Below are 72089 nucleotides of genomic sequence, written 5' to 3'. Positions count from 1 at the left end.
ACTTGACATGTCTTTGGTTGATTTGGGTCACCGAGATGTTGTAACATTTATTTTCATTAAACATTAAAATCCGCAATATTGACAAAGAGATGCTAGCAAAAACTCATTAGCCATTTTCCATCTACCTTCGTGGATAGGAGGCTGGGATGGCACAATTCCGATGGCATCCTTTCACACTTTTAGGGTCCCAGGTCCCCTTGTTTCCCCCGTCGTTCTTTGCTTATAGACTTGATTAAATAAGTGCAACATAGAAACGAGTGAGCAGGACACTTCTCCAAGAAATGGAAGAATCCAGAAAATGACCTCCTTTGGATAAAGTTCCTTTTAAACTTGCCTTTGAGGGGCGCCTGGGTGGCTCAGTCGGTTAGCTGACCTCAGCTTAGGGTTATGATCTTGGAGTCCTGGGGCCGAGCCCCAGGTCAGGCCTCCCCTGCTCAGTGGGGATCTGCTCTCCTTCTCCCTCTACCCCTCCTCCAGCTCATTACTCTCTCTCTCTCTCTCTCATAAATAAATAAAACCTTTTAAAAATAAAAAATAAATAAGCTTGCCTTTGAATAAAAGTGTTTGGATCAAAGATGAGGACTACCTGATTATTATTGTGAAGATTTATTATCATCTGTCTTATTATTTCACACAGGATGAACCGAGATGAACAGCACCTCCTGGGAACTTGGGAGAAATTCATATTCTCTGGCTCCGTCCCAGATCAACTGAGTAAGAAACTCTAAGAACAAGACCCAGCAGTCCAGCGCTCTCATAAATCCGTCCGTGCCCACATGACTCTGATAAATGCAAAGGTTTGCTACGGTATGACCACCAAGCATTTTATTTAGTTTTTTTGTTTCCTTACACCTATAGCCAACATATAGGTTATTGTGAGATGATCCCCAGATGTTAAGCCTAATCTTTGAGGACAAAATTAGCAGCAATGATTACTCACTGGAGCAGTTTTGTCATGCTCAGAAATCACGCATTCTAAGAAAAGTTATGTGTACGTATCAGAGAGAAAGACTGAGAAACCTGCTCAATCAAGTCACAGTACTGGGATGTTATTAAGAAAAATAAATATCTGATTGAATTAAAACTTATGGCAGAAGAAGGAGTTTCAAAACAGGGAAATTGTGTAGGGAGAGAGGGAAGGGGGCATGCGAAATAATAGAAAATACATATGTTGGTCCTCTGTCCCTGGTTCCTGACAGTTTCCTTGGCATTTCCTGGGTGATAGGAGCATCTTTTATTCTAATGGGGCAACTACTGGTGGGCTCCTGAGTAGTTTCAGCATGGGGGCTGGTCACCAGAAAGACCCAACCATGACTAAGAGCTTTCAGCCCTACCTCCTGTTCTCTGGGAAAGGAAGAGGGACTGGATACTAAGTTAACAGTGAATCATGCTACATAATGAAGCCTCCATAAAATCCCCAAAGTACAAGGTTCTGAGAACCTCCAGGCTGCTGAACACGTGGAGGTAATGGGAGGGAGGCACGCCTGGAAGGGGCACATGTATCCTTAGCTCTTCCCCCATACCTTGCCCTCTACCTGTCCTCCGTCTGGGTGTTCATCTATATCCTTCATCATATCTTCTTACAATGAGCCAGTAAACATAAGTGTCTCCTCAAGTTCTGTGAGCTGCTCAGGCCAATTATCGAACCCAATGCGAAGGGGCTGTGGCAATCCCAGTTTATAAGCAGTTGGTCCGAAGTACATGGGACTTGGGGTTGACACCTGAAGTGCGGGGTGTGGGTGTAGTTCTGTGGGACGGAAGCCCTTAACCACTTGCGAGATGCGATGCTAACTGGAGGTAGATGGTGTCAGAACTGAATTGTGAGACACCCCGCTAGTGTCAGGAGCTGCATGATGGCCACACATTTGGCGTCAGAGGTAGAGTGTGGAAGTAGTGCAATATTGTGAGAGCAGAGGAGAAACACACAAGTGTTTTCCTTATAGGAGGAGAAAGAGATTCTATGCAAGACTGAGGATTCTGGACCCTAGAAAGGCTTCGTCTGTTCTGCACACTTGTGCCCTTCCTGCCCTGCATCCAAGCTGCTCATGCTGTTGGGAGGACATCAGGTCATGGCACAGACGAGTTCCACCATAAATTCGTGATTTTAGCTTTTGTTGGGCTGAGTGGCTTCTACCGTCCTACTTGCCCTTTCTCACATTTGCCTAAAACTCATCTCCCTGTTGCCTGGGCCTTCCTTCACTCTCAAAAAGCATCCCTGCCCCCACTTCAGAGGGAAAAGAAGTAATCAAATTAGAAATCCCTCAAATTTCTGCCATGGAACATACAGACAACTTACAAGCATATTCATGCCTCCTCTTCCTTCCTTTTAAAATTAGAAGACGAACCGTCTTCTTCGTCAAAGGTTAGTACCTTTACCTGTGCTCAGGATCCCATCTCTGTCCCTCACAATCCTCCCCTTTCCTTTCAACACCTCCTTTCATATTGGCTCAGTCCCAACAACGTATGTGTGCATTCACACCCCTCTTACTGAAACAACACCACCTTGACCCCATTTTCCTTCCAACTACTTGGTATTCTTAGTATGAATTGTAGGTAGTTTCAATGTTAAAAGAGCAGACTCACCAGGTTCTGCCAGAAAAATATCTTTATTCTCCAACCCCTTCATTCCATCCAGTTCTGCGGAGTTTTTTCTTGTCCTTGCCTGGGTGGAATATCGGCCAAAAACCATGGTGTATCTGCTCACATTAAACAGTAAAAAAAAATAAACAACAGTTTATCTGTTGAACAGCTTTATCTGTTCCTATAATCATCATGGGTTTCATTTAAGCTGCTCCCCTCTCCAGCTATATCCCGAGGCCTTGGGGCAAGGGGTCTCTTTTCTCTATTTCTAACCGTAATGCTTCCACTTCTGCTCCCCCATCAATAAAGCATAAGGGAAAGAGGAAAGCCAGAGCCAGGGAAGCTCTTATTTGACAGATAGTACCTTCATCTTCACATACTACCACTGGTCTTTGGGTACATTTAAAACTATGTTTCTCAGAAGCCATTTGGATTCTTCGGAGACATTCTTCATAGCTGTGGATCTCTCACAAATAACCTCCTACTTTCTCTGTTTAGTCACTTACAACTTCCCTTTGTTTCTGATGATCCAGTCAATGCTAACTCTCTCTGTTGGGACCCTATTAACCCTACTGACTGCCCTCTTGTGTAAGGTCCTTTTAAACATGACTCCAGCCATTTATTTCCATCAATATGGTGGACTAGAAACCCTAAATGACTCAGCCTCCCTGTTCAGAAAAGGAAATAAGTAAAAGTCTGGATAAATATGAAACAAAAGAAAATAACAATTTAATGAATCAGCATCCTGGCAGTAAAGTGAGGAGTCTATCTTACTTTGAAACTTGGAAAAAAAAAAAAAGAAAAAGAAACTTGGAACCACGAGTTTCCAGTTCCAAAGTGAAACATTGAGCCTGGAACCATGGAAGTAAGCAAGATCCAAACCAGCTTTCACCCTGAAACTATGTACTGAACTCTGATGACCTTTCATTTCCACTGGAGAACTACACAGTGGCATGAGAAACAGGAAATTAAGACTTTAGCCCACCCAAGCTGGAGAAACACTACATAAGGTGGAGCCTATAATGTCTACTTAGTATAAGAGTGAATGGGAAACACACCCAGCACAGAAAGGGAAAGTGAGAAACATGCTTATTTTGAACATGCCTATTATTTGATTCTTTACTGTCATTTCCACTCACATGAGTTAGCAAACAATACAAACTGCATTTGTGGTTTGAAAAAAAACACAGACAGATAATTTAACTTAAACTGGTCCCAAGTTGGTCATGCCCTCCGGCAACAGATAGAAGAAATCTCATATATTCGCAAAGGGAACTTAACCCCAAAACAAATCTCAAAGAATTCCAACAGATAAAGTTTCAAGAAACGTAAACACAGAAGGAGACAAGGTACCATGAGTAAGAAGTAGCAGAACACCCACACACATTGTAGTTTGGGTTTTTGTGAAAACAGCTGCCAGGTCAGGACTTCAGATACAAAATGTTTATAAAGAAGAGAGAGAGAGAAACCAAGATTAAGCAGAAGGAGAAAGTTGAAGTGCTGGCAAAACCTGGTCCAACCCCAGCACTGGTCCCGTCAGAGTTCATCCTGCACTAGGCCAACATGGCCAGACCTTGATATCCTCACTCTGTCTCCAGATACAGGCTACTTTGGGGAGGGGATGGCCTCAGTGAGACAGCGCTTTGCAAACCGGAGGCTACCTACTGATTTCATTTCTTCTCAACAGCTGAGCATCAGCTCTCTCCTTGAATAGGAATGTAGGATGGCACATCTCTGTGTCAGATAGATATGGTATCAGAGTAGATCAGGTAAAGATTTGTAAATATGGAGATTATCAAAACAGAATTTAAAACAGGTATCTTAATGTTTTTTAAAATTTATATATATAGTATTTAAATTTATGTATTTTTTATTGGAATTCGATTTGCCAACATATAGTATAACACCCAGTGCTCATCCCATCAGGTGCCCCCCCCAGTGCCTGTTACCCAGTCACCCCCACCCCCCGCCCACCTCCCCTTCCACTACCCCTGTTCGTTTCCCAGACTTAGGAGTCTCTCATGGTCTGTCACCCTCTCTGATTTTTCCCACTCATTTTCCCTCCTTTCCCTTATAATCCCTTTCACTATTTCTTATATTCCCTTATATTCACTATTCACTATTTCTTATATTCCCTTAAGTCTTATATTGACTTACTTCACTCAGCATAATCCCCTCCAGTTCCATCCACGTTGAAGCAAATGGTGGGTATCCGTCGTTTCTGATGGCTGAGGAATATTCCATTGTATACATAGACCACATCTTCTTTATCCATCATCTGTCCATGGACACCGAGGCTCCTTCCACAGTTTGGCTGTTGTGGACATTGCTGCTTAATGTTTTGATAAGAGTTTTATTCTTTTATGATCACGTACATGCTTATTTTGTAAAGAGAATCAAATTTGTAAAGTAGAACTTCCAGAAATGAAAATTATAACTCACACACTCCATAAACCCATAAATGAAAATTATAAACTCATTTATAACTTATAAAATTCAGTTAGCATGTTAAACAGCACATTAAGCAGAATCAAACAAAAAATTACTAAACTGAGAGAAAGATATGAAGAAATTATTCAAAATGGAACTCAGAGAAACAAAGAGATGGAAGAGAATGAAGAGCTGTCACTTCCAATTCATTGGAGATCTGTAGGAGACAAGAGAAGGAAGAAGAGACAATATCCAAAAGATGATAAATGAGAAATTTCCAGACTTGTCAAAAGACCAAACCCTCAGATTAAGGGAGCCCAATCAATTGTGGGATAAACAGAAATCCAAAGATAGACATATTTTTTTTTTTTTTTTTTTTTTTTTTTTTTTTTTTATTTTTTTTTTTTTTTTTTTTTTTTTTTTTTATTGGTGTTCAATTTACTAACATACAGAATAACGCCCAGTGCCCGTCACCCATTCACTCCCACCCCCCGCCCTCCTCCCCTTCTACCACCCCTAGTTCGTTTCCCAGAGTTAGCAGTCTTTACGTTCTGTCTCCCTTTCTGATATTTCCCACACATTTCTTCTCCCTTCCCTTGTTTTCCCTTTCACTATTATTTATATTCCCCAAATGAATGAGAACATATAATGTTTGTCCTTCTCCGACTGACTTACTTCACTCAGCATAATACCCTCCAGTTCCATCCACGTTGAAGCAAATGGTGGGTATTTGTCATTTCTAATAGTTGAGTAATATTCCATTGTATACATAAACCACATCTTCTTTATCCATTCATCTTTCGTTGGACACCGAGGCTCCTTCCATAGTTTGGCTATCGTGGCCATTGCTGCTAGAAACATCGGGGTGCAGGTGTCCCGGCGTTTCATTGCATTTGTATCTTTGGGGTAAATCCCCAACAGTGCAATTGCTGGGTCGTAGGGCAGGTATATTTTTAACTGTTTGAGGAACCTCCACACAGTTTTCCAGAGTGGCTGCACCAGTTCACATTCCCACCAACAGTGTAGGAGGGTTCCCTTTTCTCCGCATCCTCTCCAACATTTGTTGTTTCCTGCCTTGTTAATTTTCCCCATTCTCACTGGTGTGAGGTGGTATCTCATTGTAGTTTTGATTTGTATTTCCCTGATGGCAAGTGATGCAGAGCATTTTCTCATATGCATGTTGGCCATGTCTATGTCTTCCTCTGTGAGATTTCTGTTCATGTCTTTTGCCCATTTCATGATTGGATTGTTTGTTTCTTTGGTGTTGAGTTTAATAAGTTCTTTATAGATCTTGGAAACTAGCCCTTTATCTGATATGTCATTTGCAAATATCTTCTCCCATTCTGTAGGTTGTCTTTGAGTTTTGTTGACTGTATCCTTTGCTGTGCAAAAGCTTCTTATCTTGATGAAGTCCCAATAGTTCATTTTTGCTTTTGTTTCTTTTGCCTTTGTGGATGTATCTTGCAAGAAGTTACTGTGGCCGAGTTCAAAAAGGGTGTTGCCTGTGTTCTTCTCTAGGATTTTGATGGAATCTTGTCTCACATTTAGATCTTTCATCCATTTTGAGTTTATCTTTGTGTATGGTGAAAGGGAGTGGTCTAGTTTCATTCTTCTGCATGTGGATGTCCAATTTTCCCAGCACCATTTATTGAAGAGACTGTCTTTCTTCCAATGGATAGTCTTTCCTCCTTTATCGAATATTAGTTGCCCATAAAGTTCAGGGTCCACTTCTGGATTCTCTATTCTGTTCCACTGATCTATGTGTCTGTTTTTGTGCCAGTACCACACTGTCTTGATGACCACAGCTTTGTAGTACAACCTGAAATCTGGCATTGTGATGCCCCCAGATATGGTTTTCTTTTTTAAAATTCCCCTGGCTATTCGGGGTCTTTTCTGATTCCACACAAATCTTAAAATAATTTGTTCTAACTCTCTGAAGAAAGTCCATGGTATTTTGATAGGGATTGCATTAAACGTGTATATTGCCCTGGGTAACATTGACATTTTCACAATATTAATTCTGCCAATCCATGAGCATGGAATATTTTTCCATCTCTTTGTGTCTTCCTCAATTTCTTTCAGAAGTGTTCTATAGTTTTGAGGGTATAGATCCTTTACATCTTTGGTGAGGTTTATTCCTAGGTATCTTATGCTTTTGGGTGCAATTGTAAATGGGATTGACTCCTTAATTTCTCTTTCTTCTGTCTCATTGTTAGTGTATAGAAATGCCACTGACTTCTGGGCATTGATTTTGTATCCTGCCACGCTACCGAATTGCTGTATGAGTTCTAGCAATCTTGGGGTGGAGACTTTTGGGTTTTCTATGTAGAGTATCATGTCATCGGCGAAGAGAGAGAGTTTGACTTCTTCTTTGCCAATTTGAATGCCTTTAATGTCTTTTTGTTGTCTGATTGCTGAGGCTAGGACTTCCAGTACTATGTTGAATAGCAGTGGTGAGAGTGGACATCCCTGTCTTGTTCCTGATCTTAGGGGAAAGGCTCCCAGTGCTTCCCCATTGAGAATGATATTTGCTGTGGGCTTTTCATAGATGGCTTTTAAGATGTCGAGGAATGTTCCCTCTATCCCTACACTTTGAAGAGTTTTGATCAGGAATGGATGCTGTATTTTGTCAAATGCTTTCTCTGCATCCAATGAGAGGATCATATGGTTCTTGGTTTTTCTCTTGCTGATATGATGAATCACATTGATTGTTTTACGGGTGTTGAACCAGCCTTGTGTCCCAGGGATAAATCCTACTTGGTCATGGTGAATAATTTTCTTAATGTACTGTTGGATCCTATTGGCCAGTATCTTGTTGAGAATTTTTGCATCCATGTTCATCAGGGATATTGGTCTGTAATTCTCCTTTTTGGTGGGGTCTTTGTCTGGTTTTGGAATTAAGGTGATGCTGGCCTCATAGAACGAATTTGGAAGTACTCCATCTCTTTCTATCTTTCCAAACAGCTTTAGGAGAATAGGTATGATTTCTTCTTTAAACGTTTGATAAAATTCTCCTGGGAAGCCATCTGGCCCTGGACTCTTGTGTCTTGGGAGGTTTTTGATGACTGCTTCAATTTCCTCCCTGGTTATTGGCCTGTTCAGGTTTTCTATTTCTTCCTGTTCCAGTTTTGGTAGTTTGTGGCTTTCCAGGAATGCGTCCATTTCTTCTAGATTGCCTAATTTATTGGCGTAGAGCTGTTCATAATATGTTTTTAAAATCGTTTGTATTTCCTTGGTGTTGGTAGTGATCTCTCCTTTCTCATTCATGATTTTATTAATTTGAGTCTTCTCTCTCTTCTTTTTAATAAGGCTGGCTAATGGTTTATCTATCTTATTAATTCTTTCAAAGAACCAACTCCTGGTTCTGTTGATCTGTTCCACAGTTCTTCTGGTCTCGATTTCGTTGAGTTCTGCTCGAATCTTTATTATCTCCCTTCTTCTCTTGGGTGTAGGATCTATTTGCTGTTTTTTCTCTAGCTCCTTTATGTGTAAGGTTAGCTTTTGTATTTGAGTTCTTTCCAGTTTTTGAATGGATGCTTGTATTGCGATGTATTTCCCCCTTAGGACTGCTTTTGCTGCATCCCAAAGATTTTGAACGGTTGTATCTTCATTCTCATTAGTTTCCATGAATCTTTTTAATTCTTCCTTAATTTCCTGGTTGACCCTTTTATCTTTTAGCAGGATGGTCCTTAACCTCCATGTGTTTGAGGTCCTTCCAAACTTCTTGTTGTGATTTAGTTCTAATTTCAAGGCATTATGGTCCGAGAATATGCAGGGGACAATCCCAATCTTTTGGTATCGGTTCAGACCCGATTTGTGACCCAATATGTGGTCTATTCTGGAGAAAGTTCCATGTGCGCTTGAGAAGAATGTGTATTCAGTTGAGTTTGGATGTAAAGTTCTGTAGATATCTGTGAAATCCATCTGGTCTAGTGTATCATTTAAAGCTCTCGTTTCTTTGGAGATGTTTTGCTTAGAAGACCTATCAAGTATAGAAAGAGCTAGATTGAAGTCACCAAGTATAAGTGTATTATTATCTAAGTATTTCTTCACTTTGGTTAATAATTGATTTATATATTTGCCAGCTCCCACATTCGGAGCATATATATTGAGGATTGTTAAGTCCTCTTGTTGAATAGATCCTTTAAGTATGATATAGTGTCCCTCTTCATCTCTCACTACAGTCTTTGGGGTAAATTTTAGTTTATCTGATATAAGGATGGCTACCCCTGCTTTCTTTTGAGGACCATTCGAATGGTAAATGGTTCTCCAACCTTTTATTTTCAGGCTGTAGGTGTCCTTCTGTCTAAAATGAGTCTCTTGTAGACAGCAAATAGATGGGTCCTGCTTTTTTATCCAGTCTGAAACCCTGCGCCTTTTGATGGGGTCATTAAGCCCGTTCACATTCAGAGTTACTATTGAGAGATATGAGTTTAGTGTCATCATGATATCTATTCAGTCTTTGTTTTTGTGGACTGTTCCACTGAACTTCTTCTTAAAGGGGAATTTTAAGAGGCCCCCTTAAAATTTCTTGCAGAGCTGGTTTGGAGGTCACATATTCTTTTAGTTGCTGCCTGTCTTGGAAGCTCTTTATCTCTCCTTCCATTTTGAATGAGAGCCTTGCTGGATAAAGTATTCTTGGTTGCATGTTCTTCTCCTTTAGGACCCTGAATATATCCTGCCAGCCCTTTCTGGCCTGCCAGGTCTCTGTGGAGAGGTCTGCTGTTACCCTAATACTCCTCCCCATAAAAGTCAGGGATTTCTTGTCTCTTGCTGCTTTAAGGATCTTCTCCTTATCTTTGGAATTTGCAAGCTTCACAATTAAATGTCGAGGTGTTGAACGGTTTTTATTGATTTTAGGGGGGGATCTCTCTATTTCCTGGATCTGAATGCCTGTTTCCCTTCCCAGATTAGGAAAGTTTTCAGCTAGAATTTGTTCAAATACATATTCTGGCCCTCTGTCCCTTTCGGCGCCCTCGGGAACCCCAATTAAACGTAGGTTTTTCTTCCTCAGGCTATCGTTTATTTCCCTTAATCTATCTTCATGGTCTTTTAATTGTTTGTCTCTTTTTTCCTCAGTTTCCCTCTTTGCTATCAACTTGTCTTCTAGGTCACTCACTCGTTCTTCCACCTCGTTAACCCTCGTCGTTAGGACTTCTAGTTTGGATTGCATCTCATTCAATTGATTTTTAATTTCTGCCTGATTAGCTCTAAATTCTGCAGTCATGAAGTCTCTTGAGTCCTTTATACTTTTTTCTAGAGCCACCAGTAGCTGTATAATAGTGCTTCTGAATTGGCTTTCTGACATTGAATTGTAATCCAGATTTTGTAACTCTGTGGGAGAGAGGACTGTTTCTGATTCTTTCTTTTGAGGTGAGGTTTTCCTTCTAGTCATTTTGCTCAGTGCAGAGTGGCCAAAAGCAAGTTGTATTGGGAAAAAGAGAAAAAGAGAGGAGAGAAAGAAGGAAAGAAAAGAGAAAGAGAAAAAAAAAAGAAAAAAAAAAAGGGAAGAAAAAGAAAAAAAAAAACGAAAAAAGAAAAAAAAAAAAAAAGAAGAAAAAGAGAAAGAAAAAGAAAGGAGAAAAAAAAGGGGGGTGGGGGAAGGAAACAAATCAAAAAGCAAAACAAAACAAAAACAAACAAACAAAAAAAGAACCACCGGGGAGTATCTTCTGATTCTGTGTTCTTTAAGTCCCTTGGCTTCTCCTGGAAGTTGTCCGTCTAGCTGGTGTTCTGGGGGAGGGGCCTGTTGTGCTGATTTTCAGGTGTTAGCAGTTGGGGGAGCTGCTGTGCCCCTGCCTGGTGCAGGGCTCGGTGGGGGTTGTTTACCCCGTGAGGCCGCAGGAGGAACAGCCCCAGTGGCGGGGCAGCTCTGGAAACCTGGATTCAGCTCCGGCAGGAACTCCGTCTGCAGGGCCTGGAGGCTCCGGGGCGGGGCCGCTGATGTGCTCAGCTGGGGCAGGAGCGTCCTCGCTGTCCTGGGCCCTCCCGGCCTCTGCCTGTCCCGGGGGAGGCGGGATCCTGGGCTGTGTCCCGGCGCCCTGTGCTCCGGAGCCTGCGCTGGTGGATTCGCGCTCCCGCCCCGCAGCCCCCTCCGCGGAGCCGCCGCCGGAGCCCCTCCGAGCTGTGCCTGGAACCGCGCAGCCCCCCCCGCACGGAGCCTCTTCCTCTGCCCGAGCCCCTCCGAGCTGCTCCCGGGGCCGCGCAGCCCCCTCCGCGGAGCCGCCGCCCGAGCCCCTTCAGCTGCTCCGGGTCCCGCCGGGTCCCGCCGTGCGCGCTGCAGCCCTTAGGGAGCTCGGCGCACTCTCCTGGGCGCGCAGTTGCTGTTACTGTCCCCGGGAGCCCGAGGGCATCCCCGCCCTCCTGGGTCCTGCTCCAACTCCCCGCGAGCCCCTTTCCGCCCGGGAAGGTCGGTGCAGCTCCTGCGTCTCCGGGACGGGGCTCTCCTGTCCTGGGGACACTCGCCCCGGCCTCAGCCCGGCTCCTCGCGGGGCCCCTCCCCCTTGGAGGCCTTTGTTTCTTTACTTCTTTTTCCCCGTCTTCCTACCTTGATAGATGCGCGAACTCTTCTCACTGTCGCATTCCAGCTGGTCTCTCTTTAAATCTCAGGCCGAATTCATAGATTTTCAGGATAATTTGAAGGTTTTCTAGGTAGTTTGGTGGAGACAGGTGATTTGGAGACCCTGCTCTTCCGCCATCTTGCTCCTCCCCCAACATTTGTATTTAGCAGGTGTTGATTTATAACCCAATAGTCGTGTGGTTATTTGTTTAGTGTCTCTCATCCCTTTAGAGCATCAGGTTCATTAGGCAGATATTTTGACTTTTTAATATTAGTGCTAGGCCCATGGACAAAATGCAGCAGGTGTAGAGCCCAACTAACATCTAGGGACAATGGGAGAGGGGCCTACTCCTCCAGTTTTTGGAATGTCCATGGATTAGTCAGTTACTTCACCACTCCCACACCAACCACAGGACCCAGTCACCAAAACTTAGATACCACCTGGTAATCCAAAATTGACAAACTCAAGTATGACCTTACTGAGAAGAATGAGGGCTTGACAGCTTAGGAACAGACAGAGAGTCTTGGTTTCATTTTCACAACCTGAGATTGGGACCTGTGAAATTTGGATATCATGCACAAATATTTCCATCCCAGAGCGACACTGACTCCCCAACTGTGAGCAGTTCTCTCTTGGCCAGTAAAAAATCAGGCCCAGCTTCTGAGAAGATGTGCCAGATGGGCTCAGGATATAAAGGGATGGGAATATTAGATGGCCCAGACTCCTTTCCTCCCTGAGTTTCTGACTGCCTGTCCACCAACACTGGTATCTGAGCCTAAGACTTCCCTGAGCATATTTGAGGTTCAGTTTTACACAATAGCGAAGGAGACTGAAAAGCATATAAATCCTTCCCTGTGCAGGAAGATGCATAGTTACTTTTCCTTGGCTATACTATAATTATGTTAGATTCCTCTATCTTCAACCTGAATGATGTCTGAGTCTTAACTGTATTTTTACCCCCACAAAATTAGAGTTTGGAAAGTACATGATGAGCATATTTGTACAGGAAGGAGTAGATCAGAGCCACAGAGCATGAGGGGTAGTCCCCGATGCTCACTGTCTTCCTTAACACATTCTGCACAGCTCTGAGAATGGGAATCTTGTCATGTCAGGTGTCCCCTGCCGGGGAAGGATGGGGCACAAAGCTCATGCTTCTATTATTTTCCCCTACAGACAAGACCATCTGCATTGGTCCGGTGCTGGCTACATTTTGGTCCCCAGCAATGGCTAGGATATCACTGTTGGGACAGATTCCAAGCAGCTAGAGCAGGACCTGAGGTGAATAGGGCAGGAGGATACTCATATTAGGCTTAGTTAGGAAATTGTCATAGTGGAGCATGGGTTTTGGAGGAGGATGAAGGCATGTTCGTTTCCACAGAGATTTGATTTCCAAGTAAAATAAGAAAGGCTTTGTGTTTACGTGAGAGACATAAGTGGTTTCTGTTATCCAATGACAGGAATCTGTCCTTGTTTGCATGTATTCTGTGTACCTCTCTGCTGGGGAACTTAGGGAGGCAGATCCCATCCAACGATATTCTTACTATCACCTCTATTGGCAATCTGCCTTCCCTGCTGAGATGAGGCAGAGTTCTTTGTTGTGGGAGACCCACAAGGAAACCCCTGTTCAGGTCACCATGAAGGTCTTGAACAGAAACTTAACCAGTTTGCTTTTGTAGTCTTCAGTCTCAATATTCTATAGTGACACTTATCATGGAAGGGCTCTGCTGTTGCAAAGCGCAGAGGACTCTTCAGTCTCACTTTATGTTCATTTATTTGCAATAGGTTCCTGTGATCAATGGCTGATGGAAAGCCCATTGCAGTCAATAAGTCTCAGTCTTTACATCTGTAACATGGAATAGCATGACCCTATTGAATGGTGGCCAGTGAAGACCCCAAAAGGGGGCAGAAGTATTTCAGAATTCCTGGGATTTGTTCCCCTACTTTTCCTAGGATTGTCTTCCAGCTTTCTATGTCTATGCATTGTTGGTACTAAGGATTGGAGGCCCTTCTCTGGGACACCTCCATTGTCCCAGAGATTCCAGAGGTATGCCACATAATCCACAGTTTCTCAGGCCATACAGACACAGAACATGGGTCTGAGTGATGATAATGAGCAGGGGTAATTTCCAGATGCTATGTTCTCAGATCTCTCCCATCAGGTATGTGGGATGGTCACCAAAAATTCACCCAGAAAGGACCTAGAGGAAGCCCAATCATTGCACCTCTACCAACTCAACCTCACCAACCTTCACAATAATAGAACTGGGGCATAGGGGATAGAAATCCCCAGAGGACAAAGCGGTTATATGTGTTCAAGGAGGTTGCTGAAGAAAGACTCCAATAGAGGGGAATATGTCAGAGCTGGATTTGAAGGATGGGTAAGAGCTTTCTAGGGAGCCCAGTGGCATTTGTAGTCAGAGGAACCCACATGGGTAGAGATGTGCAGACTTAGCTTGCTTGAAGGATTTCATGTATTTAAAAATAAAGGAAGCCATGGTGACAAGGGCAAGTGAGGGATTTAAGTACGGTGACTTTACCTGAGTTTTTGTAACCTTTGAGATTACCGATAACACTGATTGAGTTGTTTATTGATTTTGGACAGAATATGATCTCAAAGGTCAATCTGGGAGTGTGTCCATGATGCTTTGCCAACACTCATGGCTGGGGGAAAGGGCCCTGCTACTGGCTCCAGCTCCAGTCCTGCCCCATTTTCAGTATACACATTCCAGCCTCACGGAATCATTGCTATGGGAAGGGAAGCTGCACACACGCAGGTCATCAAAGACTAGCCCACACTGCTGAACAAAAGTAGAGGAGACTCACAGAGAGAAAGTGGCCATGGACCTGATCCCAAGCTTTTCCACAGAAACCTGGCTTCTTCTGGCCACCAGCCTGGTGCTGTTCTACCTGTAAGTAACTACCCAGGTTCATCATCCCCGGAACCTTCAATTTGTGTTGCTAATCAGCATCCACTCCCTTTTTCTTGTCTGTTTTGAGGATCAAGGAATTGAGAAAGAAGTTGCTTAAGTGTTGAGTACTTCAAACATGCTGTGAACACCTAAAAGATTATTATTGACCTCACCAGATCTACTGAAGTATACCTACCACACCGCAACTCCAATTCCTGTAGCTAGGAGGGTTTGAGTGACAGTAGTTGCTTCTGGGGGCGATCTTCTGATGGACCACCAGTTGGGACCTAGACTAATTAAGCAGAATTCAAGAGAGGCAGAATAAAATCAACAGGCCCCAATACCCTGGAGTCCTCATCCCTTTCTAAGCTATGGGGATTTTGGAGGCCGAGGGAGTGGCTTGAGTCATTGGCTCATTACCTTCACCTTCTGGTCTGTGCCTTCCACAGGATATGTATTGGATTGGGCCTGTATCACTAGGTGGCTCCTGCTCCCCCCACTCTCTACCGCCAGGCATTATGAATACAAGGCACTTGATGCACCCTGACAACCGAGGGGGTGCTAGAGATGCTTTTTTCCCCTCTTCTGACTGAGCTCTTCCCTCTTTCCTGCACCCCTCTACTGGCCATCCCTCACCCTGTACTGTGCAGAACTCCTTACCCCTAAATCAACATCCTTAGAGCTGAGGAGACGTGGTAGAAATCTTTCAAAATTTATTCATTTCACCTTTTCCTTCCACTCTCTGGAATGGTTAGCATCAGGATAGAGATTTTTTCCCTCTACCCCTCAATATGAATCTGCCAGCAGCCAAGAGGCAGAGCCCTGAAAGCCAATTTGGCTTTAAACTATGCTTTTGCCTTTATATTACAGTACTGGAGGAGGAATTGAAACATCTGGCAGAGGAATTCCTTTCAGTGATGGGATTCCCACCATCGTGGAGCAGTTTGGGAAAGGATTGAGTTTTACAACATGGATAGGGACAGACCCTCCATGTCATATTTGACCTCTGCCTCAATTTCACTTTCTTTAAGAGGAGGAAATCATGAGATATGAACATAGAACATGGAACATAGAACATTTTCATTTTCTAAGAGAAAGGTTAGAATGCTAGGTAGTGTGGCAAGACATTTTCTGTATGATGACATTTAAATTGAATAGGTAGTGTTTAATTTCACTCTACTTAAAATAGGGTTGGGGTTTTTTTTTTTTTTTTTGCTGAGATAAAAGTCTTTCCTGTATGCTTTTTCCTACCAATAAAAGAGGGCTGTTGGTTCAGCCTTTGTGACTATAAAGGTGCATAAATAGCTTATGTCTTCTAGAGTAATATGAATTTAGTGTACACATGCATACTTCCATGATATAGGTTGTATGTGTCTCAAATGCATGTGCCCACTTGTTGTTTTAAGGATCTCACTACTCACTACAGATGAGTAGTGAGACAGAGCCTGAACTGATGTGAGAGGCATCCAGGTAGAACTGGGGATGGAGCGGGAGAATATTCCTCCCTCAGAACAGACCTCCCAGAAATACTCCTCTGTCCTGGTCCCACAGGAGATCATCATGGGACCATAAGGTTAGCATCTCGTCTGCTTGAAGCGAGGGAACAAGAACACACCATGTAAGTTCCAGTGTGTCATCTGGCAGTGGGGCTGTCACTGGATACTGTCACCACCAGGCAAACACTGTATACTAAGACACTGGTGTAACCAAGACTCAGTAGCTGTAGACAGTGCCCTCTGCAGGCATGGAATGCAAAAACTTTTTTTTTTTTTTTTTTTTTGGTAAATTTATTTTTTATTGGTGTTCAATTTGCCGACATATAGAGTAACACCCAGTGCTCATCCCATCAAGTGCCCCCCTCAGTGCCCGTCACCCAGTCACCCCCACCACCCGCCCTCCTCCCCTTCCACCACCCCTAGTTCGTTTCCCAGAGTTAGCAGTCTCTCATCAAAAACAATTTTTAAAATGGCTTCATTGTACCAGCAGCTTCATGACTCTACCAAGAAGAGGGAGGCTGGAGAGAATCAGAAAAATTCACTCAGCCCCCTGCCTGCCTTCTTATGGAGCCATGTGGCTTTAGACAGTACACAAGATCTTTCCTTGGGACCAGTGTTCCTGACTATCCCTCACTTGCTTGGCCTCACTTGGGAGTTCATGGAGCACAGTGAATGTTCAGAAACAGGACTTGATTTAGAGTGGTGGTGATGACAAGAAGAGAATGGAGGTGGGACCAACTAAGACTACCCTGGCTTCTACAATTGGTGCTGATGAGTCCAGCTGTACTAGAGGAAGGATCCAAACACTCAGTCGGGCACAGCTGAGGTACATCCACTGGTCCCTCAAATACTGGTCATTTTGTGCAATTTTGTGAGTTTGTTTACATTTTATATGATTTGCTGGTTTTGTAGGGACTATTTTGAACATTTACTGTCTTAAGGTTAGTCCCCAGAGATGAGGAGACAGGGTCTTCATTCCAATCTATGGAACATTTTATCATTACTCATTTTTGTTGCATAACATGTATTCTGCTGTCAACTGGAGGTGTCTGGACTTTGGAAGGTCTCATATCAGATAGCACCTGCAGGGCATGTACCATCTCTACCCAACATCATTTCCCACTGTACTTTCCTTATTTGCCTCTTCTGGGTTAACCTTGTAGGCCTAGCAGGTTCGTGGGTAAAATGGTTTCTGGCAGCTCCTATCCTCAGCCTTTCTTCTTCCTCCGCCCTGCCATCCCTCAGCAAACCTAAGTGGAAGGGTTCTAAGTATCTAGAACCCCCAGTTGTGGGATTCTACACATGACACATGAAAGATGATTGTAGGCAAGCCTGTCATAGGGAGCATCAACCGTAATGGGTTTCTCAGACAGTGGAAGCACAGAGCCAGTAAACTAACTGCTTTGTGAGTAACCATCTTGAAGAGAAAATGAGTGTACCTTGCAGTGTGCTGAGCAGGTGAGTATCACAGGTTGAAGGACCAGATGCCACGATGGGAAGAATGGTCTGGAAGTGGATTGTTTTCTTACTGATTCTTGTATATGGAGTCATTTGGGGCACATATAGGCCAGTCTGTCTTCTCTGCAGCTCAAGAGAACCAGACTGCTCCACAACAGAGACTTGGGTGGAGCTGAGATTTCACTGTTAGCAAAGCTGTCTTTTTTCTATGGGACAGTGGAGTTTGGACATAATTTTTATTATACAAACATAAGAGCACTGTAGTTGCTCAAGGCCTCTCTCTCTGAAGATAGATTTAAGAAGACCCATATTCAGAACCATCACAGAGCCTATAGTGAAGGAAAAACACAAAGATCTCTGAGCAAACTGTATGAGTATTTTCATGGTCCGCTCTCAGAACCTCTCAGCTCTTGAGTAGATGCAATTAAGCAAAATCTCATCACTTAGAGTAGAGAATCACATTTCCTCTTTCCACCTAGAATGAGAATCTCCAAAATCATGGAAGAGTCATTTATTAAATAGGCATCACTGAATTTCCTGGAAGAAATCAGCATGAATCTTTCAGGAACACTCAAGGGTGGAATATTTATCAAATATTCATTCTAGGATTGAGACCACGACATTTTCAGCTACTCTTAGCTAATCATTATTACGTTTTGACAGTCTCACATTATTACGGTTTGACAGTCTCGTTTTGACAGACTGGAAAGGAGATGATCAACATCATCATCAGATGATGATGAGCAAATGCAATTATTGCTGTTGGAATTGTTGTTATCATTTCTTGCCGATTGTTACCTCCTACCTCCCTTGACTATTCCACTTCTGTGTCATTGACTGGCCAGCCCCAGCACCTATTCCACCATCCCTGTGACCTGGCTTTCTCTTTGGCTTTATAGCTATGGGACCTACACGCATGGACTTTTTAAGAAGCTGGGAATTCCTGGGCCAACACCTCTGCCTTTTTTGGGAACTGTTCTTGGCTACCGTAATGTGAGTATTGTTTGAGCTATGACTTTTGCTTCTGTCAGTTGCAAATCCCACTTTAATTCCATAATAAAAATGCTCCTTCTCACGAGGAAATCTTCGATTTCTGACTTTCCAGAAATGGTGTCAAGTCTACCCCAGAGCTCTATTGTCTGTTATTACGAGCCTCAGGGTTTGCCTCAGTGGGCAGCCCAGCTCTCTGACTAATTCAGCATGGAACTTGATGCTTTAGCTTATGAGCATTATGAAGAGGCTTTTGTTTTGTTTTTGGAAGGTGTGGATTCCCAGGAAGGCATCATCATATTGGTATTAGGAGAAGAGAACCAAGGGTGTCCGTGCTAGTGGTCCAGTGAGCTATGTATGCTAGAATCAGACTTTTTTGTTCTTGCACAAGCCCTGGATAGCCCTTTCCATTTCCTGGATGGTTCTCGAACTTCAGATTATTGGGCAGCCCAAGATTCACCACTGGGGAATTTGCACATACTTGAATTCTCTCACGAACTGACCAACCCCCTGCAGCTATTTGCATGCATCTAATTCTCCCTTTGCTAACAGTGAAATCTCAGCTTTACTTCTCTACCTTCAAAAGAGACACCCTATGTGTGAGTTCAGCAGGGAGGGAGTTTAACTGAGGTGAGATGCTGTTTCTCTATTGACTTCAGGTTTTAACCTTTAAAGGTCTTGTGTGTTTTCCTACAAAGCAAGAACCACCCATATATCCCTAGAAAAAAGATACTTTGACAAAATTATTAAGAAATTAATGTAACTGGTTAGGCCTGGGTGGGTGACTCAGTTGGTTAAGCATCAGACCTTTGATTTCAGCTCAGGTCATGATCTCAGGGTCATGGGATGGAGCCCAGCATCTGAGTCTGCTTCAGATTCTCTCTCTTCCTCTCCCTTTGCTTCTTCCCTGCACCCCCCACCCTGCTTGTGCTCTCTCTCTTTCTTTTTTGAAATAAATCAATAAAATCTTTAAGAAAAAAGAAATTAATGTAATTGAATGGAATATACTAGTGACACACAGACTGATGTTGGTAGAGTGGTTGTGGGTAATCCAGCTTTGATGCCTTGTCTGAAGCCTAGCCTCTGGACAGGGGTTAGAAGATCACATAGAGGAAGTTGGCAGTCTCACCTGCAAGCTGCTCTCTGCTGTGGAGTTCCTTTCCCACAGATCTGAGGCTTGTTTCTCTGATTCCACTTTGTTGCGCGCTCTGTGGCAACACGATTAGGGTCCTGGGGGTAAGGAGATGAGGAAAATAAAAGTAAAGAGATGGGGACAGGAGGGACACAGTGGATGATGTCCAAGCAGTGTCAGCTTTATTCAAGGTTCTTACAGTATTATATAGCACAAGCAGAACAAAGATAAAGGAATACCTACATGCATGACAGACCCTACTGACACAGGAGGGTCCTAGTTAATAGATAAACATGCTATTCTAGGTGCATACGCTTTCAAAAGGACAATAGATATGATTGACAGACAAGTAAGAATAGCACAGACCCCTATTTAACTTTACCACCAGGCTAGAACACATTATATCAATTGTATTATGTGGGTGATCACGTAAAAGCGATCTCCGGAAACCATTGCTCAAGTCCCTTCTCAAGCGTCAACCAACCATTTACCCTTTGGGCTCCCGAGCCTTATGAGTAAATGAGGGACGCAAGTCCGAGATTGGTTTGGTTTAGTAACTCTAGCTAGTCTGTGGCCGTCCACATTTCCCCCTTTTTTGTTTTAAGATTAAGGAAATGTAATTGAGCATCCGTATTGAATCTGTGCCGTCTTGCCTTGTCCTGAATCACACACCATGCAAAAAGTAGATCATAATAGTAAATATGATTATAAACATCCAGAATGAATATTTTAATAGGTTGTCTGGATTAAATCCGTGCAGGCCATCCAAGATATGAGCCACCATTTTAGCTGGGTTTGTCATACTTATCTGAGAATAACTGATAATGGAGATTTCCCTTTGCAACGCCAACAAATCAAGACTTATATTACTATGAAACCATATTCCTTGTAGATGTTTTTTAACTTCTCCCCATGTTACATTAGTGGCTTTCATAGGGGTGACACATATATGCTGAAACCCGCCATGGCAAACCAGAGACATCTGGGTTTTCAACAGGGATAGTTGATTTCCCAGAAATTCCACTGCTTCTTTGAGCCCATCAAGACGACTGAGAATTTTTTTATCTATACGCTCCTGAGTAGACAGCGCATAAGAGACGTTTTTTGCTAAGTTGTTAACGTATTGTGCTGTCTGTACACCCTGGGGTAAGGCCACAGAGGCTGCAGCTGCAGTAGCTATAAGAGCAACCAATGCAGCAATATGGGCTAGCAATAGCCCAAGGAAGCGTTTCAATCTTTTCAATTGTAGCTGCATTCCCACAGCAAACTGATAACCATAATTAGCATACCAAGGGCCTTCAGTCTCAACAGGCAATAGTAAATAAGGAGGTTGCATAGTCAAAAAGATAGTGACAGGACCTGTTTGAGGTGAGGGCAAGTGCACAGGCAAACAATTGGTTAATACACAATTTTTACATCCTAGTTCAAATAATATATCAGTTCCATTATTTTGTATAAAGGAAAAATTTGCCGTCCCATATCCTACCACCAACAGGAAAGGCTTAGGGACAGAGGCCCGTATAGTAAGTTTGAAGTCCTTTGTGTTCGTGTAGCCACTCTTAGCTGTCTGCATCTTGGCTGGTCCCATGGCGGCTACCAATTTCCAGAGTTCTGTGTGGTACATTTCTCCGACGGTAGAAAAAAACCCTCCGGTTATAGTCACATTATGCATTGGTCGACCAGATGGATATGCAATATAGTGCAGAGGCTCCTTTCTTGTCATTCTTGACCAGTCCGTGATAGAAAATTCAGGGATGCCATGAGGAGAGATGACCAAAGGTGTCTTCTGAAGGCACTCCATCCAAATAGGACCTGGAATAGCATGGGTTAAGTTTTGAGGACAATTGGGATACCTGGGAGGGCACATAGCTTGTTGGGGGTCACTGGGAGGGGTGTCACCAGTGACCTTATAGACTGTCCACCTTTCTAACATTATGTTAAGTCGGGATGGAGGGTTTTCGTTTTTTTTTTTTTTCCCATTTTTGAAAGATATGTCACTATGTGAGGCTGAACTATGTCACTATGTGAGGCTGAACTACCAAGCAACCATTAACTGGTTCTTGGTCATATAGTGGTAATTAAAAGCACATGGGTACCTGAGCTGCCAGGACCATCCAATTAATAGAATGATTTGCTACTTCCATGCCATCAGAACTACTTCCTCCAAAATATTCTGTCATATTGGTGTGTATTTGGGGAGTAGGATCATCCCAAGTAACTGGCCTTATAGTAGGTGGGTCAGGTAGATAGGCCCAATATACAGCCGTGTCACCAACAGGAGGGGTTGTAATAGCTAATACAATAAGAAGGATAGTAAGTAAGGACTCATTAGGCTGTGTCTGTTCAGCCAGACTTATCGCTTGATTGATCAGTTCCCTTATCCAGGCCCAACGGTACGACGGGAGACGTCTCCTTCTTTTTTGTTGGCGAGTTATGGTCAGGTTGGCTAGTCTCCGGCGTAGGGGTGAGGAGTCGACACCATCGTTCCAGGAGCCATTACGGGGTGTCCTCATCCTGGGGAAAAATACAGATAAACCCACACCCCTTGCGAAGGACAGGGTCGGGGCCCTTCCAAATGCCAGTCAGTGGATCTTTCCACCTATCCTAAGGGAGAGGAGAAAAATCTGGATGCCAAAATCGTTCAGCTGCTGTTCGTCCTATATCATCAACATTCAAAAAATTTAAAACATAAAGAGTTAGAGTTAAATGCATATGGGGAGAGTATTTCACTGTAGTATCTCCCCCTCTTTTAATTTTTTAAGGTAAGATTTGAGAGTGCTGTTAGCTCTTTTAACTATGACTTGACCTTGTGAGTTGTAGGGAATTCCTGTAGAGTGCTTAATTTGAAAGGTAGCACAAAGGTTCTGGAAGGCTTTGGAGCTATAAGCTGAGCCATTATCAGTTTTTATGGCCTTAGGGGTTCCCATTTGGGAGAAGGCTGAAAATAAATGATTTTAAACATCAGTAAAGGCTTCTCCAGAATGTGCAGTAGTGTGGATATACCCAGAAAAAGTATCAGTAGAGACATGTATATATTTTAAGCGGCCGAAAGCAGGAAAGAGGGTAACATCCATTTGCCAAAGATGATTAGGCATCAATCCCCTGGGATTAACTGAATAAGTAAGAACAGGATGGTGTATTGGACAGGCCGGACAGTTCTTTACTATCTGGTGGGCCTCTTCTTAGTGATGCAAAACTGCCGACAAAGAGCTGAGGCATTTTGATGAAAATTAGCATGACTCTGTGTGGCCAATTGTTTGTTGTTTATGTTTGTTATATAAGTGTGAGTAATGGTGTAAGCAATGTGGTTGCCTTCAGAGAGGGGACCAGGCAGATTAGTATGGGCCCGTATATAGGATATAAAAATAGGAACTTTCCTGGCCCTTAATAATTGCTGAATACTAGAGAATAAGTGATATAATTCCTCATCATTTGTGAGTATATAAGCACGTGGCAAGGCTGGTACAGCTCGAGCCACATAGTGACTGTCAGTAAATAGATTGCATGGTTCAGGAAACATTTGCAAAGCCAGTTGGACAGCCTTTAGTTCAGCTCTTTGTACTTACTTAGTGGGATAATGACTTTGATAAGTTGTTTTAGCCTTAGAGGATTCCTTGTAGATTGTCTTATAGGATTCCTTGTAGATTCCAATGTGCCCTGTTTTATCAGCATCAACAAATATAGTGACGGCGTTAGCCAGAGGTTCTGTTGCTATAATAGCAGAACTGAGGACAGACGTGGTAGAAAGAAATTGCAAAAGTCTGTCTGCGGGAAGATGATATTTAAGTTGTCCTGGATAACAGGACAAGGCTATTTGCCAATTTAAATTCACACTAAATAAAGCTTGTACCTTATCTGTGGTTAATCAGTTTTGCCCATTGAGCCGCCATTGGGCTGTCAATGGCTCTGCCCAGATGGTCTCCATTTCTGTGGTTACAGCTGCCCCCGCATACCTGACTCTTTTTTGGACAAAACTGCTGCTCTTATCAAGAGCAGACCAACACACTTGACGGGATGAGCACTGGGTGTTATTCTGTATGTTGGCAAATTGAACACCAATAAAAAATTAATTTATTATTAAAAAAAAAAGAGCAGACCAACATATCAAGGAAACTTTTGAACAGAAAGCAGACTTTTAATCTTATACTCTTGTACTTTAAAATTCATTTACTTTGATATTAGTTTGTCCTGACCACATCTAAAATTTCTTTTTAAGGATTTTTCTTTATAACACTTTTACATCCTTTTTTGCATTTAGAATTTGTCCTAAGACATTTCTTTTCAGTCAGTCTCATTTGGGACAAAATTACTTTTTTTTTCCCTTGAACAAAAATATATTTCCATTCCTTACATTTTTCTTACATATCTCCTTTTTTACATACAGAGTTGCTTTTCTTTTTTTAAAATATTTTATTTATTCATAGAGACACACACAGAGAGAGAGAGAGAGAGAGAGAGAGAAAGGCAGAGGGAGAAGCAGGCTCCATGCAGGGAGCCCAACGTGGGACTTGATCCCAGGTCTCCAGGATCACACCCCGGGCTGCAGGCAGTGCTAAACCACTGCGCCACCAGAGCTGCCCCCAGAGTTGCTTTTCTTGTCAGTCATCAGTCTTATTTTAGCAGAGTTTTTTCATTTTTAGGAACCTTAGTGTCCAGTGAAAACTAAGGAGTAACCGATTTTTGAACACCAGAATTCTTTAGACGGCAAATTTATGAAACAGTTAAGTACAAAGCATGTCCACCAACAGATTCAAATCAACGTTTTAGCACTTTTTCTGTTTGGAAAAGACCTAGATGTCCGATGAATTTAATTCCATTTATCATCAACTTGTGACTAAGGTTTCAGGTTACCAAGGACTTTGAAAGGTATCTTAACAATTACTTATGAAAACTTGGAAACAATTAACCATCAATTTAATCAATTTTTTTTTACTAACAGATTGCAAAAAGATAACAGAGCTTATGTGACCTTCAGTAAACCTCAATAGAATAGAAGTTTTAGGTTTAGTAGTGATAATTTTCAAGACCTGTTTACTATGTTCCATCTGGATCCACTTAAAGTCAATCAATTTGCTCCCCATCCTCAATTTTTATCTGAGACACTGGTGGGGGAATCTGGAGGGGGCAGTATTAAGTAATTGGTGGTCTTTTTGCTATCCGTCTTCTAAACTCAGGACAAGCACCTGAATTGGGTGCCCCTCCTTGTTTAGGATTTTTGCTCCTTCGGAGTGGAAGCGAATTTGTGCCCCCATCTTGGTGAGCAAATCCCGACCTCCTGGTAGTGATGGTGACTCAATCATCAAATTATTATTCTCCTTTTGTTCCTCTGAAGAGGTCTGAACATCATTTTCAGGGAGGGATTCATGAGAGGCTATAGAGATTAATTCGAAAGTGTGTTGTGGATCTAAAGTCCTCTCTTATTTCTTCCCAAATTTGCATGGTGCCTGGAGGACAGGCCATAGGACCATGTTTTTTAAGTTGATTTTTAATTTCTTGTCCTACCCTTTGCCAGGCTTCCAAACTGACAGTCCCTTCTTTTGGAAACGAGGGACACAAGTCTGATACAGTACAAAAGAATTGCGTCAAGGCCTTTTTAGAGACCTTGGACCCTTCTCGATTCATAAGGGCCTGCAAAGTGGTCATAAAAAAAAAAAAAAAAACTGTTCCATAGACTGTGACTGCTCCATTATTTTTTACTCCTGTTGTGACTCTAAGTAACCAGGCTCCCCTTACCTGATTGTCAGCGACTACTCACCTATATGTGCACCTTCTCTTGCATGTGCTCAGGTCCCTGTTCGGGCACCACTTGTTGCGTGCTCTGCGGCAACACGATCAGGGTCCCAAGGGTAAGGGGATGAGGTAAATAAAAGAAAAGAGATGGGGACAGGAGGGACACAGTGGATGATGTCCAAGCAGTGTCAACTTTATTCAAGGTTCTTACAGGTATTATATAGCACAAGCAGAACAAAGATAAAGGAATACCTACATGCATGGCAGACCCTACTGACACAGGAGGGTCCTAGTTAATAGATAAACATGCTATTCTAGGTGCATACGCTTTCAAAAGGACAATAGATATGATTAACAGACCAGTAAGAATAGCACAGACCCCTATTTAACTTTACCACCAGGCTAGAACACATTATATCAATTGTATTATGTGGGCGATCACGTAAAAGCGATCTCCGGAAACCATTGCTCAAGTCCTTTCTCAAGCAGCCTTATGAGTAAATGAGGGACGCAAGTCCGAGCTTGGTTTGGTTTAGTAACTCTAGCTAGTCTGTGGCCGTCCACACCGCTTTTCCCTCCTGAGACTCTCAGTGCCCAATTATCGTCTAAGAACTTCTGGACTTTCCCTCTGAAGAAACAATAATTTCCTTTCCACTTTTTCCCAGATCAATTTCTTAGTACATACACCCAAGACCACATTTCCGGGATCCTGATTTGTATTGTTAAAACATCAAAATCACAGTTGAAATGTAGGCACTAGAAGTCTTGTTGTTGTTCTTTTAGTGATAGAAATGAAAACTCTTATCAAGTATTTTAATTGTTTCTGATATTTGTGGGATGAGGGCATTATCCCCTCTCTGTGTTGTGATGGAGAACTGGAAAGCGAGTCCACTCTGTCATTCACATTCCTCACTTTCTCACTAAACAAGCATGTTTAGACTCATGTAAAACTGCTAGAGTAAAAGAGGTCACTGGTGCCTTAATATCCTAAATCATCTGGGGCACCCCCCAGGTGGCTCAGTGGTTGATTATCTGCCTTTGGCTCAGTCATGATCAGAGTCCTGGGATCGAGTCCCGCATCAGGCTCCCCGGAGGGAGCTTACTTCTCCTTCTGCCTATGTGTCTGCCTATCTCTGTGTGTCTCTCATGAATAAATAAATACAAATCTTTTTTTAAAAAATTAAAAAATAAAGAGTTAAAAATTAACATAAAATAAAACAAATATCCTAAATCCACTGGAATCTAGTAGGGCTCATGAGATCAACAAACAGAATGCTAGCTGACATTCAGAATATGCAGCCATGCTGCCTTTCCCTCAGCTCCAGTTTTCTACATGGCCCTGAGGTAATGATTCAGAGGGTTCTGAGATTTAGATATAATGCACAAGCCAAACACATCAGACACACAGAGACTACCCAGTCCTCCCAGACAGGGTAAGATGTTCAGTATCTCCAACACTTGGAAATAGTGCAAGAGGGACATGAAATTCTCCATTTCCATATATCCTCTGTTTTCTCTCATTTCTGATAGTCCCCTGTGATTAACAGCTTCCCTCTATCTGCTAGTGAGAGGCTGTAAGGCACATTTCATGCGATCTAAGTCATTTTGTTCCCCATTACCCATAGGGCTCAGTACATTTAGACTAATAATATGTTTTGATTTCTCTTGCAGGGTTTTTGTGATTTTGATGAGAAATGTTTTAGAAAGTATGGAAGAATGTGGGGGTGAGTATTCTGGACATTTCCATTGACTAGGCCTGTTGTGATGAGGAGGACCCTGTGGTGTGGACAGTCTTAGTCGAGAGCCCCTTGTGATGAAGCCTGCTGTAGTAAAGCTTCTGGAGGCTCTCCTTCCCAAGATCCCATATGTCACCACGTGTGCAGCTCTAAGTGTAAATCGGACCTGGAGTGTATCCTTTATTTATAGTCTGGATTAAATATATCCTTTGAAAGAAGGGTTTGGATAAACAGAATGGAAAACCATTTCTACTCACCTTTTCTTTTTTTATGTATATTTTTTATTGGAATTTGATTTGCCAACTTATAACACCCAATGCTCATTCTGTCAAGTGCCCCTCCTCAGTGCCTGTCACCCAGTCACCCCATGCCCCCGCCCACCTCCCCTTCCACTATCCCTTGTTTGTTTCCCAATATTAGGAGTCTCTCATGTTTTGTCACCCTCTCTAATTTTTTCCACTCATTTTCTCTGCTTTCCCCTATAATCCCTTTCACTATTTTTTATATTCCCTGTATGAGTGAATTTACATAATGATTGTCCTTCTCCGATTGACTTGCTACTCACCTTTTTCTTACTTTTTTGTAAGTGTGGAGTTTGTTTTGTGTTTTTCTATTAGGCCCAGATTTTTCTTTCAACAGAAGTATTCAATATATAAATGTTTCTTTATTCTATGGACTTGAAGAGATGTAAGAGAATTTTAAGCCACAGTATTGCTGGTGAGCTGATGGACTTGGTGATTTTGTAGTATGATCTTGGCTTCTTGCCCTGGATGCTCCTGTTCAGAGCTGCCAGAGGTTTGGTGAAGCTGAGGGAGAGATATGATGTGGTTCTGGGATGCTCACAGCCAGGAGTGTACCTCCTCTTACCTCTTTATCTTCTCTGGTCACATCCTCAGAGACCGTGGGGCTCTGAGTGGCAAGGCCCATAAGTAGCATGATGGAATAGAAAGAAGACAGATCTCTGGATGGACACTGGTTTAGCCCCACTGTCCCTGCCCACCTTCAGCACTGCTCAACTCTGAATGGAGTCAGAATTACATCATGTGCCCCGGTTCTGTCTTTACTGTGTGGCTCTCGAGCCTGGCTGTGGACAAGAACCACCTGGGAGAGCTTGTTCAAAAGGCAGATTCTTGGGCCCCATGTCAAATTTACTAACCTAAGTTTCTTCTGGATGATATATATAAACATTATTTGAAATGTCTAAAATACATAAAAAATATTTGAAACATTCTAAACATGCAGAAAACTGTAGAGAATGGAACTATCCATGTACACATCACCTAGAGTTAACAAATGTTCTACTGTTATTTCTAATCATGATGTCAGAGTTTAGATTATATAATGTCAGGATAAAAGTTGAGACTTCCAGGTGTGGCTGCAGCTGCAGAAACTGTCATGTTAATATAATCAGTTCTGTTTTCCCGACACAGGTTTTATGATGGGCGACAGCCCGTGTTGGCTATCATGGATCCAGACATGATCAAAACAGTGCTAGTTAAAGAATGTTATTCTGTCTTCACAAACCGACAGGTAGGCATAGAGTTATTTTAATTTTACTTACTTACTTACTTATTTATTTATTCATTCATAAAACTTTCGTTTGGCACAATGACAGACTCACAGGAAGTTGTCGTAGGAGGTCCCATGTTGTATGGTCTTCAAGCCCTTTCTCCTAAGGTAATATCCTGCATAATAATAGTACAATATGGAAGCAGAAATAGCCATTGGTTCTAGCCATTGAACTTATTCAGGTTTCAGTGATTCTAGGCACACTCAAATGTACCTTGTGCATGTGTGATTGCTCCTGAACACTGATCTTACATGTAGACTTGTGTATCCTCCACCCCATTCATGTTATAGAGCTGTTCCATCATCAGCCTCCTGCTTACTTTCTTTTGTAGGCATGGTATGTAGCTTGTCTTTTTGTTGTATGAGAGTCTTCTGCAGAGCAAGCATTTCTTATCTTGATAAGGCCAATTTAACATTCTTTTCCTTTGATGGGCTGTGACTTTGGCATCAAGTTTGAAAACTCTTTATCTAGCCCTAAGTCCCAAGGATTTTCTCAAAGTAGTTCATTTTATAGTTTACATTTAAGTATATACTTTTATGTTTTATATTTGTAATATGAATCATGCATAGTTTTGTGTTTCACATTTAATTCTGTGATCCATTTTGTGTTAATTTTTAGTGTTAATTGTGAGCTGTGACATTTAGGTCAAAAATCCTTATTTCTGGCCTATGGTTGTGTAAGCACTCCAGCATCACTTGTGGAAAGGCTGTACTTCCTGCATTGAATGGCTTTTGTACCAGTATCAAAACTGAGTCGGGCCTATGTGTTTGTATCTATTTGTCAATCTCTGTTCTGTTCATTGATCTCTGTATCTATCCCTCTACCAGTGCCACCGTGTCTTGATTACTGTAACTATATAGTAAGTCTCAATATCATGAACAGTGATTCCTCCCATTTTATTTTTGTTGGAATTGTTTTAGGTATTCTAGCTCCTTTGCCTTTCCATACAAATTTAGAATTAGCTTATCTATGTTTGCATAATATTTGCCAGGATTTTGTAAGACATGATTTAGACCTACCAATCATTTGTGCAAAATCTAGATCTTTATTATGTCATGTCTTTCAAAGCATGAACACAATATGTGTTTATTTAGGCTTTCTTTGAGTCTTTTCACCAGCATTTCATTCTCAATAGGAAAACCATACATGTTTTGTTCAATACACATCTCAAGTATTTCACCTTCTTTGTGTGATTATAGTTGTTATTGTGTTCTTAATGTGTTTTAACATATTCATTATCTAGAAATGTGGTTGATTTTTGGTGTTGATCTTATTTCCTACATCCTAGCTTAACTCATTTATTAGATGCAGAGATGTTCTTTTTTATATCACCCAAGATTTTCTACATCGCCAATTATGTCACCTGACATAGGGACACTTCCATTTTTTTATTTTAGAAAAGTATTTTATTTTATTTTAGTTCAATTTGGCAACATATAGCATAACACTCAGTGCTCATCCCGTCAAGTGCCCCCTCAGTGCCCATCACCCAGTCACTCCAACCACTGCCCACCTCCCTTTCCACCACCCCTTGTTCATTTACCAGAGTTAGGAGTCTCTCATGTTCTGTCACCTTCACTGATATTTCTCACTCATTTTCTCTCCTTTCCCCTTTATTCCCTTTCCCTATTTTTTATATTCCCCAAATGAATGAAACCATATAATGTTTGTCCTTCTCTGATTGACTTACTCCACTTAGCATAATACCCTCCATTTCCAACCACATCGAAGCAAATGGTGGGTATTTTTCCTTTCTAATAGCTGAGTAATGTTCCATTGTATACATATACCACATCTTCTTTATCCATTCATCTTTCGATAGACACCGAGGCTCCTTCCACAGTTTGGCTATTGTGGACATTGCTGCAATAATCATTGGGATGCAGGTGAGGGACACTCCTATTTTTATCTTTCTAATCTGCATGCCTTTTATTTCTTTGTTTTGTCTTATTGCACTAGCTAGGATTTCTAGTATGGTTTTGGATAAGAGTGGTGACAGTGAACATTTTTGCCTTGTTTCTGATGTTAGGAGTAAACATTCAGCTTTTCACCATTTAACTATTTATACATGTATCTTTACGATGAAAACTATATATTTAAATGTGATGTTTTGATTTATAAAGTGATCATCACAAATGAAATGCATTAACATATCTATCACCACCCAGAGTTACTTTGTGTGTGTGTGTGTGTGTGTGTGTGTGTGTGTGGTAAGACCGTGTAAGATCTACTTTTTAAACAAATATCAAATATATGGTAGTGTATTTTGATTATAATCACCATGCAGTATATTCGGTCTCCAGAACTTATTTTTCTCAACACTGAAAGTTTGCACCCTGTGATTACTATTTGCCCTTCTCCCTCCTCCCCAGCCTCTATTGGTACCATTCTACTCTGTTATTGAGCTTGACTTTATTTTTATAGATTCCACTAATAATTGAGATCATGTGTTACCTGTCCTTCAGTGTATGGTTAATTCCCTTAGCATGTGGTCATGTTGTCCACGTTCAACCATGCTGTTGGAAATGGCAGGATTGGGCAGCCCTGGTGGCGAAGTGGTTAAGTGCCGCCTGTAGCCCGGGGTGTGACCCTGGAGACCCGGGATTGAGTCCCATGTCAGGCTCCCTGCATGGAGCCTGCTTCTCCCTCAGCCTGTGTCTCTGCCTCTCTCTCTGAATAAATAAATAAGTAAATCTTTAAAAAAAAAAAAAGGAAATGGCAGGATTTCCTTCTTTTTTAAGGTTGAGCAATATTCAATTTTCTTTATCCATTCATCCTTCCATTTAAATTTATGTATGTATACATGTATGTATTTGTATTTAAAATCTAGTTAGTTAACATACAATGCAATATTGGTTTCAGGAGTAGAATTTAGTGATTCATTCCTTATATACAATACCCAGTGCTCATCACGGGTGCCCTCCTTAATGCTCATCACTCTTCTAGCCCTTCCACCATCCACCTCCCTCCATTGACCCTCAGTTTGTTCTCTATCATTGTCTCTTGTGATTTGTTTCCCTCTCTCCTTTTTCTCCCCTCACTTCGCATATGTTCATCTGTTTTGTTTCTTAAATTTGACTTAGGAGTGAAACCGTATCACATTTATCTTTCCCTGACTGACTTATTTCACGTAGCATAATACTCTCTTGCTCCATCCACGTTGCTGCAATTGGCAAGATTTCGTTTATTTGATGGCAGAGTGATATTCCATTGTGTGTGTGTGTGTGTGTGTGTGTGTGTGTGTGTATACCACATCTTTATCCATTCAAAAGTTGATGGACATTTGAGCTCTCTCCATAGTTTGCCTATTGTTGATAATGCTGCTATAAATATGGAGCATGTATGCCTTTGAATCTCTATTTTTGCATGCATTGGGTAAATACCCAGTAGTGCAATTGCTGGATTGTAGCATAGTTCTATTTTCAACTTTTTGAGGAAATTCATACTCTTTTCCAGAGTGGCTGCACAAATGTGCGTTCCCACCAACAATGCAAGAGTGTTTCCCTTTTTCCAGATCCTCACAATATCTGTTGTTCCCAGAGTTGTTAATTGTAGCCATTCTGACAGGTGTGAGCTGGTATCTCACTGTGGATTTGATTTGTGTTTCTCTGATGATGAGTGATGTTGAGCATTTTTTCATGTGTCTGTGAGCCTTCTGGATGTCTTCTTCCAAATAGCGTCTTTTCATGCCTTCTTCCCATTTCTTAACCAGATTATTTGTTTTTTGGGTGTTGAGTTTCATAAATTCTTTATAGGTTTTGGATCCCAATATCTTATCAGATATATAATTTGCAAATGTCTTCTCCCATTCTAAAGGTTGGCTTTTAGTTTTTTTGATTGTTTCCTTCACTATGCAGGAGCTTTTCATCTTTTTTTTTTTTAATTTATTTTTTATTGGTGTTCAATTTACTAACATACAGAATAACCCCCAGTGCCCGTCACCCATTCACTCCCACCCCCCGTCCTCCTCCCCTTCTACCACCCCTAGTTCGTTTCCCAGAGTTAGCAGTCTTTACGTTCTGTCTCCCTTTCTGATATTTCCCACACATTTCTTCTCCCTTCCCTTATATTCCCTTTCACTATTATTTATATTCCCCAAATGAATGAGAACATATAATGTTTGTCCTTCTCCGACTGACTTACTTCACTCAGCATAATACCCTCCAGTTCCATCCACGTTGAAGCAAATGGTGGGTATTTGTCATTTCTAATAGCTGAGTAATATTCCATTGTATACATAAACCACATCTTCTTTATCCATTCATCTTTCGTTGGACACCGAGGCTCCTGGAGCTTTTCATCTTGATGAAGTCCCAACAATATGTTTTTGTTTTTGTTTCCCTTGCCTCCAGTGATGTGTCTAGTAAAAGTTGCTAAGGCTGAAGTGAAAGAGGTTTCTGCCTTTTATGTGATGTGCCCCTTGTTTCTTGCTCCTGTCAAGATTTTTTCTTTGTCTCTAATTTTTTTGTCTTCAATTTTTGACAATTTTATTATCATGTGTCTTGGTGAAATCTTTTTTTGAATTCAATCTGATTGAGAACTACATATTCCAAGATTTCTGTGCATTTCCCTCAGTTTGGGAAGTTTTCGGCCATTGTTTCTTTAGGTAAGCATTCTGTCCACTTCTCTCTTCCTCTACTGGGATCCCCATAATGTGCACATTCTTTTACCTGATGCTGTCCTATAAATCCTGTAGGATTTTTTCCCTAGGTTTTTTTTTTCATTTTCCTTTACCCCACTCTGACTGGATAATCTGAAATAAGCCAGGAGGGGATGGTTGTCTCAGGTATTTGAGGGCCACAATCCATCAGCAATTGCATGATCCTTGACAGGAAGCACAGTGGAGGGTTCTTGTGGATGCAGTGGCTATTGGGGTCCTCAGTAGCATCACCAGATCCAGTGCCAGGGGACTAGGGCAAGCAGAATGGTGGCCAGAGTTGGTGCTACACACACACTCATCTGTGGGGGCTAAAACCAGGCACATGCTCCCAACAGAGCTGGGCTCAGTGATGGGCACATGGGTACTTTGAATGTCTGGGTTGTCTGTGTACACTCATGTGGCTGCAGGAATAGTCACTACTGCTTTTGACTGGAGTTCAGGCTGGCAGCGTGTAGATGTGAAGTTTCAGGGATTAGCTGTGGTCCCATGTGGCAGTGCATTCAGTGATGGGAGTCAAGCCTGGCCTCAGGGACCCGAAAGCTGCTGGGGCCTGGGCTCGGTGTGGTATGTGTGCCCAGTCACAGGGGCCATGGCTGGTTGTGGGTGCAGATTCTGAGGCTCAGGGTGTAGGTGGTGGCACTGGCTGAGGCAACTCATGAGAGGGCAGATGGGGCAGAGCAGGACTCAGGCAGCTGGAGTCAGCAAATATGAAAGCCTGTGGGTCTATCAGCAGCAAAATCTTAGAGGGTGCACTGTGCTGTGTCAGCTGTTAATTCAGCAGCTGCTAAGGCTGCTAGGGTCCTCTGCAGAGCAGGACACAAGGAACCATGGTTACTCCTGCACTTTGCTGATACTGATAGTCCTGCCTTTCTTTGTTCCTTGCTCTGTCTAGATGTGTCAGCTATGCCAGTCTCTGGAGGTTTGAAGCCAAAACAGGTCATTTGTGCTGTGCCCTGAAGGGCTGGGGCTAATGACCTTTAGTCCTTTTCCCAGCAAGAGGAATTCTCTGAGGCTGGCGGGTGTCCTCTTGGTGCTGAGTAGTACTGGCCTGACTCCTGGTATGATGCAGACAAAATGAAGCTCTTCTCCTTACTTTTCTAATGCACTTATTCTCAGGAGCTTTGCTCCACTGTGTTGTTGAAGCTTCTTAAATGGACTCCTAAGCTCATAGGTCTATTTTGTTTGTGGATAGCTGTCTACCTGTTGTTCTTTGTGGGTTAACAGAGGCTGATGTGTCCTGTCTCATGATCTTGGTGATATCACATCAATCCTTCCTCACCGAGTTGATGTGTGCTATAAGGTTTTTTGATAATCTTTGTTAAGTTGAAGTAGAGTTCTTCTGTTTCTAGTTCTTTTGTGAATTTTAAAAAAGATTTATTTATTTATTCATAACAGACACACACACACACACACACACACACACAGAGGCAGAGACACAGACAGAGGGAGAAGCAGGCTCCACACAGGGAGCTCGACGCGGGACTCGATCCTGGGCTTCCAGGATCACACCCTGGGCTGAAGGCAGCACTAAACCGCTGGGTCACCAGGGCTGCGCTCTTTTGTGAATTTTTATCATGAAATGGTTTTGGAGATACCCACATTAAAACAAAATATACTTTTGAAAAATGGTAGAAAGGGTCAAGGTTGTTGGCTTGATAGGCCAGTCCCAATATGAGAAACAGAATTATCTCTCTCTTTTCCCTAGGTCCCTTTGGGGAAAACACAGGGGGAAAGATTTCCATGTAACTGTATCATTTCTTGAGAATAGCAAATAGATTACTATCTTTTTAGGGTAAACTACTATTTAAAAAAAAACAACACCATATTACGCATCTGTTTTTTTAGTTTCTCATGCTATGGCTATATGTGAAGGCAGAACTGCTCTGAAGCAACACACAGTTTGCCAGGCCATCTGGCTATCTTCCAATGCACTTCTACCCTGCATACCTTGGGAGAATGTATTAGGTATTAACAGTTTATTCTCCTGGAGGAGTAGTTTCCATGCCAAATTTTCCATATCATATTTACACTGAAAAGGAGATTGGAATATAAAGCTGGAAGCACTACAGGTAGTGTAGTGCTGCCTCCTTCAGCCTCACAGGAAACTAAGCATTTCAGATAAATATCTATTGAGTAGCATAGGGACCGCTACTAAGGAGACACTCACTAAATATTTGGTGAGTAATAGATGCCCGTTTAACAAATTTTCCGAACTGTGGAGACCTAAAACACTTATGTAGGGCAAAATGTGTTTTGCTTTGACTCTAGTCTTTTGGACCAGTGGGATTTATGAAAAGTGCCATCACTGTGTCTGAGGATGAAGAATGGAAGAGAATACGAACATTGCTGTCTCCAACTTTCACCAGCGGAAAGCTCAAGGAGGTAAGAAAAGAAGAGGTCTTGTCATTAGGAAGTAATGAATGCACCTGGGGATAATTAGAAACTAAGATTGTAGTCCACCTGTAAGTACTCTGCTGTATTTGGGCTTCCTAAATATGGTCTTTTATCCTCATGTCCTAGAGGAGACATGATAAAACTTGTTATTAAATGTCCTTTCCTGATCCATATTTGTGAAAGCCGTGTCATTCTAGGACTTCATTCTGGATTTAACTTCAGGTGGTGTATTTTGTGTGTAGATGTTTCCCATCATTGGCCAGTATGGAGATGTGTTGGTGAGGAACCTGAGGAAGGAGGCAGAGAAAGATAAAGCCATCAGCTTGAAAGAGTAAGTAGTAGTGGGGCTGCTGGAATTCCAACTCTGTCATGACACTTTCCAGCTGCTGCCACAGAGCCCAATTCCCATTGTTGAATTACCCCAGCAAAGAAGCTGACTGAAGTAGACGTGTAGTGTTACAACCCCAATGGGCCAGCCAAGGAGAGGTAGCTTGCCTAAAAGGCAGAGCAGCCAGGAGGGAGAGGGTCTTCTTTTTGTACACGGGGCAGGATTAATTCATCTGCTTGATTGTCTCCTTGGATATTGGGGAAGACAAAAATATGTGCTTGAAAAAAAGGAAACACGATTTTTCCAAATCTTTGAGTGTAGAGAGTTATGAATGGTGGTGGTGGGGACCACTTGATACATATTTTTGGGCACTGGATGGAGCAAGAAAGTTTTCATGTGGAACTTGGGACAACTTAAATCCCTTCCTGATTTTGTTGAGGATATAAGCAAAACACTAAATATTAACTTTTATGACCACTTGTCCATCTTTCAAACACAAAAGGGAGAAGGCCTTGCACATGGGATGAGTAGGGTGAAAAAGTAGCCTAAATTGAGATATTAGCCTAAATTGAGATATATTTTATTTTTACAAAACGTTTCACTTATTTATTTGAGAGAAAGAGAGAGAGAGCAAGCCCATGCAGGGGGCAGGAGCAGAGGAAGTAGCAGACTGCCACCCTGAGCAGGAAGCCCAAAGTGGGGCTTGATCCCAGGACCAAGAGATCATGACTGGGAAGAAGGTGGAAGGTAGCCAGTCAACTGACTGAGCCACCTGGGTGCCACGGGATATATTTTAATATTGCAGGATGAACGGATGCATATTAGGACTGTCCTGGCAAAACTAGGAGCATATGATCACTTAGCTATGGCATCCCCTAAGTCAGTTTTGGTGTGATTTAATATATATTTTTTAACTAGGAACATTCTCAGTTCTTACTTTTTCCAGAAATGGGTGAGTCCTCAGGTCAATCTCAGATCAATGGAGATGAGACAAAGTGGGTCTTTCAGGAGACTTAGCAGAGGTGGAGAAAAAAGGGATGGTATTCCTGGCATTACAGAACAGGTGTTGGTGTTCTGTAATGTGCTAAAGAGGACTCAGCTCCGAGAGCACAGAGACTGGTGAGAGAAGATCCAGATCAGTTTCACCTTTCCTGACTCCCTGAGGAAGCGTTAGTTATTCCACCATTTGTCCTGCTCAGACACAGTGATTATCCACCTTCTACTGCCCTTACTCAAAACACACTTGTGTAATTTGCCTAATTTGGGGTCTCTATCCCTCCAAGATTAAGCTCCTTGAGCTCAGAGGTCTCTCTAACTTGCCCTGGTATCCCCATCACCCATAGCACAAGGCCAGCTGTGTCACTGGCACCTCACGAGCACCTCATCAGTGAGTGTGATGGCATACAGACTCTTTAGATGATCCATCAGGTGGTTCTCAAAGTGTGGTTCTTGTCTTGCCTGGACATTGGAATCTACAGGCACTTCTTGCTGCAAGCATTGGATAAGGATAGTAAAGAGGTGCTGATTTTAAGTATTCGTGTCTTTGTTTCTCTCCCAGCATCTTTGGAGCCTACAGCATGGATGTGATCACCAGCACATCGTTTGGAGTGAACATTGATTCCCTCAACAACCCACAAGATCCATTTGTGGAAAATGCCAAGAAGCTCTTAAAATTTGATTTCCCTGATCCATTTTTACTCTCCATAAGTATGTACATTAATGTATTTTCTTTTTTTCCTCTCTTCCTTTTTCCTTCCCTTCCTTCCTTTCTCCCTTGTTGCTTACCTCCCATTTTTCTACAACAATTTCATTGCTTATACAATGTCACATGTATGTGTACATTGAGCCCCCCTTTTAAAATGTACAATTCAACTTACGGTCTCAGTGTTCATCAACAAAATTGTTAATGTTTTTAATGTAAAATGTATGTATTTTTCCTTTTCTTTCTGTGCTTTTGGTGTCAGATCTTAAATTCGCAGAGAAATCTGAGATCATGAAGATTTATCCCTTGGTTTTCTCCTACGGATTATACAGTTTTAACTTTTATATTTGGGCCTTTGATCTATTTTGAATTTATTTTATTTTTATATGTTATAGGAGGTAAGAATTAAACTTCTTTTTCTTCTTTTTTTCTTTTGTTTTGGGTTTTGTTTGTTGGTTTGTTTGCATGAGACTGTTCTCTTGTTGAGCACATTCATTGAAAATACTATTTTTTTCTTAATTGAATGGTCTTAGAAACCTTGTCAAGATCAGCTTGCCCATGAACAGAAGGGTATAATTTTGTTTTTTTTTTATGATTTTATTTATTTATTCATAGACACACACACACAGAGAGAGAGAGAGAGAGAGACAGAGACAGAGACAGAGACACAGGCAGAGGGAGAAGCAGGCCCCATGCAGGGAGTCTGACATGGGTCTCAATCCCGGGCCTCCAGGACCACGCCCCGGACCAAAGGCGGCGCCAAACCGCTGAGCCACCCGGGCTGTCCAGAAGGGTATATAATTTTGGACACTTAATTTGATTCCAGGGGTTCCTGCGTGGCTCAGTTGGTTAAGCATCTGCCTTTGATTTCAGGTCATGATCTTGGAATCCTGGGATGGAGCCCCACAATGGGCTCTTGCTCAGCCATTGGCTTGAAATTCAAGTACAGATCTAGAGGGACTGACTCCGGGTTTCAAAGAATCCTGGTGTCTTTTAATCCTCTGATTGGTAGACCAAGTTATAATTGCTCCAGGTAAAATTTGCATTTTCACTGTGCTTTCCATTGTTCTTTTGCGTTACAGTATTGTTTCCATTCCTTACTCCACTATATGAAATGTTAAATATCTGGCTATTTCCAAAGAAAATTACTGATTTTTTCACAAAGTCTGTAAAAAGGATGAAGGAAAGTCGCCTCAAAGATAAACAAAAGGTAATCCGGTGGTAGTTACATGTGAGTGTTCACTTTTGATGTTTTATTGAAGTGTGTACATCCTAAGTGTGGTCATTTAAGTAAGTGTGGTCATTTAAGTATGTTTTTAGGTAGGTAGAGAACTGGAGGGTTTAGAGCAGGAGACCTCTAACATTTTAAGGAGAATGAAGAAGATGGAGATCAGGGAAGGAGGAAAGAGAATGAGTCAGAGAGTCAACGTTTAAAATTTAATAATAAGCATGGTACCTACTATGCCAGGCAATAAAATTTGATGAGAGAAAAAAACTACCTCTTCTCTTCAAAAAATTGTCAAAGGGTACAACTTCCTGTGTAAAAATAATTTTCTGATATTAAAATTTCCCCAGATGTTAGAGTGGCAAAGAATTCCTTCAATTCCAAGCTTCTTATCTCACACCTTCTCCAGGGGAAGGTTCCACCAGGCACCTGGTAGAGTAGAGTGTGTGTTAAATTTGAGCCTGCCATAGTTTGGAGTGGTCAGGAGTCTCTCTGGGCACTGAGGCTGCAAGCTGGCCAAGCCAGATTTGCCTTCCTGAGGCCTGATGATCAGCGCTAGAGTGTGTGTAGGAGGGAGAGGCAGCGCTGGGTACCCCAGAATGTCACTGAAGATGAGTTCCAGAGGGTGGGTCATTAGAAGATGATGACACAGAAGCTGTCCCTGGACTCTACAAAAGTCAGGCTATTGGTCTGTGGCCATTTGTTAAGAAATGAGTCTGGGGGGCGGGGGGAAGGACTGAAGTCAGGAACTTTCTCCTAAGTTAGCAAGCATGACAAGAGAGAGAGCATGCTACTCTTTGGCCAGGAAGCTGTGTTGAAAATCCAGAGAAGCTCAGGATCAAGGGAGCAAGAACCAAGAAACAGTGGGACACTATAGCTGGATTCCTGTCAGGGAAGCATCCTGCTCTCCAAGATTTTGCAGCTGGATGTTTTTGTTCACTAATGACTTGGGTAACACAAGCCAGACTTCTGGACTTAAAGGGGCCATAATCTCAGGAAAGAAATTAAATCCTGCATCCCTAATTTCTTTCTTTTTTTTTTTTTTAATTTTTATTTATTTATGATAGTCACACAGAGAGAGAGAGAGGCAGAGACACAGGCAGAGGGAGAAGCAGGCTCCATGCGCCGGGAGCCTGACGTGGGATTCGATCCTGGGTCTCCAGGATCGCGCCCTGGGCCAAAGGCAGGCGCTAAACCGCTGCGCCACCCAGGGATCCCCCTAATTTATTTCTGACTTCACAAGTGATGTTCTGTTGTTGAAAGTTCTCTTTCTGCTTGCAGCACCGAGTCGATTTTCTGCAACTGATGATTAACTCCCAGAATTCTAAAGAAATGAATACCCACAAAGGCAAGTAAGGATAGCTTAGAGGGCCAGTGATGGGAAGTCTCTGATGCAGGGGGTGGTTCTGAGGTGTGGAGGACGATTTTTAGCAGATGTAATTATACAAATCAAAGAGAGACACGTGTTCAGATACAAATGGTAATGGAAGCACGTTCCAGAAGCACACAGCCATAAGTTGGTTCAAAGCTTGAAGGGCAACCATGGACAAGGCAGTCAGTGGTTCATGGATCACCTATTTCATAACCTCTGGGGAGCTTGTTTCCCGTGTCAGTTCTCTGAGCCTATACCTGGAAGTTCACATCAACGCTTCGCCATATCAGAAGGCATATGGCCCCGGTATTGGTGACCTGGAACACTTGGTTAAAGTTGTGTTCATTGGCTTAATGTACTGTAAAGTTTTTTTTTCATTTTGTAATTAAGAAGTGACTGGTGAAAGATGCCTTTGTGACAGTGTAAATGCTGGCCACTTTCACCTACTACTTTCACCTACTCCTTCTATCATCCATGGATGCTGTTTGACTGAGACCATTATTACTAAGATGGTTCCAAAATGTTGGCTTTCTAATTCCATCATTTCTTCTATGTTGATGAGTGATCGTCCACTGTTAGGGAGCTTTTCATTCTCTCTCTATAACATTTAATTTATTTATGTCAGTATGATTTCTTATATTACTAAGTTAGTCTCCTAGCTCCTTCTTTATTTAGATCCTCAGTTGTCTCCAGTTTGTCCTCTGGAAGCCATTTCAAGTGGGTTCTTGTGTTATTTTTTGTGTCATTTTTTTCTTTCTTTTTCTGTTTTTATGTTTTCAACAGACTTTATGTTTTGTACAAGTATTAGGTTCACTGCAATGGTTAGTGACACAGAGATTTCCCATATTCCCCCCCATGCCCACCTACACACAGCATCCCCCACTATCAAAATACCTCACCATTTGGTGTATTTGTTACAATGTCCCTCAATGACACATCACTACCACTCCAAATCCATATTTACATTACAGTTCACTCTTGGTGTTATACATTCCATGGAGGTTGACAAAGGTATAATGATGTTTATCCACCATTACAGTACATAGAGTATTCTGTACCTTTTCCCATATTATTTTCTGAGCATTTGCTTGCATTCTAGTGTGAGACATTCCAGGTTTCTCTGCTGTTTCCCCTGATGAGACCTGGAATCAGCCATTTCTTCAGATGCTGTGTTTCCTTTTAGTGAGCAATGATATTTAGAAACCAAAATCTGGGATCAAGGAGAGATCACTACTATAAAGCTTCTTTGCTTGTATTTCCTCTCCATGGGCCGAGTTAAGAAATTCAAATACATTTACACAAGACTGATGAACATAAACATTTGTATGTCTACTCATCCAGTGATGTAATTATGGTCTCTGTGTCTGAAAGAAAAAAAAAGAGCCTTGATTTATAGTTTGTTCCTATGACAGAAACAGTCCCATCATGGTTAAGTTCAGGCTATCTATGGTTTCACAACCATCTCCCAAAATTCTTGAATATTTAACAATTTATTCTAGGGACTACAGATGGGCTTACTCCATCACACCGCTAAAATATATGTATACCTATATATACATTTCTTTCTTTCTTTCTTTCTTTCTTTCTTTCTTTCTTTCTTTCTTTCTTTCTTCTTTCTTTCTTTCTTTCTTTCTTTCTTTCTTTCTTTCTTTCTTTCTTTCTAGCTAGCTCTTCTATTTTCTAGGTTGAAGAAAATATTCTCTATATGTCCAGTTCAATACAGAACCACTACACACATATGGTTAATTGAACACTTGACATGTGGTTAGTGTCACTGAAGAACTAAATCTTATATTGGTTTAAATTTAAGTGACATTTAAATATAAATAGGCACATCTGGAGAGTGACTACCATACTGGACAGCAGAGTTGTGAAATTTGATTTTATCATGGGCTTCATAGCAATTGGGGGAAAGAATTTGATAGTTGAATTTATCCACACCAGATTCACAGAAAGTATGACCAAGAAATCAGAATTCTGTAGACCTTTCTTACACTCACTTTGTATTATTTTTAGTTTTGAATTTTATGTCTGTGGCAAGTACCATGTTAATTTCAGTCAAATAGATTAGAGCATGACTGTGCCTAGTTTCTACTACAAGAAAATCAAAAAGGAGGCCAATATATATTCAGGGTGCATCCATTTGATGAGGAAGGTGACATTCAAGCCATGATTAAATAAACATTTCTAATTCCACTCAGTGGATTCTGTTTGTGTATAATTCATGCTGGTCAATGTCTTTTTATTGATCATTGTTTCTTTTGCTGTTTCAATGCAGTTGATTAGACTAACGTCATTCACCACTCTTCTAGCATTTTGTCTCTGTCACAGTTTTATATGTATCTGAGATCATCCATGTAAAGAATATACCCCGGGTCTTCACTTAACCGAAACCTCTCAAAGGTATAATCCATGCTTCTCAAGCTTGGTTGTGCACTCAAGTCACCACATCTCCTGAAAGCTCAGATTTTGATTTCATAGATCTAGGGTGAGGTTTGAGATTCTGCATTTCTAATAAGATCCCAGGTGCTGCAGATGCTGCTGGTCCATGGACTACACTTTGAGTAACAAGACTTTATCTGTAGCCCAACCTTGTCCAGTTAAGTTCCCACGGATATGTTTACATAAAAGATAATTCAATTTTCCTGACAGTTAAGCCTTAGCATTAGAAACTGTTTAAAAAATTTAAGCTGATATTTCCCACTCACTATTTCTCCCTTCCCCTTCATTCTCTTTCACTATTTTTTATATTCCCCAAATGAATGAGACCATATAATGTTTGTCCTTCTCCGATTGACTTATTTCACTCAGCATAATACCTTCCAGTTCCAGTGAAAGGGAATAAAGGGGAAAGGAGAAAAAATGTGGGAAATATCAGAAAGGGAGACAGAACATAAGAGACTCCTAACTCTGGGAAATGAACTAGGGGTGGTGGAAGGGGAGGTGGGCGGGGGGTGGAGGTGACTGGGTGACGGGCACTGAGGGAGGCACTTGATGGGATGAGCACAGGTTGTTATTCTATATGTTGGCAAATTGAACACCAATAAAAATAAATTTATTAAAATATTTAAGTTGGATGAATTTATATTTTTCCTTGGGGAGGGTACTAGTCCATGTTTCTTAGGGCAGAAGTACTTTTATGATTCTCCGAAGGACTTATTGATAACTCTGTGTATATTAGACAGAAAAACCGTCCCTTGGGGCAGCCCGGGTGGCTCAGCGGTTTAGCGCCACCTTCGGTCCAGGGCGAGATCCTGGAGTCCTGGGATTGAGTTCCATGTCAGGCTCCCTGCATGGAGCCTGCCTGTGTCTCTGCCTGTGTCTCTGTCTCTGTCTCTGTCTCTCTCTCTCATAAATAAATAAATAAATAAATAAATAAATAAATAAATAAATAAATAAATAAATAAATAAAATCTTTTAAAAAATACCATCCCTTGAGATTACCTCCCTTGTTGGTGGTGTGTATGTGTGTGGCATAAGCAGTAACAGGTGTCCAAGAAGAGTAGAGACTATAGGAATAATCACATCAAGACAACTTGTGCCTCTTTCCGGCTCTGTAAGATAAACATCAGAGTAAAACTGCTCCCAGTTTGATTCTGAATTGCTTTTACATTTCTCACCAGGGATTTGGGAGTTTCAAATGGATTTGTCATCATTGAAGCTGCCATGTTTTACATTCACCTGCTCTAGCTAAAATGCCTTTTCTCTCCTTTTAGCTCTGTCTGATCTGGAGCTTGTTGCTCAATCTATTATCTTTGTTGTTGCTGGCTATGAGACCACTAGTACTTCTCTCTGCCTCCTTATGTATGAATTGGCCACTCACCCTGATGTCCAGCAGAAACTGCAGAAGGAGATTGATGCGACTTTCCCCAATAAGGTGAGTGGGTCATACCTGAAGAGGGAGTCAGAATAGGCTTGGTTATGCCTCAGTAACAGATTAGCCCTCAAATCTAGTGGGGGGTTTCATAGCAAAGGTTTGTTTTTTTATTTGAAGTTCGATTTGCTAATATATAGCCTAACACCCAGTGTTCATCCCATCAAGTGCCCTCTTCAACACATCACCCAGTTACCCCATCCCCCCGCCCGCCTCCCTTTCCACTACCCCTTGTTTGTTTCCCAGAGTTAGGAGTCTCTCATGTTCTGTCTACCTCTCTAATTCTTCCAAATCTTTTCCCCTCATTTCCCTTATAGTCCCTTTCACTATTTCTTATATTCCCTGTATGAGTGAAACCATATGATGATTTTCCTTCTCTGAGTGATTTACTTCACTCAGCATAATAACCTCCAGTTCCATCCATGTCAAAGCAAATGGTAGGTATTCGTCCTTTCTAATGGCTGAATAGTATTCCACTGTAACATATATACCACATCTTCTTTATCCATTCATCTGTCAAAGTATATCCAGGCTCCTCCCACAGTTTGGCTATTGTGGACATTGCTGCTGTGAGCATTGGGGTGCAGGTATCCCGGCATTTCACTACATCTGTATCTTTGGGATAAATCCCCAGTAGTGCAATTGCCGGGTCGTAGGGTATCTCTATTTTTAACTCTTTGAGGACCCTCAACAGTGTTTTCCAAAGTGGCTGTACCACACTTTGCATTCCCACCAACAGTGCAAGAGGGTTTCCACTTCCCCACATCCTCTCCAACATTTGTTCTTTCCTGTCTTGTTATTTTTTACCATTCTCACTGGTGTGAGGTGGTATCTCATTGTGTTTTGATTTGTATTTCCCTGATGGCAACTGATGCAGAGCATTTTCTCATGTGCTTGTTGGCCATGTCTATGTCTTCTTTGGTGAATTTTCTGTTCATGTCTTTTGCCCATTTCATGATTGGATTGTTTGTTTCTTGGGTGTTGAGTTTAATAAGTTCTTTATAGATCTTGGATACTAGCCCTTTATCTGATATGCCATTGCAAATATCTTCTCCCATTCTGTAGATTGTCTTTTAGTTTTGTTGACCATTTCTTTTGCTGTGAAGAAGCTTTTTATCTTGATGAAGTCCCAATAGTTCATTTTTGCTTTTGTTTCCTTTGCCTTCATAGATGTATCTTGCAAGAAGTTACTGTGGCCAAGTCAAAAAGGGTGTTGCTCATGTTCTCCCCTAGGATTTTGATGGATTCCTGTCTCACATTTAGATCTTTCCACCATTTTGAGTTTATCTTTGTGTATGGTGTAAGAGAAATGTCTACTTTCATTCTTCTGCATGTGGCTTTCCAATTTTCCCAACACCATTTATTGAAGAGACTGTCCTTTTTCCAGTGGATATTTTTTTCTGCTTTGTTGAAGACGAGTTGACCATAGAGTTGAGGGTCCATTTCCGAGTTCTCTATTCTGTTCCATTGAACTATGTATCTGTTTTTGTGCCAGTACCACACTGTCTTGATGATCACAGCTTTTAATACATCTCAAAGTCAAGCATTGTCATGCTGCCAGCTTTGATTTTCTTTTTCAACATTCTTATGCCTATTTGAGGTCTTTTCTGGTTCCATACTAATCTTAAGATTATTTGTTCCAACTCTCTGAAGAAATTCCATGGTATTTTGAAGGGATTGCATTGAACGTGTAAATTGCTCTGGGTAGCATAGACTTTTTCACAGTATTTATTTTTCCAATCCATGAGCATGGAATTTTTTTTCATCTCTTTACATCTTCCTCAACTTCTTTCAGAGGTGTTCTGTAGTTTTTAGGGTAAGATCCTTTACCTCTTAGGTTAGGTTTATTCCTAGGTATCTTATGCTTTTGGGTGCAATTGTAAATGGAATTGATTCCTTAATTTCTCTTTCTTCAGTCTCATTGTTAGTGTATAGAAATGAAACTGATTTCTGTGCATTGATTGTATATCCTGCCACATTGCTGAACTGCTGTGTGAATTCTAGCAATCTTGGGGTGGAGTCTTTTGGGCTTTCTTTCTTTAAAAAAAAAACATTTTATTTATTCATTCATGAGAGACACAGAGAGAGACAGAGACATGTTAGCAAATTGAATTTAAATTTTATTTTAGTTTATTTTAAAGATTTTATTTATTTATTCATCAGAGAGGGGGTGGGCGGCAGAGACACAGGCATAAGGAGAAGCAGGCTCCATGCAGGGAGCCCGAGGTGGGACTCGATCCCAGGTCTCCGGGATCAGGCCCTGGGCCAAAGGCGGCACTAAACCGCTGAGCCACCCTGACTGCCCTCTTTTGGGTCTTCTATATACAGTACCATGTCGTCTGAGAAGAGGGAGAGTTTGACTTCTTCTTTGCCAATATGAATGCCTTTTATTTCTTTTTGTTGTCTGATTGCTGAGGCTAAGACTTCTAGTACTATGTTGAATAGCAGTGGTGAGAGTGAACATCCCTGTCTTGTTCCTGATCTTAGGGGAAAGGCTCTCAGTTCTTCCCCATTGAGAATGATATTCACTGTGGGCTTTTCATAAATAGCTTTTATGATATTGAGGAATGTCCCCTGTATCCCTACGCTTTGAAGAGTTTTAATCAGGATGCTGTATTTTGTCAAATGCTTTCTCTGCATCTCTTGAGAGGATCATATGGTTCTTGTTTTTTCTCTTGTTGATGTGATCTATCACGTTGATTGTTTTACGAGTGTTGAACCACCCTTGCATCCTGGAGATAAATCCCACTTGGTCATGGTGAATAATCCTCTTAATGTACTATTGGGTCCCATTGGCTAGTATCTTGGTGAGTTTTTTGCATCCCTGTTCATCAGGGATATTGGTCTATATTCTGCTTTTTCGGTGGAGTCATTGGTTTTGGGATCAAGGTAATGTTGGCCATATAGAACGAGTTTGGAAGTATTCCCTCCCTTCCTCTCCTTTGAAACAGCTGTAGTAGAATAGGTATCTCTTCTTTAAATGTTTGGTAGAATTGCCCTGGGAAGCCATATGCCCCTGGATTTTTGTTTCTTGGGAGATTTTTGATGACTACTTCAATTTCCTCGCTGGTTATTAGCCTGTTCCGGTTTTCTATTTCTTCCTGTTCCAGTTTTAGTAATTTTCAGGTTTCCAGAAATGCATCCGTTTCTTCTAAATTGCCCAATTTGTTGGCATATAGCTGCTCATTATACGTTTTTAAAATCATTTGTATTTCCTTGGAATTGGTTGTGATCTCTCCTTTTTCATTCGTGATTTTATTTGAGTCTTTTTTCTTTTTAATGAGGCTGGCTAGGGGTTTATCTATCTTATTAATTATTTCAAAGTACGAACTCCTGGTTTTGTTTATCTGTTCTACAGTTCTTCTGATCTCTATTTCATTGATTTCTGCTTTAACCTTTATAATCTCTCTTCTTCTGCATGGTGTAGGCTTTATTTACTATTCTTTCTCCAATTCTCTTAGGTGCATGGTTAGCTTTGTATTTGAGTTTTTCCAATTTTTTGAGGGAAGTTTGTTCCCTCTTAGGACTGCTTTTGCTGTATCCCAAAGATTTTGAATGGTTTCATCTTCATCTTCATTAGTTTACATGAATTTTTTATAGTCAATGATGTATTTTTTTACTTTTTAAAATTTAAATTCAGGACAGCCCTGGTGGCTCCGTGGTTTAGCGCTGCCTTCAGCCCAGGGTGTGATCCTGGAGACCTGGAATCGAGTCCCACGTCAGGCTTCTGGCATGGAGCCTGTTTCTCCTTATGCCTGTGTCTCTGCCTCTCTCTCTCTGATGAATAAATAAATAAAATCTTTAAAATAAAATAAAATAAAATTTAAATTCAATTTGCTAACATATAGTGTAACACTCAGTGTTCATCCCATCAAGTGCCCTCCTCAGTGCCCATCATGCAGTCACCCCATCCCCCACCCACCTCCTCATCTGTTACCCTTTGTTTCCCAGAGTTAGAAGTCTCTCATCGTTTGTCTCCCTTTCTAATTTTTCCCACTCAGTTCCCTTCCTTTCCCTTATAATCCCTCTCACTATTTCTTATATTCCATGTAGCAGTGAAACCATATGATGATTGTCCTTCTCTGATTGAGTTATTTCACTCAGCATAATACCCTCCAGTTCCATCCATGTCGAAGCAAATGGTGGGTATTTGTCTCTTCTGATGGCTGAGTCATAAATGGATGAATGGATAAAGATGATGTGATATATATATATATATATATATATATATATATATATGATGTGTGTATATATATGATGTATATATATGATGTATATATATGTGGTATATATATGTGGTATATATATACATATATATGTATATGTGTGTGTATGTGTGTGTGTGTGTGTGTATATATATATATATATATATATATACACCAACACCATGGAATATTACTCATCCATGTATCTTTTTAATCCTTCTCTAATTTCCTGGTTGACCCATTCATCTTTTAGTAGGATGCTCTTTAACCCCAAGTGTTTGAGTGTCTTCCAAATTTCTTCTTCTGATTGAATTCTAGTTTCAAAGCATTTTGATCTGAAAATATGCAGGCAATAATCCCAATCTTTTGGTATTGATTAAGACCTGATTTGTTACCCAGTATGTGGTCTATTTTGGAGAAAGCTCCATGTGCACTCGAGAAGAATGTGTATTCAGTTGCATTAGGATGGAATGTTCTGTATATATCTGTGAAATCCATTTGGTCAAGTGTATCATTCAAGACCCTTGTTTCTTTGGTGATGTTCTTCTTAGAATATCTATCTTTTGCTGAGAGTGCTGTGTTGAAGTCTCTTACTATTTTTGTATTATTATCTATGTATCTCTTCACTTTCATTATTAATTGATTGATATACTTGGTTGCTCCCACATTAGAGGCATAAATATTCATAATTGTTAGGTTTTCTTATTGGATAGACCCTTTAAGTATGATATAGTGTCCTTCTTTATCTCTTATTAGAGTCTTTGGTAAAAACTGTAATTTATCTGATATGAGGATTGCTACCCCAGCTTTCTTTTGAGGACCATTTGAATGGTAAATGGTTCTCTGCCCCCTCATTTTCAGGCTGGAGGCATCCTTAGGTCTAAAATGAGTCTCTTGTAGACAGCAAATAGATTGGTCTTGCTTTTTTTATCCAGTCTGATATCCTGTGTCTTTTGATGGAATTTTTTAGCCATTCACATTCAGGGTAACTATTGAAAGATATGAATTTAGTGTCATAGTAATATCTATACAGTCCCTGTTTTGTGGATTGTTTCTTTGGGCTCCATCTTCTCTTAAAGGGTGCCCCTTAATATTTCTTGCAGAGCCAGTTTGGTGGTCACATATTCTTTCAGTATTCTGGAAGCTCTTTATCTCTCTTTCTATTCTGAATGACAGCCTTGCTGGATAAAGTATTCTTGGCTGCATGTTTTTCTCATTTAGTACCCTGAATATTTCATGCCAGCCCTTTCTGGCCTGCCATGTCTCTGTGGATAGATGTGCTGTTAATATGATATTTCTCCCCATATAAGTTAAGAATCTCTTGTCTCTTGCTACTTAGGATTTTTATCTCTTTTATCTCTTTATCTTTAAAATTTTCAAGTTTCACTATTTTGTGTCAGGGTGTTGATCGGTTTTTGTGGATCTTAGAGGGTCCTCTCTATCTCTTGGATCTAAATGCCTGTTTCCTTCCCCAGATTTGGGAAGTTCTCACCTATGATATGTTCAAATATACTTTGTGGTCCTCTTTCTCTCAGCCTCTTCTGGAATTCCAATAAGACGAATACTCTTCCTTCTCAAACTATCATTTATTTCCCAAAGCCTTTACTCATAAGTTCTTGACTGTGTTTCTCTTTTCCTCAGCTTCCTTCCTTTCCATCTACTTGTCTTCTATGTCACTCACTTTCACTAATCCTAGCCATTAGAGCATCCTGTTTAGAATGCATGTCAGTTAAAGTATTTTTAATTTTGACCTGATTCTATCTTAATTCTGCAGTAATAGAATCTCTAGAGTCTTTGTGATTTTTTCCCAAAGCCACCAGGAATTTTGTAATTGGACTTCTGAATTATATCTCTGACATGTTACTTAAATACATATGTACTAGATCTATGGCAGAGAATATTTCTTCCAGTTCCTTCTTTTGTGGTGAATTCTTCCTTCTAGTCATTTTGTCCAGTGCAGAGTGGCTTGATAGAAGTGATCGATTTTCTCTCTGTAGCATTTCAGCTGTTCTCTCTTTATATCTCAGGTTGGATTCATAGGTGTTCAGGTTTTTTTGAAAGTTATCGGGGTAAGTTTGGGGGACCAGATGAATCAAGGACTCTCACTCTTCCACCATCTTGTCTCCTCTCCCAAGGTTCTGCTTTCTTACATCTGCATTATCTGCAACTTGGGGACTTCATGTTGACTGGGTAACAAGTGCTAGAGTGTTGCTCACTTGCTTTTTAAGTGTTTGGCATGAACACATACATCTCCTCAGTTCACAGCTCATTTGCAAGTGATTTCCCCTAGGTTCACATGGGCTGGGAAATATGGTGGTCTACATGGGTATTGGGTGAACAGAGTGTTCTGAAACACACCCTATGAAGTATCAGGTTTTTTTTTAAGTATCAGTTCTAATTATCTTCATATAACAAGTCAGGAAACTGGGCTACAGAGAGACGACATAACATTCTTAAACTATCATATAACTAATGGTGAAGAAGCCAAGGTAGGAGACAGGTTGCCTGGATCCTGATCTACCTCTAACTTCTGCAATGTTGGCTCTTAAATATAACACCAAGTGATAGAGACATATTGCATACACTGTTTTCAGATCCCTGCCCAATCTGGAGTTCCCTACTTATGAAGGGAACCAGCTTCTGAGGCTGGAGGGGCTTATTTGGCAAACAGTGAAACCCTAAGGCAACAACTAGGAGACTTTTCCAACCACATAGGGTGGGGCTGAGAATAGGATTCTGATCCCCTTAACAGTGTTCCATTAGAACTGAAATTGTGTTCCTACAATTGGTAGCATCCAACCCTACCATTTTATGCCCTGTTTGGGTTGAAAGGAAACTGTGGCGCCCTGAAATATTTCTATTTTTGTATAAGATAATATTTATCTTCAAATATTGTATAGATAATTGAAGGGCTAGGAAGCAAGATATTTCAACTAAAAGAGTTTATGTGGATATAGGATATTTTCTGTTGTACATTCTCCTTCCTTGGTACAGATGTAAGTAAGGCCCCTCTTTTGAAAGGAAGGTGACTTCAGCATATTTCACTTAGAATAAGGGTCATGGTATATTAGTCACTTTATTCATATGAGGAAGAAACACCACTACCTAGTAGTGGGAAGGATTTCAGGCCGTTTATGGGATTGTCCCAGGTGTCTCCCCTAATTGTTACTATTGTACACGTGTCAGTGGGCCACTGAGCGGATCAAAGGACATGGTAGACAGTCAAATGATTATAAATGCCCTTTATCAAAACAAATGTTTCTTAGAGGTTTCTTTCTAACAGGTCAGCAGTAATGCTGATAAGGAGTTGAAATTTATCCCCCAAATCAATTTATCTACATCTGTTTCTTTCCTTCCAGGCAGCACCTACTTATGATACTCTTGTACAGATGGAGTATCTTGACATGGTGTTGAATGAAAGTCTCAGATTATACCCAATCACTGGTAGACTTGTAAGGGTCTGTAAGAAAGATGTGGAAATCAGTGGTGTGTTCATTCCTAAAGGGACAGTGGTGATGGTGCCAACCTTTACTCTTCACCAAGACCCGGATATCTGGCCAGAGCCTGAGAAGTTCCAACCTGAAAGGTACAGGGAATCCTGGAAAGGGGAACCCACCTTCATATTGGAGGATATTTTGAAATGTTCTTAGTATAGATGACAATCGTGTGGTTGTACAATGATTTATTTGTACATCTTTTTTTCTTATAAGTATTTTTCTTGTTATGAAATGATGATTGTTGTCAAAATTTTATAAACTGTACACCCTAAAAGAGAATATTAAAGTCAATGTCAGTCCCAATACATCAAGATTATGAATAATGATACATATGTCCTTTGTGGACATTTAGAGAAATGCATAGAGGTGCATATATTGATTATTAAAAATTAGGATGGCATTATATTTTTTGAATGACTTACTTTTTATTTTTTTATTTTTTAAATTTTTATTTATTTATGATAGTCACAGAGAGAGAGAGAGGCAGAGACACAGGCAGAGGGAGAAGCAGGCTCCATGCACCGGGAGCCCGACGTGAGATTCAATCTCGGGTCTCCAGGATCGCACCCTGGGCCAAAGGCAGGCGCCAAACTGCTGCGCCACCCAGGGATCCCAAATGACTTGCTTTTTAAAAGATTTTATTTATTTATTCATGAGAGACACAAAGAGAGAGACAGAGACACAGGCAGAGGGAGAAGCAGGCTCCATGAAGGGAGCCGGGTGGGGAACTTGATCTCGGGATCACACCTCGGGCCAAAGGCAGATGCCCAACTGCTGAGCCATCCAGGTGTCTCTTGAATTACTTAATGTAACATTAAACTATAACAACATCTATATTTGGTTTGTGATCATATGCATGTAATTTTCTTAACTACAACCTTATTGAAGGAAATAGGTCTTTTTCTTTTCCTTTAATTTTTTTAGTCCTCTTTACTATGAATTCACCTCCCATGTCCCCACATTCCATGTTTGCAAACCTTGGCCACCATTCTGCTAGCCTAAATGGGAGAGCAGAGTCTGTGGCTCTGAGAGTTTACATCCCTAGCAGGAGAAGCAGCCTCATGAGGACAGAGAGGCACACAGGTCCTATGCTGTCTGTGGCTGCAATCCTGTGCAGCTCCCATGTTTGTTTGTTGTGGTTCGTCCAAAGCAAAGTCATCTGAAAAATCTGCTCTCTAGCTGTATGAGGAGCCTTCTTGAAGGGGTCTTGAGCTTCATCTTCTGGGAATTCAGAGCAGAGTCTGGCTTTGGGCACAACTTAAATTCTGCAAAAGTTGGTACTTTCCTGTTTATTATATTGGTGAGGAAATTTTGGAGTGAACTTTTTAGGGATCTAGACTTTTAGCTCCTGACTCTAAGCTCCCTGATGGCAGAGGCATTGTCCTGTTGCATGGTGTCCCTAGTGCTACCATCACATCTACATGTAATACTTCCTAAAAGAAGTCAGAATTGACCAATTGAGCTGTTTCTTGGATCAGAAGCCCTGGTGGTTCCCATTCCTGGTCACTCAGCAGTCCCCATTCCTGCCACTTCTCAAACAGAAACCAGAAGACCACTCCTGGTGCTTCTCTCTGATTCATTAAATCATGAGAGGAAGTGCTTACTTATATGTATTAGGGACTATGCCAGGCAGTGCAAGATTCATGTATTAAAAATGGCTGTTATGGAGAATTTTTGACACATACAAAGGGATATTCTAGAAAAACACGTCTAAGAAACACTTTTAATGCATATGTGCCCATCACCTGCCCAACAACCACTAACCATGTCAGCTGCCCCATCCACAAACCTTCGCAATTCCTTGTCTGATTCCCATATTACATTAAGGCTCATCATCTATAAACACACTCCAGTATGTTCCTCATAATATATGGAGTTTAAAAAAAAATACCTACTGAGAATGCCATTATTACCTTCACCAAACCCACATTTTTCCTTAATATAAATATTGAGGAATGAGTTTTTAATAAAATATAAGTCTAACCTTCAAGGAATTTATAGCCTCATGGAACAGATAGGCAAGATTTCAGTTATTTCACTCGTTATACATAACCGTGAGTATGAGCATAGTAGAGTAGCAACATTTGCCCATGCATATCATCTAACATGCTATTATTTGGAAGAGGGGTACTGCTGGGGAAGAGGGGGAAGTGAAGGGAAAAATAACAATACAAATCATGGGTGGCATTTTTCCTGCTTCTTTTGTCCATGGATATGTGACTAACATAAGTCAGTGGGGGCAGGATCCTAACTTTCCTTCAATCAGTCATATTTTCTGCTCACCTTTCAGAGTGTGAACAACTCACCACCCTGAATGTAATCCCAGTGTTCAAGACTAATCTTGTTTTCAACAGCATTCATCTCATCTCCTAAACAGTACCGAATGCTCCCATAAGGAAGGGGTATCCAATTATCTATAGCTAAAATTGTCGCTACAGAATAAACACGGCAGGATTTCAGTAACCAGTCCATCAAAGTTTCCTATATACTCCTGGTTGAAAACTCCTAACATGTACCTCTTGTGGTTTTTATGTTTCACTAACTTGTTTCCAACTTGTATTGTGGAACCAGGTTCAGTAAGAAGAACAAGGACAGCATAAATCCTTATACATACCTGCCCTTTGGAACTGGACCCCGAAACTGCCTTGGAATGAGATTCGCAATCATGAACATGAAACTTGCCCTCATCAAAGTCCTGCAGAACTTCTCCTTCAAACCTTGTAAAGAAACACAGGTCAGAAAGAGAACTTTCTGCATAAATAGTATTTTATTGTTTTTTTTTTAACTAAGAGATATCAAATGGATGTGGGGGGGGGCTCATTTATCCTTAATAATTTGTCCTATTTCCTGGAGAATCTATTTGGAGTCATTTGTGGCCTTTTAAGTGTCCTTCAGCTCCTGAGTGCATGTCTGTGTCTTATGACCACACAACCATAAGGATCATCTATCTATTCAGTGCAGTTCACAAGATATGATTATGCACAGACCTTTAACTTCAGCAATGTTTTAAATTTCTTTCAAGTCCACTGAAAGGAAGGGAACAAGCTGTGTACAGTCATGACATGCAGTGTTTACTGCGACATGACTTTTGAAGGATGCTCTTCCCCACCACAACTTACAGATGCTATCAAGACCGTGATTCTCAACCCATGGTTCTATATTGGAATCAGTGGGTTCATTAAAAATCCTGGTGTCCAGGTCATCTCAGAAATTCTAACATAATTCACACAGTGTCTGGCTTTAAAAGTACCTTCATTGATTCTCAAGTGTAAGCAAGGTTGAGATTCACTGGTTTGAAGCATTTCTGCCAGATGTGATAGACTACCATGGTCCAGGCCATCCTGGCCACTTGGCCCCACCTTCCATGAACCCCACTGACAGGAGGTTCTCCCTTTCTAACCCAAACTGCCATCATGAATGGATGTTTCCACTGGGAGAAGTGACAGGATCATTAGCAGGGAGGATGGCCATAGAATAAAATACATAATACCCACTCAGGATGACCTTCCAAACTTCAACATACACAAGTTAACTCTGTATTGCTTTTCAAAATTGTGTGCCATAATGGCTAAAAATCTGTCCTAAATTTTAAACACTCATCCTTTTTACTTAAAATCTAAATCAAAAAAGAACACAAACCAACATGAGTTTGTCTCCAGCCTGGTACAGAGTGAGTACTCAATAGATAATCTGTTGAATGTTCCATGCTCCAGTCTTGACAGCTTACCGAGTAAGATAAAGAATAAGAGATATAGGATGCTAAACCGAGAGTACTTACATATTTGTAACACATTAGTGTCCTTCATGTATCTTGCTTACTTTGCATCTGTCATTGGCAGGGCTTCATTCCTGGCTCTCATTTGCTGGTTTAACTGTTGCAGATTCCCCTGAAATTAAGTTCTCAAGGGTTAATTCGACCAGAAGAACCCATTATTCTCAACGTTGAGCCAAGAGATGGGAGTGTGCGTGGAGCCTGAATTTCCCTAAGGACTTCCCTTTTGTTCTTCGAGAAGCTATATCCCAGAACACCACAGACCTCAATTTCCTATGTGAGTAAAACCCAGAAATGAAGATGGGCTTCATTTACTGCCCATGACGGATGACTAGAGATTCTGTACATGCCTTCAGCTTTGTCTGGTGTCTGTGTGGAGCATTATATATTGTGGAGAGTAAACTAGACATGTAGATGCAGTCTATCTGGTTCACACAGACTACCCCCAGTTTGTGCCATCTACTCCCCTGAGCACTGATCAAGAATAAAATTTTCTCAACTGTTTTATCAACAAAATTTGATGGAAACAATGGTCACTGTGATAGTGACATTTATATCATGTCTTATTTTATATTACATATTAAATATCATACTGAGGATGTCAGTCAATATCCTCTTACCAAAATATTAACTTATGCCTTCATGAACATTAAGGGGGGAATCCATAGAACTGATGAGTGAGAGCCAGTGGCTGAATATTTGACCATCACAGTCATTGGGTAGTTGGGCCTTGTTCAGAACTCCAACGTGATCTCTTAAGGTAGATGAGAGTCAATCCACTATGACTTTGCTCATTGCTCAGCAAGTATATTCACAGTTTAATTCTACAGATTTTGGAGCACATGTGTTATTTTTATTACACTTAGTTGAAGTCCTTATTATTCTATCATTAGTTTTTATTTCATGTTTTCATCTCATCTGCCTTGATGTTCTAGTAGACCGGGCACATGCTTTGTCTTTGTGTTCCATCCTCAGCTCCTAACTGTCCTGACACAATGAGCATTGAATAAGAGATTGTGATTGGCCAGATGATACCAAGTGAAAGGCTTTTAGCTCTTAGCCCTTCAGTTGGTATCAGAAGCTGTACAGGAGTCTTCCTATTTTTCCCTCCACTCCTGCCTCTTCTTTTCTCTTCTCCTCTCCTCTTCCTTTTTTTCCCTCCCTAGATAAGTCAGTCCTAAAGTCAATAGGTGGAGCACAGGCAGGTGAGCAGCCCCACATTGAGGGCCAGGGGCAGACAAGAGATCACAGAGACTCCCAAGTTATAGATTCAGTAGGGTGGGATGGTGTCCACATGGAGGAGCTGCCTGTCATAGGTGTGGGAGCTCAAGCTAGGTGAGAAGGGTACTCACACAGAGAGTGGCCTGTTGAGAGCCCCCAGAGTCTAAATACAGAGTAGAGAACCCAAGTAGCATGAAGGTGACATCCATGAGTGTTAAGCAATGGAGTAGGGATTAGTTACATAAAGAGGGATTGATCAGAGAAATAAAGATTTTATCTTATTATTTTATTTTTTTAGAAGCTTTAAAGCAAAAGGGTTTCAGGAGTTTCTCACTGTTGGAGAACTGTGTCACTTATTTGGAAAAGGAGAGAGCCAAATGAATCTGTGTATTCAGAGATTGGAAGTCCGTCAATATAAAGTCAGGCTTTTTGATACATAGATGATAAACTGATAGAGAGCAATTAAAATATGTATATTTACCTTTCTGTGTGTAAAAAACACATTTTCTCTACCTCTTCTACAAACAGTTTTTAGAAACAGTGACATTGTAAGACTATAAGCACATCTTCTGCCCAGATCTTGCCTTATAAATGTCATTTTCCTGAAAAGAACTAGGACCTTTCAGAAAAAATGGCTGATTCCAGGCTGGCAGAGCACATGATGAGCCTGGAGCATGTTTTGCCTACACAGTGACGAGGACATGTCCACAGAACACAGAGCCAGCCTGAAGGGCTTCATCCACCCATCAGAAGCAATTTGGGCTCATGATAACTGACAATATGAAAGGATATGACTTGTTTAATAAAATAGGAATACAAAAATACACACAGATGTAGATAATAACAGAGGTAGATTACAGTTGATGAGGACACTCACACAGTTTCAAAGTATCACCACTCAAACACCCATGAGTAACTGAAGAAAGAGAGGTTCACAGAGCAGAGATTTGGCAGACAAGTGAAGGTCATCAGGAACAGGAGGAATTGATGGGGCATCACCTAATAGGATGGCATAAGAAGATCTCAATATCACCTCTGAGATATTCTTGCCAGGGATGCAAACCTGAAAGAAATCCTGAAAAAAATAAGACAAATCCAAATAAAGAAATATCTATGCCTAATCTGTAACTTGTGTGTAATCGTCTAAAAAGTCAGGGTCATGGAAGTAATAAAAGAGAAAAAACAAGCCCAAATTGGAGACACTTGGCCCCCAACCCTACCTCATAGCAAACCATGACTAATGACAGTTTCCACCTATCCCAGGAAGGTAAACTTTTAAGTTTCCTAATGGGCACTAGTGAGTTATCTTCAGGATAGAAACCCCAGAAATAAAGGATCCTGGCCTGAAACAACCCTTTCTTTTCCTTCTACGCACTTCTTGCCCCACCCTCCTTCCTAGAAAACCCTGCATTTTGTACACCTCCTGAGAGAATTTGTCTATTTGCCAGGTGGGATGTGCCAATTCACCAATCACTTAATAAAGCTGATTATATCTTCAACTTGTTTTGCTGGAATTTTGTTTTTTAATGAAAGCCAGAGACAAACTAAGGAAGTGTTCCAAACTGAACTAAAGTGACTATAGAGGGTGACATGTAACCTCAGCATGTGAGCAGGGTCCTTCTGCTATAAAGGATATTGTGGAGACAGTTGGGAATTGAGGGCTCTGATGGTTACATGGCAGTAATGTGTCAGCCTCCCCTTTCTGACTCTGATGGAGAATCTCTTTGTAGGAATTACAGGGGATTATGAAACATCAGGTCAGTAATTTACTCTGAGATGTGTTGGGAACATAATTCTTAAAATAGATTCTTCTGGAAGGTTGTGATTGTTTTGGGGAGTAGGTCACAAAAGCACTTTGAGCCTAATACAGCTCTCCCCAGCTCCTGCCTTAGTCTGACTTGTATTATTTGATAAAAACAAGGCAGCACCACACAGTGATGAGAGATGGGGAGCTCTAAGGCTGGTGCTCCTGGGCTTAAATCCCAGCTCAGTCCAGAACTGAGCCTAAACTAATCGCTTTGGGTAAATGAGGAAAGATGCCCGCTTTACATAGCTGGGCCTACAGGGCTTGGGCCACACTCCACTACAGATATTTATACCTGAGACCTTGAACAAATTACCTAGTACCTTACTGTTCAGTATTTAGTGCCCCAGATTCCTAAAATAGGGGCATAATGCCAGTGCCTATCTGACATGACAGTGAAACCAGATGATGTAGTGAGTTATTTAGGACACAGCACAGAGCATGCAGTGAGCACATAATCAGTGTCAGCTATGACTTTCATAGCTGTATTATCCTCAGTCCTCAGGAGGCCAGGTTGGTTTGATCTTTGGGCTCCAACCTAGTCAAGTCCATCTTCAAATCTGCCATTTGGGAAAGTATTTGCATACATCTTTCGAGAGGTTTAATTTAACTACAAGCTATTGATGTCTCAGCTGATGTTGTTCGGGAATTTTCTTTAAAAAAAAAAACGATTTTATTTATTTTTTCATGAGAGACACAGAGAGAAAGGCAGACACATAGGCAGAGGGAGAAACATGTCCCTCTGGGAGCCTGATGCGGGACTTGATCCCAGGACCTGAGGATCACACACTGAGTCAAAGGCAGACGCTCAACCATTGAGCTATCCAGGCATCCCACAGTCAGGAAATTTCTAAAGAACAATATAAACAGCCCCATTCTAGAAAAGCCTTTGTCAAGAGAGAATAATGTACATCACTGAGATGGAGTGGGACAGTTTCAACAGGGGGCGCCCTCACCCCTACACAGATCCAAAGGAAGAGATGGACTTGACCTTGCAAGGACTTGTCCTTGCTGTACTTTAGTATCCCAACTGCAGGAATAAGGGATCTCCTTGTCACCACAACTCCCCACTCCTCCCCACAAGAGCTCTGCAAATGAGAAGCTGCCACACTTCTAACTCCGGGGTTACTCCAATGAACTCCAGTTTATAACAGCCTTCCCAGCTTCCCCTTTTCTCCTGATAGAAACATAGTGTGGAGTCCACTTTTTGGCAAACAGGCTTCAGGCAATGGATTATTGGAAGGGCCCACAGTGAACCCCCGGCTGAATAGCAACACGCCCATCAGAGGATATACCTCCAAATATCCATAAGGCCCTAACTTACCCATGGGCTACTTACAAGCAGGCACAGTTACCAAAAAAGGGAAATTGCCCTAAGTCCCCATACTTCCCCAGCTTCCCTCTTTAAAACCAACCCCTACAGGCACTTGACAGGATGAGCACTGGGTGATATGCTATATGTTGGCAAGTTGAACTCCAATAAAACATAATTAATTAATTAGTTAATTAATTAAAACAACCCCCACCCACTGCCTCCTTGCAGACAGCCTCTGGTTTGCTGTCCTGCCCGCTGCTCCCTGGGGGTGTACCCAATAAACTTCTTTTGTGTCCTTTGCTCTGCTTCATGTGAATTCTTTCCTGACTTGTGTCCCGGCTTCCACACAATCCTCACCCCACATTTGGGGGCCCCCATGCCCCCAGGACAGATACCCCGATTATATACCACCTTTGGGGGCTGCACACGGGGAGTCTGTGCACCCCCCATTTGGAGGAGGGAACCCTCACACAAGGAGCCTTTGCCAGTCTGAGACTCTCCCCGTATTCTTCAGGAATTTCTCCAGACTTTTCATCATGGACACACTCTAGTCCTCAGGGGGCTGATGACCTCTGGTGGAGGTGACTCCTCGGGTCCGAGGGGGAAGGAGCCCCAACGCCGCTGCCCAGAAAGGTGAGGGATTTCCCCTCCTGCTCTTCGGAGGGACACTTTCTGCCTCTCCTATTTGGGATCCTTCCTCAGTCTAACTCTAGTACTTCTCACACAAGGGAAGGTGTCTGGCTGCGGATGGCTCTCAGGTGTGGTCTGAGAGCTGAGGGCCAACAGGTGAGACTGCCCGCCATCCAGGGCGAAGCACTCCTTCCCTCTGCTTTCCTGCTCTGCCTGCAGTTCTACTCCCAGAGGCCTGAGCAACTGTCCACTGGCCCCTGGCAAATCCGTGCACCTTACAAACTCAGCTGGGAGCCTTTCCTGAGGCTGGCGACTCTCAGCCACCTGGTTTCCTTGGTCTCCACCGGAAGTCCAGCTGCAGTCCTGATCTGCGGGCAAAGCTGTTCCTGGTGTGAGTGGTGAGCCTTCGCGCTCCTCTTCCCAGCGGGTCTGGCCACACTGGTGTCTGGCTCTCCTTGTTGCCAGAGGATGTCCCCAGGGAGTGCTGTGGGGTTCCCGTGACCCTCTCTGTGGTCATGATGTAGTTTTGGAGTGTAGGTGAGGTTTGGCAGAGTGAGATCTGGAGCCCACAACCAAGAAAGAATTCTTGAGATGTCTTTGATGCAAAATGGTGGTTTTATTAAGGCAGGGGTACAGGACCTGTGGGCAGAAGGAGCTGCTGCCCCACGGTTGTGAGGGGTGGCTGATTATATACTTGGGAGTTGGGGGAGGTAAGGAAAAGGAAGGTTTTCAAAAGAATTTTTGTATGCTAAAGAGGACCTAAAAAATATTAGAAACCTTGCCATTGTCAAGTTAAGATTGTCTTTCCCTTTAATAAAGCATTAAGATAGTTGGGAGTTTCCTTCTGGAAGTTAGGTTATTGATAAGAATGTTTTTTGTCTTATAAATCACTAAGACATTTTGTAAACTGAGGGAAACTCATGTGTATAGGATTATAATCTCTATAAATTAACTATTTGTTTTTTCTTCCCCTTAGCTTTAGGGTAGCCAGGAGTGCCTGAGGAATGTCACACATATTCCAATGGGTGGGGGGGAGTGTTGTTTGTGGGGTGTCAGCTTGTGCTTTGTCCTCAGCTAGGCTTCTGTTCCTTCATCAATGACATGCCACCAGAAGTCGGTTGCCAGGTATAGGACTGGTCTTTTTCCAGGTCAGGCAGGTCACTCTGTGAAATGTTGACCTCAAACCAGAGTTCCATTCCCTTTTGTGATGTTCCCAGTGGGAATCGGCAACCTGTTTCTCCCACAATGGGAATCTTTGAGCTGTGTTCTTAAAGGCTGGAAGAAATCTGAGGTGTCTGGGTGGTTCAGTCAGTTGAGCATCGGACTCTTGGTTTTGGCTCAGGTCTTGATCTCAGGGTGTGAAATTGAGCCCCACATTGGGGGGATGAATGAATCTCAGCAGGGAGTCTGCTTGAGATTCTCTCCCACCGCTCCTCTCCCTCCTTCTCTCTCATATGTATATACTTTTTTTTTAAGCTGGAAGAAATCTGACCCCCAGGGACTGAAGAAAAATATCTCATCTTTTTATGACTCCTGCCCTCAGTACAAACTCCCAGATCAAGACTATGGCTTTCCACAGAACTCTCTTTTAAGATTCTGTTTTCTATAAGTCAATCGGAGAAGGACAAACATTATATGGTCTCATTCATTTGGGGAATATAAAAAATAGTGAAAGGGAATAAAGGGAAAGGGGAAAAATGAGTGGGAAATATCATAAAGGGAGACAGAACATGAGAGACTCCTAACTCTGGGAAATGAACAAGGGGTGATGGAAAGGGAGGTGGGCGGGGGGTGGGGGTGACTAGGTGACGGGCACTGACAGAGGCACTTGATGGGATGAGCACTGGGTGTTATTCTATATGTTGGCAAGTTGAACACCAAAAAAAAAAAAAGATTCTGTTTTCTAGCTTGATCTCCTATGCTGGAACTCCTCCCAGGGGTCACAAGTCCTATACATGCCTTGCTCAGTGTCCTAGCCCTAAACCAGGACCCTGATCTAAGAACCTCTTGCAGAACATCTTTGGTCTCTAACCAGGCTAACCAGCTGCCTTCCAGAACTGACTAAAAAGCTCCATTCAAATTAGTAAGATGGAACTAAATGAATTGAAGATTATTATACTGCTGTGACTCTTGTTTGAAATGTAGCTGGTTCTCTAATGTTTGCTCTTCCAGATTAAGGAAACTTTCTCCTAAGATATCTATGGCTTATAGAAATGTGAACAAATGGAAGCATCTAACTTTTCTCTCCAAAAAGTCTCAGAGAGTATTCTTTCTTTCATGGCAGTCATAATCGTTTCCATAAATTCAATAAGCATCTGTTCTCCTTGTAACAGGACACCAATGGAAACTTTGGTTATTTTAGCAAGACTTTGACTGGAATGTCATAGTTGAGAGACACACATAGACTCAGATATGAACAGACAGCTTTAAGGAACTGAAGTTGACTTTATGGATCCAATAAAGCCCCTTGGAAATGTTGGCCTGATACTTTGCTTCCAGGGTTTCCAGCAGCCTTACCAGGTGAGTAAAGAATGTCACTTTCTGGGGGGGATCCCTGGGTGGCTTAATGGTTTAGTGCCTACCTTTGGCCCAGGGCATGATCCTGGAGTCCCAGGATTGAGTCCCACATCAGGCTCCCTGCATGAAACCTGCTTCTCCCTCTGCCTGTGTCTGCCTCTCCGTGTGTGTCTCTCATGATTAAATAAATAAAATATTTTTTTAAAAAAAGAATGTCACTTTTTGGCAGGTGCAGGAGCCTCAGGATATGTTGGGACCTCAAGAAGAGGAATTTGTCCAAATATATAGGTATTGAAGGCATGTCTGATGGTAATTATTTGGCTTGGCTTCTGGCCTAGAAAGGCCTGAAAGTTCAATCAAGATTCCTTATGAAAAATTCCATCAGGGCACTTTGGTGGCTCAGTGGTTGAGCATCTGCCTTCAGTGATCCCGAGGTCCTGGGATTGAGTCCCACATTGGACTCCCTGCAGGGAGCCTACTTCTCCCTCTGACTGTGTCTCTGCCTTTCTCTGTGTGTCTCTCATGAATAAATAATTAAAATATTTTTAAAACATGCTTCAGACAAACAAAAACAAACAAAAATAGAAAGCTTTAACAAAGAAATAAAAAGCTTCAGCAATGAATGAATATCAATGTTAATATTCTGGTTGTGATATTGTACTCTAGTTTCATTCAGTGTTACCATTGGAGAAAGCTAAAGGGCACCCAAGATCTCCTTGTGTTATTTCTCACAACTACATGTTAATCTACAGTTATCTCAAAATTTAAAAATTATTTCTAAAGACTGTATTTATTTGAGAGACAGATAATGAGAGAGAGAGCATGAGCAGGGGGAGAGGGAGAAGCGGGCTTCCCCTCTGATCAAGGAGCCCCATGCAGAGCTTGATCCCAGAACCCAGGTGCCCCTCAAAATTTGAAAATTAATTTAAAAACTACACAGCTCAGATTTAGGAAGGCAGATGGAAACAGAATTTTTAGTGTCAATTAACACCTAGAAACTTGTGCTTACTGAAAATGAATGTGTCACTATTTTGTCTTATCTCATTGTTGGTGATACAGTCATCCATTCAACAAATAACTGTATTTGGGGACACCTGGGTGGCTCAGCAGTTGAGTGTCTGCCTTCAGCTCAGGGCATGATCCCACGGTACTGAGATCAAGTCCTGCATTGGGCTCCCTGCATGGAGCCTGCTTCTCCCTCTGCCTCTGTCTCTGTCTCTCTCTGTGTCTCTCATGAGTAAATAAATAAAATGTTTTTAAAAATTAAATAACTGGGGATCCCTGGGTGGCGCAGCGGTTTAGCGCCTGTCTTTGGCCCAGGGCGCGATCCTGGAGACCGGGGATCGAATCCCACGTCGGGCTCCCGGTGCATGGAGCCTGCTCCTCCCTCTGCCTGTGTCTCTGCCTCTCTCTCTCTCTCTGTGACTATCATAAATAAATAAAAAATTTAAAAAAAAAAAAAAAAAAAAAGGAAATAAGATGAACCATTGCAAAATTTGAAAAAAAAAAAAAAAAAAAAAAAAAAAAAAAAAAATTAAATAACTGTATTTGTATTCAACAATATGTGGATTCAACAAATATATATTGAGTGCCTATTAGGTGTGATATACTTATATAATATACATATATAATATACAATGTACCTATATAAGAGGAAGTAGTGTTAATTACAAATAACATTTATTAGGGCAATGTTACAGGTACATACACATGTACTCTTCTTTTTTCCATAAAAAAAGCCTATGGGGTTTGGTGTTATCATCATTACCATTTTATTTATTTTTTAATAATAAATTTATTTTTTATTGGTGTTCAATTTGCCAACATACAGAATAACACCCAGTGCTCATCCCCTCAAGTGCCCCCCTCAGTGCCCATCACCCATTCACCCCCACCCCCTGCCCTCCTCCTCTTCCACCACCTCTAGTTCATTTCCCAGAGTTAGGAGTCTCTATGTTCTGTCTCCCTTTCTGATATTTCCCACACATTTCTTCTCCCTTCCCTTATATTCCCTTTCACTATTATTTATATTCCCCAAATGAATGAGAACATACACTGTTTGTCCTTCTCCGATTGACTTACTTCACTCAGCATAATACCCTCCAGCTCCATCCACTTTGAAGCAAATGGTGGGTATTTGTCGTTTCTAATGGCTGAGGAATATTCCATTGTATACATCAACCACATCTTCTTTATCCATTCATCTTTCAATGGACACCGAGGCTCCTTCCACAGTTTGGCTATTGTGGACATTGCTGCTAGAAACATTGGGGTGCAGGTGTCCCGGCGTTTCATTGCATCTGAATCTTTGGGGTAAATCCCCAACAGGGCAATTGCTGGGTGGTAGGGCAGGTCTATTTTTAGCTCTTTGAGGAACCTCCACACAGTTTTCCAGAGTGGCTGCACCAGTTCACATTCCCACCAACAGTGTAAGAGGGTTCCCTTTTCTCCACATCCTCTCCAACATTTGTGGTTTCCTGCCTTGTTAATTTTCCCCATTCTCACTGGTGTGAGGTGGTATCTCATTGTGGTTTTGATTTGTATTTCCCTGATGGCAAGTGATGCAGAGCATTTTCTCATGTGCATGTTGGCCATGTCTACGTCTTCCTCTGTGAGATTTCTCTTCACATCATTACCATTTTACTGTGAGTATAAGTTTTTATAAGTTAAGCACACGACTTTCAAAAATGTGGAGTCAACAGGTGTCAAAGATTTTATTCAACTGTTAAGTAATATGGAGATCATAAGAGAAAACTGCTTCCAAGGGCTTTTGTAAAACAGAAGTTTGTAGAGTTCATCAGTAAAGGCATTTTTGACAATACATCAAGAAAAGAATGTGAGAATAAGATTTCTAGGTCAGAAAAATGAGTAATGTCCTACAGGGCAATAAAACCCATAATCTTTGGGTTTGTCTTTTTCTCAGACATAAATCAGGCTAACAGTGCGCAATGGGGTCTAGTTAAATAGTAAATCACAAAGTCAAACAGAAACATTCTGAGAGATAAATAAATAAGCCATGGGTTGGTTTGCTAAACAATGCTGCAGTATGCCATTGAAAGGGTATTCCGCCATCCTCTTAGGTTATTCCCAAGTTTTGAATAATTGTTTATTAACAAAATTGATAGTAGGAGGGAGGGGCAAGATGGCGGAAGAGTAGGGGTCCTCAACTCACCTGGCCCCACAAACTTACCTAGATAACTTTCAAAACTTCCTGAACATCTATGAATTCGACCTGAGATTTAAAGAGAGAACAGTTGGAATACTACAGGGAGAAAAGTTTTCACTTCTAACAAAGTAAGAAGGCAAAAATAAAAATAATAAAGTGGGGGAGGGGAACCGCGACTAGCAGGGCTAAAGCAGAGCACCAAAAGCCTCCAGGGCAGGAAAGCCCAGCCCTGAAGAAGCAGGAACTTTAAAAATTTGTGCCAGGGTTTTCCCCGACAGAAGAGTGCTCATCAGGGAAATCAGGCAAAATTGAAAGACGGGCAGCTAAGCCTCAAGATTCCTGGAGTCACTATAAGAGGAGGGGTGCCCCGGGGAAAGCTCACTGCAAACCACAGTCTGATATTGGTAAAGGGCTGGAGTGCTGCAGCCTCTGGGGCATTTGGGAGAAGCCAATCAGTTAGGCCAGCCGGCTCCAGAGCTGCCTTTACCCTAGAGGCTGGCAACAGGAGGTGGCTATGTCCCATTCCCTTCAGGAGAGGTGGGCCCTGGGAGTGCAGGTCCAGCAGCACAGAGCCCCAGATCCTGGGCACCCAAGCTGACAAAGCCGGCAATCCTCTGTTCCCCCTGGGACAGGTGGAAGTGGGGAGGGCACAGGAAAGAAAGAATTCTCCTGCTGCTGGGTGCCCCACAAGCTGTGCAGATCAGTGCAGCTGCGCCTGCCCCCAGGAGCATCTAGGCCAGTGCAGACTGGGAGACTGTGGTTAGTTACTCTGGAGGAGCTCAGCTCCAGAACTGGAAATCTGGCCACTGCCATTTTTGTTTTTCCTCTTTGTTTCACTGTGTGCCTGGGAGAGGTGGGGCCTCAAGGGAACAAAGGCCTCACAGAATAAACAGCTCATACTGAGCCCAGCACCTGGCAAGGGGCAGGGCATCTCCGCCCAGCCACAGACACCTGAGAATCATCACAGTAGACCTCCCCCAGAAGAACTCCTGGAAGAACAAGGGAAGAACAAATTTATTGGCCAAATAAACAGTACTGGAAAGCGCCAGGACTGAGGGAAAATAGTATATAGAACTAGAGGGTCCTTTTTTTTTTTTTTCATTCTTTTTCCATTACCACTCGTTTTTATATCAGACTAAAAATTTCTGATATTTTTTCTTTTTCCACCTTAACTACAGTATTTTACTGGCTCTTCATTTTTCAGGTTTTTCTTTTTTGACATATTTCATATTTCTATAATTACATGTCTTAGATATATTGTTCACTTCTGAATTTCCTTCAACATATTCAATTTAATTTTGCTATATATGCAAGATATGGGTATTTGTTTTTAGTCTTTTATTTTTTCTGCCTCGTTTTGTTTTACAATGGTGGAAATTAGTACCTTATAAAACATGACCAACATACACCCAGAACCAAGTGGAATTCAGTGTTGGTTCATTCTCTGAGATTATATTCTCTCTTCCTTCCCATTCTGCCCTCCCCTTTTATCTTATGTTTTTGTGGTCAGTGTTGGGGGTTTATGTAAGTATTGCTGGTTTATATAAATTTGGGATTGAGCATCTTCTAACATAAAGAACAAAATACACTCAGAACCAAGAGGATCACCCTCTAGGACCCCTGAGGTAGACTACATTCTCTCTCCATTACCAGTTCCTCACCACCACCATCTCCCCCCTCTTTTTTTCTTTTTCCTCTTTTCTATTTTTTTTCCTTTTTTCTTCTTTGTTTTTGGTTTTTTATTTTTAGTACTTTGTTTTAAATTTTGTTTTTCACTTTAGTGGTCCTTTTATTTTGTTCTGTTCTTTTTCTTCTATTTTCCGGTCTCTGACCTCTTTGGAAGCATCTAGAGTGTATTTTACATGTAAAGGTCATGGTTGATATTTTTGACTCAGCCTGCTCATACAGCCACTTTGCACTGGATAAAATGACTGGAAGGAAGAATTCACCACAAAAGAAAGAACTGGAAACAATACTCTGCTACAGAATTACAGAATTTGGATTTAAATATGATGTCAGAAATTCAATTCAGAAGTACAATTATAAAGCTACTGGTGGCTCTGGAAAAAGTGTAAAGGACTCTAGAGATTTCATTATTTCTGAGATCTAATCAGGCTGAAATTAAAAATCAATTAAATGAGATGCAATCCAAACTGGATGTTCTAACTACTAGGGTTAATGAGGTGGAAGAAATAGTGACATAGAGGACAAGTTGATGGTAAGGAAGGAAGCTGAGAAAAAAAGAAAAAGAATTAAGAACCCATGAGGAAAGTCTTAGGGAAATAAATGATACATTGAGAAGGAAGGATATACTTCTAATTGGGATTCCAGAAGAGGCTGAGAGAGAGAGAGAGAGGACCACAAAGTATATTTGAACAAATCATAGCTGAGAATTTCCCAAATTTGGGGAAGGTAACAGTTATTCAGATCCAAGAGATAAAGAGGACCACCCCCCAAAAAATCAATAAAACTGTTCAACACCTTGACATTTAATAGTGAAACTTGCAAACTTCAAAGATAAAAATAAAAGTTTTAAGTAGCAAGAGACAAGAGATTCTTAACTTATATGAGGAGAAATAGATTATTAGCAGACCTCTCCACAGAGACCTGGTAGGCCAGAAAGGGCTGGCATGATATATTCAGGATACTGAGAAAAACCTACAGCCAAGAATACTTTATCCAGCAAGGCTGTCATTCAGAATAGAAGGAGAGATAAAGAGCTTCCAGGATAGACAGCAACTGAAAGAATATGAGGACACCAAACTGGCTCTGCAAGAAATATTAAGGGGGATCCCATAAAAGAAGGAAGGAGCCCAAAGAAACAATCCAAAAAACAGGGACTGCATAGGTATTACTATGACACTATATTCATATCTTTCAATAGTTACCCTGAATGTGAATGGCTAAATAATTCCATCAAAAGACACAGGGTATCAGACTGGATAAAAAAGCAAGACCCATCTATATGCTGTCTACAAGAGACTCATTTTAGACCTAAGGACGCCTCCAGCCTGAAAATGAGGGGGTGGATACCATTTACCATTCAAATGATCCTCAAAAGAAAGCTGGGGTAGCAATCCTCATATTGAATAAATTAAGTTTATACCAAAGTCTCTAATAAGAGATAAAGAGGAACACTATAACATATTTAAAGAGTCCATCCAACAAGAAGACCAATTATGAATATTTATGCCCCTAATGTGGGAGCAGACAAGTATATCAATCAATTAATAACCAAAGTAAAGAGATACTTAGATAATAATATATTAAGAGTAGGAGACTTCAACATTGCACTTTCAGCAAATGACAGATGTGCTTAGAATAAGCACAACATCACCGAAGAAACAAGGGCCTTAAATGATACACTGGACAGAATAGATTTGACAAATATATACAAAACTTTCCATCCAAATGCAACTGAATGCACATTCTTCTCAAGTGCACATGGAACTTTCTTCAAAATAGACCACATATTGGGTCACAAATCAGGTCTCAACCAATACCAAAAGATTGGGATTGTCCCGGCATATTTTCAGACCACAGTGCTCTGAAACTAGAACTCAATCACAAGAAGAAACTCAAACACATGGAGGTTAAAGAGCATCCTACTAAAAGATGAATGGGTCCACCAGGAAATTAGAGAAGAATTAAAAAGATTCATGGAAACTAATGAGAATGAAGATACAACCATTCAAAATCTTTGGGATACAGCAAAAGCAGTCCTAAGAGGGAAATACATCGCAACACAAGCCTTCCTAAAAAAATTGGAAAAAACTCAAATACACAAGCTAATCTTGCACCTAAAGGAATTGGAGAAAGAATAGCAAATAAAGTGACACCACGCAGAAGAAGAGAGATAATAAAGGTTCAAGCAGAACTCAATGAAATAGAGATCGAAAAAACTGGAACAGTTCAGCAAAACCAGGAGCTGGTTCTTTGAAATAATTAATAAGATAGATAAACACCTAGCCAGCCTCATTAAAAAGAAAAGACTCAAATTAATAAAGTCACAAATGAAAGAGGAGAGATCACAACCAATACCAAGGAAATACAAACGATTTTAAAGACGTCTTATGAGCAGCTTTATGCCAACAAATTAGGCAATTTAGAAGAAATGGATGCATTTCCGGAAACCTGCAAATTACCAAAACTGGAACAGGAAGAAATAGAAAACCGGAACAGGCCAATAACCAGCGAGGAAATTGAAGCAGTCATCAAAAATCTCCCAAGAGGAGGGGCAAGATGACGGAAGAGTAGGGTCCCCAAATCACCTGTCCCCACCAGATTGCCTAGATAACCTTCAAATTATCCTGAAAATCTATGAATTCGGCCTGAGATTTAAAGAGAGAACAGCTGGAATGCTACAGTGAGAAGAGTTCACGCTTCTATCAAGGTAGGAAGATGGGGGAAAAAAGAAATAAAGGAACAAAAGGCATCCAAGGGGGAGGGGCCCTGCGAGGAGCCGGGCTGAGGCCGGGGCGAGTATCCCCAGGACAGGAAAGCCCCGTCCCGGAGAAGCAGGAGCTGCACCAACCTTCCCGGTCGGAAAGGGGCTCGCAGGGAGTTAGAGCAGGACCCCAGGAGGGCGGGGATGCCCTCAGGCTCCCTGGGACTCTAACAGACACCTGCGCCCCAGGAGAGTGCGCCGAGCTCCCTAAGGGCTGCAGCGCGCACGGCGGGACCCGGAGCAGCTCGAGGGGCTCGGGCGGCGGCTCCGCGGAGGGGGCTGCGCGGCCGGGAGCACAAATCCAACAGCACAGCCCAGGATCCGGCCTCCCCCCGGGAGGGGCAGAGGCCGGGAGGGCCCAGGACAGCAAGGACGCTCCTGCCCCGAGCTGAGCAGATCTGCGGCCCGCCCCGGAGCCTCCAGGCCCTGCAGACAGAGAGCTCCGGAGTTCCTGCGGGGACTGAATCCAGGGCTCCAGGGCTCCAGAGCTGCCATAGCCACTGGGGTTGTTCCTCCTGGGGCCTCACGGGGTAAACAACCCCCACTGAGCCCTGCACCAGGCAGGGGGCAGAGTAGCTCCCCCAAGTGCTAACACCTGAAAATCAGCACAACAGGCCCCTCCCCCAGAAAACCAGCTAGACGGACATGTTCCAGGGGAAGTCAAGGGACTTAAAGCATACAGAATCAGAAGATACTCACCCGTGTCTTTTTCTTTTCTTTTTGATTTCTGATTGCTTCCCCCACCCTTTTTTTTCACCTTTCTTTCTTTTTCTTCTTTTTTCCTTTTTTTCTTCCTTTTTTCTTTTTTCTTTTTCTCTTTTCTTTCCTTCTCTCTCTCTTTTTCTCCTATTCCCAATACAACTTGTTTTGGCCACTCTGCACTGAGCAAAATGACTAGAAGGAAAACCTCACCTCAAAGGGAAGAATCAGAAACAGTCCTCTCTCCCACAGAGTTACAAAATCTGGATTACAATTCAATGTCAGAAAGCCAATTCAGAAGCACTATTATACAGCTACTGCTGGCTCTAGAAAAAAGCATAAAGGACTCAAGAGACTTCATGACTGCAGAATTTAGATCCAATCAGGCAGAAATTAAAAATCAATTGAATGAGATGCAATCCAAACTAGAAGTCCTAACGACGAGGGTTAACGAGGTGGAAGAACGAGTGAGTGACATAGAAGACAAGTTGATGGCAAAGAGGGAAACTGAGGAAAAAAGAGACAGACAATTAAAAGACCATGAAGACAGATTAAGGGAAATAAACGACAGCCTGAGGAAGAAAAACCTACGTTTAATTGGGGTTCCCGAGGGCGCCGAAAGGGACAGAGGGCCAGAATATGAATTTGAACAAATCATAGCTGAAAACTT

The 72089-nt window shown here is 41.6% G+C and overlaps 1 protein-coding gene across 6 annotated transcripts; it reads left to right on the top strand.

The window, feature by feature from the left end:
- Nucleotides 1–14239: 14239 nt before the first annotated feature.
- LOC119875773 (cytochrome P450 3A12-like) lies at nt 14240–60594 on the top strand. 6 transcript variants are annotated; one of them, XR_005360571.1, is made up of 14 exons: nt 16492–16801; nt 18333–18426; nt 26957–27009; nt 28452–28551; nt 35520–35633; nt 35888–35976; nt 37532–37680; nt 38758–38885; nt 40182–40248; nt 43989–44149; nt 51711–51937; nt 54420–54582; nt 55730–55897; nt 60475–60594. XR_005360571.1 is itself a non-coding variant. In XM_038539346.1 (13 exons), exons 1-13 carry the CDS (start codon nt 14409–14411, stop codon nt 55823–55825), a joined length of 1512 nt encoding a protein of 503 aa, XP_038395274.1. In that variant the 5' UTR covers nt 14240–14408; the 3' UTR covers nt 55826–57969. The 6 variants fall into 6 exon arrangements, 5 of the variants coding, with proteins under 5 accessions (XP_038395274.1, XP_038395277.1, XP_038395273.1 ...); XM_038539346.1 differs by lacking the exons at nt 16492–16801; nt 60475–60594 and adding an exon at nt 14240–14479 and having other exon boundaries at nt 55730–57969; XM_038539349.1 differs by lacking the exons at nt 16492–16801; nt 60475–60594 and adding an exon at nt 16052–16097 and having other exon boundaries at nt 55730–57969.
- The last annotated feature ends 11495 nt before the right edge of the window (nt 60595–72089 follow it).

The sequence above is a fragment of the Canis lupus genome, chromosome 6 (genome assembly GCF_011100685.1).
Source record: "Canis lupus familiaris isolate Mischka breed German Shepherd chromosome 6, alternate assembly UU_Cfam_GSD_1.0, whole genome shotgun sequence".
Classification (NCBI taxonomy): Eukaryota; Metazoa; Chordata; class Mammalia; order Carnivora; family Canidae; genus Canis; species Canis lupus.
This window is presented reverse-complemented; position numbering and strand designations above follow the sequence as displayed.

Excerpts from the sequence above, each read along its gene's own strand:
- LOC119875773 (XM_038539345.1), top strand. The coding sequence starts at position 16,698 with ATGGAGGTGGGACCAACTAAGACTACCCTGGCTTCTACAATTGGTGCT. Across the intron at positions 16,802-18,332 it reads CTCAGTCGGGCACAGCTGAG|CTATGGGACCTACACGCATG; the intron begins GTACATCCACTG and ends TTGGCTTTATAG. Across the intron at positions 44,150-51,710 it reads ATGCGACTTTCCCCAATAAG|GCAGCACCTACTTATGATAC; the intron begins GTGAGTGGGTCA and ends CTTTCCTTCCAG.